The sequence below is a fragment of the Mustelus asterias genome, chromosome 27 (genome assembly GCF_964213995.1).
Source record: "Mustelus asterias chromosome 27, sMusAst1.hap1.1, whole genome shotgun sequence".
Taxonomy (NCBI): domain Eukaryota; kingdom Metazoa; phylum Chordata; class Chondrichthyes; order Carcharhiniformes; family Triakidae; genus Mustelus; species Mustelus asterias.
The window spans coordinates 36,958,385-37,013,372 of NC_135827.1; the positions used below are offsets into that span (position 1 = coordinate 36,958,385).

At 45.0% G+C, this 54,988-nt stretch overlaps 1 protein-coding gene across 1 annotated transcript; it reads left to right on the plus strand.

The window, feature by feature from the left end:
* The first annotated feature begins 7,084 nt into the window (after positions 1-7,084).
* Positions 7,085-52,621, plus strand: LOC144479952 (sodium channel regulatory subunit beta-4-like). The gene is made up of 5 exons (XM_078199037.1): positions 7,085-7,559; positions 31,933-32,111; positions 35,054-35,273; positions 41,284-41,413; positions 43,286-52,621. The coding sequence occupies exons 1-5, from the start codon at positions 7,472-7,474 to the stop codon at positions 43,371-43,373; spliced, it is 705 nt and encodes a 234-aa protein (XP_078055163.1). The 5' UTR covers positions 7,085-7,471; the 3' UTR covers positions 43,374-52,621.
* Positions 52,622-54,988: the final 2,367 nt, after the last annotated feature.

A 54,988-nucleotide genomic window follows, 5' to 3' on the forward strand; every position in this document is an offset into this window, starting at 1 on the left:
CCGTCCGGTCCCCCAGCTCTAAGCACTTTCCAGTCTGTGCCAGGGAAATTAAAGTCCCCCACTACAACAACCCTATGTTTTCTGCACCTATCCAGAAACTCCTGACATATCCTTTCCTCCACTTCCCGTGGGCTGTTGGGTGGTCTGTAGTACACCCCCAGCATAGTGACTGCACCCTTCCTGTTTCTGAGTTCCACCCACAGCGACTCAGTACATGACCCCTCTAAGTTGTCTACCCTCTGCACCGCGGTAATATGCTCCTTAACTAATATCGCTACTCCCCCACCTTTTTTAGCCCCTCCTCTGTCTCGCCTAAAACACTTATACCCCGGAATATTCAGCTGCCAGTCCTGTCCTTCTTTTAACCAAGTTTCCGTCACCGCAACCACATCCAAATTCCACACAAGCATTAAGGCCCTAAGTTCGTCTGTTTTACCCGTTACACTCCTCGCACTGAAGCAGATGCACTCCAGACCTCCAGGCCCAGTCAGGTCCTCCTCCTCCAGAGTGCTCCTCTTCTTAGCTAGCCTTGCCCTGGCCCCCAGCTCGACCCCAGCCTCAGTATTTACTGACCTCCTGTTTTGTTCCCCACCCCCCTGCCACACTAGTTTAAATCCTGCCGAAACACTCTAGCAAAACTCCCAGCCAGGATATTTGCTCCCTTCCAGTTAAGGTGTAACCCATCCTTTCTGTACAGTTGCCATCCTGACTTGAAGATTTCCCAGTTATCTATGAATTTAAAACCCTCCCTCTTGCACCAGTCCTTTAGCCACGCGTTCAACTGTAGAATCTCCCTGTTCCGAGCCTCACTTGCACTAGGCACCGGGAGCAGTCCAGAGATTGCTACCCTGGAGGTCTTACTTTTTAGCCTAGCACCCAACTCCCTGAATTTCTCTCGTATGACCCCCCTGCTCTTCCTACCTACATCATTTCCCCCAATGTGTACAATCACATCCGTTTGACTACCTTCCTTTTTAAATATGCTTCCTACCCTCTCGGAGACATCCAGTACCCCGGCACCAGGGAGGCAGACTACCATCCTGGATTCTCGTTCAGTCCCACAGAAGCGCCTGTCCGTGCCTCTAACCATTGCGTCCCCCACAACTATCGCTCTCCTAAACCCCTTCTTTCCCTTCCGGACTCCTGAGCCTGTCTCCGTGGAGGCGATCTGGTCCTCGTGGCTTACCCCTGGAGGGTCATCCCCCTCCACATGGAGGGTCATCCCCCTCCACAAGTGACAAATAATATTCGCGCCATTCAAGTGCCAGGCAATGGCCATCTCCAACAAGAGAGGATCTAACCATTGCCTCTTGACATTCAATGGCATTACCATAAATTGAATCCACCAATATCAACATTCTGGGGGGTTATCATTGACCAGAACTGAACTGGATTAATTATATAAATACTGTGGCTACAAGAGTCAGGCCATGGGCTAGGAATTCTGTGACGAGTAACTCCCCTCCTGACTCCCCAAAGCCAGTCTACAATCTACAAGGCATAAGTCAGGAGTGTAATGGGATACTCTCCCCTTGTCTGGATGAGTGCAGTTCCAACAATACTCAGGAAGGTCAGCATCAGCCAGTATAAAGCAGCCCACTTCATTGGTACCCTACCCACAAACATTCACTCCCTCCACCACCAACACAGCCGTGTATACCATCTACAAGCTGCACTGCAGAAACTCACCAAGGCTCCTTAGGCAGCACCTTCCAAACCCATGGCCTCTGCCATCTAGAAAGACAAGAGCAGCAGATACCTGGGAACACCACAACCTGGAAGTTCACCTCCAAGTCACTCACCATCCTGACTTGCAATTATATCACCGCTCCATCCTAACAGCACTGTGGGTCCACCTACACCACATGGACTTCAGCGGTTCAAGAAGGCAGCACTCCATGGGAAATTAGCAATGGACAGTAATTGCTGGTCTAGCCCACATCCCTGAAATGTACATATACATATTTATAGTTAGCTGTGTACCACCTGCAGTGGGATCTGAGTGAACAATTTATTTTCAGCTGACCAACCAATCGCATTGTCTTTGAGAAGATAAGTGCTTGAACAATAGGAGCAGGATAAGACCCAATGGCTCCTCAAGCCCAGACCAGCAAGCAGTAAGATCACAGTTGATCTTGGAGGGGGATTTGTTGTCATTGTTTGGGGGGGTGACAGTGGCCCAACTGCGATTGGAGAGGGGTGACAGGCTATGATTGGGGAGTGGTGGGGGTCAGGGTATGATGAGGGAAAGTGGGGTGGAGGGGGTAAGGGGGTCAGGCAATGCTTGGGGGAGGAGAGTTTAGGTCTATGACTGGGAGAAGGAGGAAGAGGGATCAAGGAGGGAGGGTATGTGGGAGGCTGTGAGTTGGGGAGGGAAAGTGGGGGGATGTTAGGGTGTGATGGGAAGGGAGGGTGGGGGGGTGTTAGGGTGTGAGTTGGGGAGGGAGGGTGGGGGTCTGGCTGTGATTGGAGAGGGTTGGGGGGTCAGGCTGTGAATTGGGGAGGATGGGGGGTTCAGAGTGTGAGTTGGAGAGGGTGGGGAGGAATGTTAGGGTGTGATGGGGAAGGAGAGTGGGGGGTGTTAGGGTGTGAGTTGGAGAGGGAGGGTGGGGGGTCTGGCTGTGATTGGGAGAGGGCTGCGGGGGGGTCAGGCTGTGAGTTGGGGAGGGTGGGGGGTTAGGGTGTGAGTTGGGAAGGGTGGGGGGATTCTGGCTGTGATGGGGAGGGTGGGGGTTAGGGTGTGAGTTGGGGAGGGTGGAGGGGTTCTGGCTGTGATGGGGAGGGTGGGGGGTTAGGGTGTGAGCTGGGGAGAGTGGGGGGGGGGAGGATCTGGCTGTGATGGGGAGGGTGGGGGTGGGGGCTCAGGCTGCGATTGGGGGAGGGTGGGGTTATGGGGAAAACATGCTTGTTCCTTCTGGCCCACAGAGAAACTCCTTAATGAAACTATTTTCTCAGTGTGCCTCCTCTGATTTAGTATCACTGCCTCCTGCAGAACCCCCATCCCCCCCTCCACCCCGACAAAACCCCCAGCCACAGGATGTGGAACCAGCCTTCACCCTGAGCCAGGCTGTTTATTGAAAGAGCCCAGCCCCCATCCTGTCTCTCGGAATGGCAGCTTAACACTGGGACATGGGGAGAAGCAGCAGGATTGAGGGGCGGGGGGGCGGGGGGGGGGGGTGTGACAATAATAACAAATATCTACAAAATGCCAAGATGCTGCCAGGGGACATTATAAACCAAAGCAATGCCACTTGAGCTACCACAGGAGATATTAACTCAAAATGATGAAAAGCTTGGTCGTAAAGATAGGCTTTAAGAAGGGACTGAAAGGGGGCAAGGGTGGCGGAGAGGTTTAGGAGGGTATTCCAGAGCTAGAGGCTCAGCCAACTGAAGGTACGGCCACCAATGGTGGAAAAATTATAATTGGGAATGGATGAGAGGCCAGGGTTGGCGAGCACAGGTATCGCAAAAGGTTTTTTAAAAATTTATTCATGGGACACGGACGTCGCTGGCTGGCCAGAGTTTATTGCCCATCCCTAGTTGCCTTTGGGAGTCAATCACATTGCTGTGGCTCATATAGGCCAGACCAGGTAAGGACGGCAGATTTCCTTCCCTAAAGGACGTTAGTGAACCAGATGTATTTTTCCGACAATCGACAATGTTTTCGTGGTCATCAGTAGATTCTTAATTCCAGATTATTTTAAATTGAATTCAAATTCCACCATCTGCCGTGGTGGGATTCGAACCCGAGTCCTCAGAACATTCTACAGGCCCCCCAATAGCCCAAGGGAAGTGGAAGAACGGATATGTCAGGAGATAATGGATAGGTACAGGAAAAATAGGGTTGTTGTAGTGGGAGACTTCAATTTCCCTGGTATTGACTGGAAATCACGTAGGGCTGGGAGTCTGAATGGGGAGGAATTTGTAAAATGCGTACAGGAGGGTTCTTTGGAACAATATGTAGATAGACCGACTAGAGAGGGGGCTATACTGGACCTAGTACTGGGGAATGAGCCTGGTCAGGTCTTCAAAGTTTCGGTAGGGGAACATGTGGCAAATGGTGACCACAATTCTGTTAGCTTTAGGATAGTGATGGAAAAGGATGAGTGGTGTCCCAAGGGTAAGGTGTTGGATTGGGGGAAGGCTAACTTTAGTGGGATTAGGCAGAAATTGGCAGCTGTTGATTGGGAGAGGCTGTTTGAGGGTAAATCCACATCTGGCATGTGGGAGTCTTTTAAGGAACAGTTGTTAGGGCTGCAAGATAGGCATGTGCCTGTAAAAAAGAAGGATAGGAAGGGTAGTATTCAAGAACCGTGGATAACCAGAGAAATTGAGGGATTGGTCAAAAAGAAAAGAATGGCGTACGTTAGGTCCAGGCAGCTAAAAACGGAGGGAGCTCTGGAGGAATACAAAGAAAGTAGGATAGAACTCAAACGAGGAATTAGAAGGGCAAAAAGGGGTCACGAAATGTCCTTGGCAGACAGGATTAAGGAGAATCCCAAGGCATTTTATTCATACATTAGGAACAAAAGGTTTGTCAGGGAAAAAATCGGACCTCTCAGGGACAAAAGTGGGGAATTATGCTTAGAGCCCAAAGAAGTAGGGGAGATCCTAAATGAATACTTTGCGTCGGTATTCACAAAAGAGAGGGATGTGTTGACTGGGAGTGTCTCGGAGGGGAGTGTTGACCCGTTAGAGAAAATCTCCATTACAAGGGAGGAAGTGTTGGGTTTTTTAGGGAATATAAAGACTGACAAATCCCCAGGGCCTGATGGAATCTATCCAAGGCTGCTCAGGGAGACGAGAGATGGGCCTCTGACGCAAATCTTTGTCTCATCACTGGACACAGGTGAGGTCCCAGAGGATTGGAGGATAGCTAATGTGGTCCCGTTATTTAAGAAGGGTAGGAAGGATAACCCGGGAAATTATAGGCCGGTGAGCTTGACGTCCGTGGTAGGGAAGCTGTTGGAGAGGATTCTTAGAGATAGGATATATGCGCATTTAGAAAGGAATAAACTCATTAACGATAGTCAGCATGGTTTTGTGAGAGGGAGGTCATGCCTCACTAACCTGATGGAGTTTTTTGAAGAAGTGACTAGAATGGTTGACGAGGGAAGGGCCGTGGATGTCGTCTCTATGGACTTTGGTAAAGCATTTGACAAAGTCCCTCATGGTAGGTTGGTGCAAAAGGTTGGATCTCATGGGATAAAGGGGGAGGTGGCTAGATGGGTGGAGAATTGGCTTGGTCACAGAAGACAGAGGGTGGTAGTGGAAGGGTCTTTTTCCGGCTGGATGCCTGTGACTAGTGGTGTTCCGCAGGGCTCTGTATTGGGACCTCTGCTGTTTGTGATTTATATAAATGATCTGGAAGAAGGTGTAACTGGGGTGATCAGTAAGTTTGCCGACGACACGAAAATGGCTGGACTTGCAGATAGTGAGGAACATTGTCAGAGGCTACAGAAGGATATAGATAGGCTGGAAATTTGGGCAAAGAAATGGCAGATGGAGTTCAATCCAAATAAATGCGAAGTGATGAATTTTGGTAGAACTAACGTAGGGGGGAGCTATACGATAAATGGCAGAACCATAAAGGGTGTAGATACGCAGAGGGACCTGGGTGTGCAAATCCACAGATCCTTGAAGGTGACGTCACAGGTGGAGAAGGTAGTGAAGAAGGCATATGGCATGCTTGCCTTTATAGGATGGGGCATAGAGTATAAAAGTTGGGGTCTGATGTTGCAGTTGTATAGAACGTTGGTTCGGCCGCATTTGGAATACTGCGCCCAGTTCTGGTCACCACACTACCAGAAGGACGTGGAGGCTTTAGAGAGAGTGCAGAGGAGGTTTACCAGGATGTTGCCTGGTATGGAAGGACTTAGTTATGAGGAGAGATTGGGTAAACTGGGGTTGTTCTCACTGGAAAGACGGAGGATGAGGGGTGACCTAATAGAGGTGTATAAAATTATGAAAAGCATTGATAGGGTGAACGGTGGGAAGCTTTTTCCCAGGTCAGTGGTGACATTCACGAGGGGTCATAGGTTCAAGGTGAGGGGGGGGGGGTGCGTTTAACACAGATATCAGAAGGACGTATTTTACACAGAGGGTGGTGGGGGCCTGGAATGCGCTGCCGGGCAAGGTGGTGGAGGCGGACACACTGGGAACGTTTAAGACTTATCTAGATAGCCACATGAACGGAGTGGGAATGGAGGGATACAAAAGAATGGTCTAGTTTGGACCAGGGAGCGGCAGGGGCTTGGAGGGCCGAAGGGCCTGTTCCTGTGCTGTATTGTTCTTTGTATTCGCTGAGTTCGTGGATTAATAGTCAAGTGATAATACCACGAGGCCATCACCTCCCCTGAGATTGCAGAGATGGGTGGGTGTTGGGAGGGGTGGGGGGGTGGGTGGTGTTATGAGGCTATGGAGGAATTTGAAAACAAGGAGATGATGGCCCCATGCTGGATTTGCACCAGGCTGGTGGGGTGGGCAGTTTGGCTCAAGTGTCGGGGGAGGGGGGGGGGAAGAGTGGGTTGCTGACTCTGTAACTTTAACCCAGTGAGAGATGGCATATTTAGGCAAGTGAAGAAGATGAGATGTGACTGATACAGCTTTCGAGCAGCTTCCTATCCTGTGGCATGTTCTTGGGAAGCTGAGATACCGGAACTGTTTATTTTATATAACTTTCTATTTTAGCATGGTAATGTGATGAGTGCTGTTACCTGATAGTATTAAATTCACAGTGGTACTGGACTCTGGGAGTCAAATTTCTGCAATGGAACCTTATTGATCACTGCATTATATAATTTTTTTAAAATACATTAGAATTACAATCAACGTCCTGGGCTCCCTCTGAACTGCTTTTCCTGATCTTACTCAGCAAGTTAAAAAGTCAGAAACCAAAGTTCGGAAAGTTTTAAAACTTTTATCAAGTTTAAAATATTGAAAGCTGACATTTTTTGACACAAATCTGGAGCGCCCGGCTCTTCGAAGTTGTTTGTGGGAAGATTTTGTTGGAATAAATGGCCAGGTTGAAGACTGTTGTTTGGCAAGGTCCCTCTGGCTGATGACGAAAGCAGTTCTGTAACTGCAATGCAGAATTCACAGGGAAAGGAACAGGGAGGATCGCTGCTCACTCCCATCCCGGCTCCAGGTCCAGTCTTCCGCAGTGTGTGTGCGGAAATTGAGAGGAAGAGAGAGAGAGAGAGGGAGGCAGGGAGAGCACACTCACATACCAGCAATGCTGCACACAGACGCAGTGCCTACCCTCCCCTTCTGATTAGCACTCACAAGCTCCAGCACTGACGGCTAGGTGCAGATCCTCTCTGCTGAGGCTTCTGCAACTGCTCATTCCTCTCTCCCTCTCCTTCTCTATCTGGAGTTAACAGACGCCAATTCCAACCCCTCCTCCCCCCTCCCCCCTCAAGTCATCCCAGTCATCTCAACTGCAATTTATTGACCAAGTTAACCCCCCAGAATGAAACCTCAGAAAGTATCCATGGACTTCTGTGGAGTCGATTCAGCAAAAATCTTCCCGGGGAGACTTTTCGTGGCTATCTTAATTGGTAAGAGGCTAAACCCCAATATCATCATGTAATGTAGTGACTGTATATTAGCAATAACTTTTCTCAGTGAATTATTTACATCTATATTTCTTGCAACCGCAGAGATTTATTTAGCGTTAATCTTAAACATTCAATACTATATTTTTTGCTATTTCATTCTTTTTTTTAAACTCGTTTTCGGTGTTGGCAATTTCTCTCTCGGTTTCCCCCGGTTTCTGGTCGGTTTTCACTCCTTCCCTGACTGGGAAATCCAACGCACCAGTAGACTGATTGGTACAAACACATCTGTGTTTTTGTAACTTTCACTGAAGTTCAGATGATAAGAGTTATCAGAGGTTCTGGATGTTATTGGTTGGTATCTGGGGTTTGTGACCGTGCCAAATATGTGGACTTGGAGTTTGAGTAAGTCCCTGTAGAATCAGAACCCATCCTGCACCAGTCCCCAAAATAAACCAATGTCAGCATTTTGACATTCCTCTGACTGCACGGTGCTGAGAGACACTTGTCCCATCTCCCAACCCAAGCCCCTGATCAGAGGCAGAGCAAGTCCTCATTCTCTTTTTTTGACATTAGAATTTTGGTTTGAGATTTTAGGGGACTATGGGAATTTAAAACAAATTGAGGACGGCGTTCAGATTTAAGAAAAACATAATTCCTGGGTCAAGAATTGAGACTGGAATCTGGCAATGTCTAAAATGTTGGGTCGAAATTTAGATAGAGGGGAAAATCCCAACCTTTTAATTCCAGATTTGGATCAGGTAGGTTCACAACCGAGTCAGAAGAAGAAAACAAATTCATCTTTCATATTCTTTCTAGCACCGTGGTATATCCAAGTCATATCCAAGATGGCACCTATGTATGGACGATAAGTGTCCTCTTATAATCATAGAATCCTTACAGGCAGAAGGAGGCCATTTGGCCTATTGAGTCTGCACCAACCACAATCCCTATCCCCAGAACCCCATGCATTTACCCTAGCTAGTCCCCCTGACACTAAGAGACAATTTAGCATGGCCAATCCACCTAACCCACACATCTTTGGACTGTGGGAGGAAACTGGAGCACCTGAAGGAAACCCATGCAGACACGGGAGAACATGCAGACTCCTCACAGCGCCAGGGAACTGGGGTTCAATTCCTGGCTTGGGTCACTGTCTGTGTGGAGTCTGCACGTTCTCCCCGTGTCTGCATGGGTTTCCCCCCGGGTGCTCCAGTTTCCTCCTACAGTCCAAAGATGTGCGGGTTAGGTGGATTGTCCCTTAGTGTCAGGGGGACTAGCTAGGGTAAATGCATGGGGTTATGGGGATAGGGTATGGGTGGGATTGTGGTTGGTGCAGACTTGATGGGCCAAATGGCCTCTCTCTGCACTGTAGGGATTCTATGATTCTAAGAGGACACCTATTGTCCATACACCAGGTGCCATCTTGGATACACCACGGTGCCAGGAAGAATATGAAAGATTAATTTGTTTTCTTTTTCTTTAATAGCATTTGTGCTTGGGTCTATTCCGATGTGTCTGAGATCGGAGTCACATAGCTATTGGGAACAACGCTTTTCTCAGTGTCCAGTTTCCTAGTGGTCTCATTGCAAACTTCAAAAGGACGTAGGCTGGTGGAATGGGCGGACACGGTGGCAGATGGAATTTAGAGCTGGGAAATGTGGGACGGGATGTTCTAGCCGCGCACACCCCAAGACCGAAAATTTCTGCCTGAGGTCAATGGACCTTTAAATGGTCCACTGAATTTTCTGTCCCACCCACTATGCTTCCCGTGGTGGGAGGGACAGGAAAATTCCACGCTGAAGTGATTCATTTTCGTGGGGAGGGGAGGAGACGCAAAGAGACAATGTAAAACAAGTGTAAGAGAGTACAGAAGCAGAGCGAGCTGGGTACATGTGTGCATCAATCATTAAAAGTGGCAGGACAGGTGGAGAGGGTGCTTAATAAAGCATTCAGCATCCTCGGCTATATTCTGAAGGGCATAGAGTACAAAAGCAAGGAGGTTATGTTAAAAATGTGTAAAACCCTGGTTCAGCCTCATCTGGGGTATTGTAGCCAGTTCTGGGTACCGCACTTTAGGAGAGACGTGAAGGCATTAGAGAGGGTGCAGAAAAGATTCATGAGAATGGTTCAATGGATGAGAAACTTCAGTTACTCAGATGAATTAGAGAAATTGGGACCGTTTTTCTTGGAGAAGAGCAGATTTGATGAAGATGTTCAAAATCATGGAGGGTCTGGACAGAGTAGATGAAGAAAAACTTCCTCACACGGCAAGTGGTCAGAATCTTTGTGAATGTACGAGGGAATTGGATCATTATCTGAAATAATAGGATGTGCATGGCCATGGGGTGGAGGCAAGGGAGTGGTGCTAGATAAATTTCTCCTTGAGAGAGTCGATGCAGAAATGACAGGCAAGTAACCTCCTTATATGCTGCAACTATTCTGTGATTCTTAATAAGGTCCCTCTACATCACATTGATTATCTAGCGGTCTAATGGTTGTGTCTGATCTGTGATGTACAGATAATCTTTTCAGGTACCTGAGACTGGAAAGTCTTAAGGGATCATAGAATCATCGAATCCCTACAGTGCAGAAGGAGGCCATTTGGCCCATCCGGTCTGCACCGACCCTCCGACTGAGCATTGTACCCAGGACCAATCCCCATAACCCCACATATTTACCCACTAATCCCCTAACCTACACATCTTGGGACCTAAAGGGCAATTTAGTATGGCCAATCTGCCTAACCCGCACATCTTGGGACTGTGGGAGAAACACGGAACACCCGGAGGAAACCAACGCAGACATGGGGAGAATGTGCAAGCTCCACACAGATGGGGAGAATGTGCAAACTCCACACAGATGGGGAGAATGTGCAAACTCCACACAGACAGTCACCCAAACTGGGAACCAAACCCGAACCCCTGGCACTGTAAGGCAGCAGTGCTAACCATTGTGCCACCGTGCCTTTCACCTGTCCTGAGGATTGAGCATAACCCTGAATCCTGGTAAACTAACTCCTGAGGCTCGGAAAGCTGAGCCTGATTAATACTTACATTGCTAATTTGTTGATTATAAAAATCCTCATCCTTGCTTTCAAACAAATATTTCCATGGTCTGATTATTCTGTCATTCCTCTGGCTCTACAACCCTCCGAGACTACTCTGTTCCTCCAATTCAGACCTTACACAACCCCCAATTTTTATCACTCTGCCATTGGTGGCCCTGTCTTTGGCTGCATGTGCTCTAAGCTCTGAAATTTCCTCTCCATTACTAATCTCAATCAAGACAAATATTTTCAAAATCTAACTTTTCAACCAAGCTTTTGGTCACTTCTAATCTTTCCTCACGTGGCTTGCTGTCTTATTTGATCTAATTACCTTCATGTGAAGTACCTGGGATCATTTTATTACATTCAAAGTACTGTATTATTTATTTTTTTTATCCTGTTTGAATTTTGCGAGGATTCAGGTTTTGGGGGAAAAGACTCGCCACTAAATCGGGAAATTCGAAATCGGGCGACTGAGGTTGGTTAGAATCAACAACTGCAATAGAAGAGGAATTGAGGATTTGATCTTGTCATGTGGTCTCTGAGATTCAATGTTTCAGAGCCAAGTGAGCGCATAGACAAAATGCATCCAGTGATACCAGTAAACTGTTTAGCAATCTTACATTTCAAAAGAAAATTGGATAAATGCTTGAAAAGGAAAAGAAAATAATTGCAGGGCTACTGGGAAAGGGCAGGGGAGTGGGGCTAATTAGATAGCTCTTTCAAAGAGCTGGCACGGGCATGATGGGTTGAATGGCCTCCTTTGCTTTGTAAGATACCTAGTGTGGTATGGGGGGGGCAATCACAGCTAAGAGTTTATGCATATGTATCATTTCAGCGGACTCGCATTGATCAGGAACAGAAACCCTGCTTTACCTTTTTTCCCCTGTCTAGTTCAGGGACACTGAGGCTGATAATAGATTAACTAACCACATTGCGTGGGCAGGCATTGCATCTGGTGCTTTGAAGGTCTGCGTGACTTAAAGCTCCCCTGAAAACGATGCACCTATCCAGTGAGACCAACCTTGGCAGTGTCCCTTTAAGAGTGTTTCATGGAATATTAAAAGGTAATGAGGCAATGCAGAGAGAGTGCCGGCTTAGGAAGCTAGGTAGAAAAAAAAAGACACGCTCCTTGCTGTGAACAGAATCTGATGGCAGGAGGACATGTTTTATCTCATAGATTCAATGTAATTTCAGTAATATTGGTTAAGGATGGTGCATTTACAAGAGAGAGACTTGTATAAACGGCGCTTCTGAAAATGTTGCACTACAAAGGATAAAAGGCTTAACTATCAGTGCAAATATAGCTGGGTCTGATCCAACTCTGACCTGAACCCAGATTGATGTGTTAGGGTTGCTGAACTGCAGCTTGGACTGAACAAGGTGTGTAATGGAACCATTGCTGTCGGTGGATTGTCTGGAACAGGTTTAAATAACGGTGTTTTTACATTATTGAAAGAAAGACAGAACTTGCATTTATATAGCACCCTTTGCAAATTCAGCACACTTTACAGCCAATGAAGTACTTTTGAAGTGTAGTTAATGTTGCAATGACAAAATGCAGAGCCAATTTACGTACCGGAAGCTCCCTGAACAATAAGGTGATCGCAAGCAGATTAACTGTTTTAACGTTATCGGTTGAAGAGTAAATGCTGGCCGGAACACTGGTGATAATCTCCCTGCTCTTCTTTGCAATAATGCCAAAGGATCCTTTACAATACTCGAGAGGGAAGTCAGAGAGTCCATGTAACAATAGGCAGCATCTCTGACAGAGTAGCACTCCATCAGTACTGCATCAGAGACGTTAACCTGGATTTTTGGGCTTGGGTCTATGGAGTACAACCTGACCCCCTGCAAACCTCTGGCTCAGAGGCAAGAGTGCAGAGCCACAGTCAGCGCCTAATGAGTGGCCTCATTAAGAGACCAAGGTGTGTAATTCATCAAAGTGTGAAAAGGGCCGGATACATAAAGAAGTTGGTCCGAATGGAATAAATTATGGATTACTAGTTCAGTCATATTATCAAAGATATTATCAAGTCAGGCAGAAGTAACATAGCAGCAATCTGACAGAACCAGATGGTTACATAGCGGTAATGTTTTATTTATTTATCACAAGTAGGCTTACATTAACACTGCAGTGAAGTTACTGTGAAAATCCCCTAATCGCCATACTCCAGTGCCTGTTCGGGTACACTGAGGGAGAATTTAACATGGCCAATGCACCTAACCAGCACGTCTTTCAGTCTGTGGGAGGAAACCGGAGCAGCTGGAGGAAACCCACGCAGACAGAGGGAGAATGTGCAGACTCCGCACAGACAGTGACCCAAACCGGGAATTGAACCCGGGTCCCTGGCACTGCGAGGCAGCAGTGCTAACCACTGTGCCACCGTGCCGTGGTTATAGAAGCAGATGGTTACATAGCAGTAATGTCACTGAACCAGATGCCCAGACTAAGCGCTGGGGACATGGGTTCAAATCCAACCACGGTGGGCGGAATTTAAGTTCAGTTAATAATGGTGACCATAACAATTATCATCAATTATTATAAAAACCCATGTGACTAAATGTCTTCAGGGAAGTTGTGATGAGAAATGTATATTTTTACATTTTTATATTTTGTGATTGTGTTTTCTATGTAATTAAATGAAATTGTGTGTGTGTGCTTGTGTATACGTGAGAGAGGGACCAGAGTTAATTGAACAGGGAGAAGGCGACTGGAGACAGGTCGCCCGTGAGGTCTAAGAGCTGAAAGATTAAAGGTGTTAGGTGTGTGCATTTGTAATGGGAGGCTATAGTGGATTTGGGTTACAAGTAAATAGTTTGGATCTAAAATTTGCATTGTGAGATAAGCGGGGAAATTGGTTTTTCCGGTGTTAAATTTCAAAAGGGAGTTCAGAGGAACATTTGCATCTTACAGGGGTTTCATGAGTCAATAGGGGAAGGTATATTAAATTTTATTGGCCAAAATGTAGAGGCAAAATAGAAAGCATGAAAGATTTTTATATTTGGATAAGTTGAGTTCAAAGAGATGTTTAAGGACAATGGATTCTCATGAAAGAGGATAAAGGTATTTAAGGAAATGGTGATTTAACTGAGTTGTGAGTTGCTGTGGAAGCTCTGAATATCAGATCTGTGTGTGGGAGTTCCTGAGAAATTGGGAATGCTTTGAGTTGAAGGCAGCCACCTAGTGTTAAGCCAGGACAGTCTTTGTTTTAATAAACAGTTTACTTCTGAACCTCTTTTTGGAATTCCATATCAGGATGGAAGTGAAAAGAATTGCCTGAATTTAGATAATATTTACTGGATTTTTATGATTTAAGAATCTGTAAAGGGTTGTTATCAAAAAAGGTAATTTAATGATTTACTTCTGACCAATCAAGGTTTTTGAAGGCTGTTCAGTAAGGCTGTTTTAACTGTGTCATTTTTATCATGTGTGTTAACAATTGGGAAAAATTAAGATTTAAAAACACAAAGTCAAAGCAGGGAGTTGATTAGAGGCAGACAGCTGGAGAAATTATGGTCCAAAGATGTGCGGGTTAGGTTGATTGGCCATGCTAAAATTGCCCCTTAGTGTCCTGGGATGTGTAGATTAGAGGGATTAGCGGGTAAAATATGTTGGGATATGGGGGTAGGGCCTGGGTGGGATTGTGGTCGGTGCAGACTCGATGGGCCAAATGGCCTCTTTCTGTACTGTAGGGTTTCTATGATTCTATGATTCTATGAAATGTGAATTAGCCTATCAGTGGGGAGTATTTTACACATGTGACTAGGAAGAATAATAGGGCTACAATAGTGGTAACTTCAAAGTGGAGAGAAAAGGATATTGACTAATAACTGCCAAAAGCTGACTCCACAGGGGGATAAAACTAAAGGGAAAGACATGGTATAGCTGTAGAACACTAACTATAGAAAACAGGAAGACAAGGGAGTGAGACAACTAAACATCGGAGCTGCAGCAAGTCGAGAGAAGCTGCCATCTTCCACCTTCACTGAATCAGAGGACTATTCCCCAGACGTGGCCACCTTAACCTGTGTATGGTAATTAATTGCTGGATTTAGCTCCTAGATTTACTTAATATTGGATGTTGTTTGGGAAAAGGGGTGCCTCAAAGATCAGATAAAACGTAGGTAGTTTTGGGGACTAAGGGATTTTTAAAGTTTATTTATTAGTGTCACAAGTAGGCTTACATTAACACTGCAATGAAGTTACTGTGGAAATCCCCTAGTTGCCACACTCCAGCACCTGTTCGGGTTCACTGAAGGAGAATTAAGCATGGACAATGTACCCAACCAGCACATCTTTCGGAAACCGGAGCACCCAGAGGAAACCCACGCAGACACGGGGAGAACGTGCAGACTCCACACAGACAGTGACCCAAGCCAGGAATTGAACCCGGGTCCCTGGCACTGTGAGGCAGCAGTGCTAACCACTGTGCCACCGTGCTGCCTCATAGTTTAATGTAAAATTATGTGTGTGTAGCCATAAGTATGCATAAGTGTCGTTGAGTATTGTAGTCCTTCTTGTTGTGTGTATTTTCTTTCCTTTAAGTTAATAAATATTCTTTATTAATTGTTCACACAACGACTGGTCTGTTTCCTCACTGGGTTGGACACTGTTCCTCACGTAATTCCAAAAATGCACATACACCACTATGAACCGGTATTCCAAGTTATCCTTCTGGGTTTCGGGAAACGCTCACATTTAACATCAGTGTGGTTCATAACAAAAATTGGGGGCTCTTGGCTGAGATTTTAAAAACCATTATTCCTTTGGTGTAGGGAATTTGTGACTTTTTAAATGGAGTGAGAGTGAGGATAGCACGGAAACAAATTAAGAGAGGTGTGATTTAAAATAAGGCGACTGCAAAACTGGCTTTTGCACTGGCCAAGACTTGTTTGGGAGTGGAGAATATAACCTTGGAAAGTTTTAAAAGTCTACCTAAAACTAAGTTGTTGGAATTGGCGAATACATTACAGTTAGGGTTAGCTACAGGGGTTAAGAAAGCTGAGGTAATTGCAGAAATAGCAAAATACTTAAATGTACAAGAGTTGTCAGACAGACCAAGTATTTTAAAAAGTTAGGAAATGGAATTAGCTAATATTCAATTATAACGAGAAATGAAAGGATCCTGAACCTGAAATACAGGAAAAGCAAAACGAAAGCGAGGAGAGAGAAAAAGAGAGAGCTCTTCAGAGGGAATTGGAAATGCAGAAGTTAGCAATGGCAGAAAGAGAAAAGGATAAAGAGAGAGAATTTCAACTTCAAATGCAGTGAGTTATAGCAGGGAACAAGAACTGGGTGAGGAAAGAAGTAGTTCTAGGCATGAACCTAATGGGGAGGTGTTTAGATTTGCGTAGGCACTTCCAAAATTTGACGAAAAGAACATCAAAGCATTTTTTAACTTCTTTGAGAAAATAGCCAGACAAATGAAATGGTCGGCAGGTGTTTGGACATCGCTGTTACAGAGTAAACCTGTAGGTAGGGCTAGTGAAGTTTATGGGTGGGATTTTACGACCTCGTTCGTCCTGAAACCATACAATCCCGCCCGAGGTCAACGGACCTTTCCATGGTCTGCCCCTCGCCCGCTCCGATTCTCGTGGCAAGCGGGATAGTAAAATTCCGGCCTATATGTCTTTGTCAGAGGAAAGGTCTGGGGAGTACGATGCAATGAAGAAAGCTACATTGAGTGCTTATGGGTACCAGAGGCTTACAGACAAGTTTCGAAACGTAAGAAAACAGTCTGGACAGACTGATATTGAATTTGAAAGGGTTAAACAAAGTAATTTTGTTAGGTGAATGAGAACATTAAAAATAGAAGGAATCTATGAGGCCCTGTGAGATGTAATTCTATTGGAAGAAGTTTAAGATTCATCATCTGCAGTGATCAGGACTCGTGGAGGAACAAAGAGTTGAAACTGCAAGATTAGCCACAGAGCTTGCTGACAATGATGAATTGGTTCATCGGTCAAAGCCTTATTTTCAACACACTTTTAAATCTGAGAAAGATAGAAAGTGGGAAGGTGCGAGGAAAAAGCAGTCACGCAAGAGAAGGGTGGTTGAAAATTCCGTGGAGACTTCACCTCAAAATAAAAAAGGATGGTGCTGGGGGAATGAGAAACATGAGGAAAGTTAGATGCTTCCATTGTAATAAGCTGAGCCACACCGAATCATTATGCTGAGTGCTAAACAGAAAGCTTAAGAAAGGAACTATTAAATCTGAAACTGGAGAACAAGAGAAGCCGATTTATACACAGAGAAGACCAAACAATAGGGGTGATAATGTGTGCACAAACTGTACAGGGGCTGCGTGACCAGAAGGTGGCTGATGTGTTTTGGGATCTTGTGTATAAAGGCAAAGTCTTTTCAGGTGGGGAAAAATAGCATGGGGAAAGATGTTAAAATTTTAAGAGATACAAAAGCAAGCCAAGGATACCTGTTGTACAGAAGGAATATTGAAGGAAGAGGTTCTGATCAGCAGTATTCGCGGCAAAACAAGAAACATTCCTTTGATGAAAATAAACTTGAATAGTGTGAAGACGGGAGAAGTGGTTGTGGGAGTAATAGAAATATTGCCCATTGCAGGGATTGAATTAATTCCAGAGAATTATATAGTTGGATCACATATTGATAAGGTGCCTCACAAAAGGTTGCTGAGGAAGATTGGGTCACACGGAGTTGGGGGTAGGGTGTTAGCGTGGATTGGGGATTGGCTATCCGACAGGAAGCAGAGAGTCGGAATAAATGGGTGCTTTTCTGGTTGGCAGATGGTAGCTAGTGGCGTGCCGCAGGGATCGGTACTGGGGCCTCAACTATTTACCATTTATATAGACGATCTGGAGGAGGGGACTGAGTGTAGGGTAACAAAGTTTGCAGACGACACAAAGGTAAGTGGAAAAGTGAATCGTGTGGAGGGCGTAGAAGGTCTGCAGAGAGATTTGGACAGGCTGAGTGAGTGGGCGAGGATCTGGCAGATGGAGCATAACGTTGACAAATGCGAGGTTATTCACTTTGGAGGAAATAATAGCAAATTGGATTATTATCTAAATGGAAAAAAATTACAACATGCTACTGTGCAAAGGGACCTGGGGGTCCTTGTGCATGAGATGCAAAAACCCAGTCTGCAGGTGCAACAGGTGATCAAGAAGGCAAATGGGATGTTGGCCTATATCGCAAGGGGGATAGAATATAAAAGCAGAGATGTCTTGCTGCATCTGTACAGGGCATTGGTGAGGCCGCAGCTGGAATACTGTGTGCAGTATTGGTCCCCTTATTTGCGGAAGGATATATTGGCCTTGGAGGGAGTGCAGAGAAGGTTCACCAGGTTGATACCAGAGATGAGGAGTGTTGATTATGAGGAGAGACTGAGCAGATTGGGTTTGTACTCGTTGGAATTTAGAAGGCTGAGGGGGGATCTTATAGAGACCTATAAGATAATGAAGGGGCTGGATAGGGTAGAGGTGGAGAGATTCTTTCCATTTAGAAAGGAAGCTAGAACTCGAGGGCACAGCCTCAAAATAAAGGGGGGTCAGTTTAGGACAGAGTTGAGGAGGAACTTCTTCTCTCAGAGGGTGGTGAATCTCTGGAATTCTCTGCCCACTGAAGTGGTGGAGGCTACCTCGTTGAATATGTTTAAATCACGGATAGATGGATTCCTGATCGGTAAGGGAATTAGGGGTTATGGGGATCAGGCGGGTAAGTGGAACTGATCCACTTCAGATCAGCCATGATCTTATTGAATGGTGGGGCAGGCTCGAGGGGCTAGATGGCCTACTCCTGCTCCTATTTCTTATGTTCTTATGTTCTTATTGTAGTGATGCCTGCTGTGGTTGAACAGTCGCTAGAAAATCCAGCGACAGAGAAATCACAAAAACCACCCTGGGATGTTTCCTGATTGTGTAATAATGGGATCACAGGCACATAAGATAGGATAAAAGATGGCGAGGTTAAGAGTACAGGATGAGATAAGGTTATCTGATAAGATGGAACAAATGAAGGGCAATAAACTGATGTGTTTAGTTCAAAGAGATTGATAGAGTTACAGTATAGTGATTCCAAATTAAAGTAAATCTATCAAGCGGCTTACTCAGAATTGGAGGTGCAGTGTACTCCTCAATATTATTATGTAAAGGATCACATATTAATGAGAAAATGGTACGCACACCATAAATCCCATAGAGTGTGCCATATTAACGCGCTTAAGAGGTATTGGGATAGAGGAGATTAGGACAAGCATGGGGTCTTGATAGTCATGAAGCAGGAAGAAGAAAACGTTTTAATTTTAACAGTGACTTCCCTCTAATTCATTTGGGTAATGAGCAAGTGCTGAAAAATTTAAACAACTGATTAAGTTATTTTCCAGATCAAAGCCGAGATGAATTGGGAGAGTTACTCCAGTCCTTTAAATATTTTTGTAGGAATACATCAGGTAGAATGGATATAGTGATGCATGATGTTGATGTGGGGGAAGCAGTTCCAATGAAGCAACATCCATTGAGGTTAAGCCCAGCAAAGTCATCACAAGTACAGAAGGAAATTGAATAGATGTTCCAAAATGACATCATTGAATTGAGTTCTGGTGATTGAAGTTCCCCTATCATCATGGTACCAAAGTCGGATGGAACACAAAGACTTTGTGTGTTCGACAGGAAAGTGAATGTCGTCACCAAATGGGATTTGTTTCTTGTACCACGGTTGGAGAATTGCATTGAAAGATTTAGACAGTCTAAATTCATCACAAAAATAGACTTGCTAAAGGCATATTGGCAATTACCTTTGCCTGAGAGGGCAAAGGAAATCTCCGCATTTGTGACATAAGGACTAGGAGCAGGAGTAGGCCATCTGGCCCCTCGAGCCTGCTCTGCCATTCGGTAAGATCATGGCTGATCTTTTCGTGGACTCAGCTCCACTTATCCGCCCGCTCACCATAACCCTTACTGTTCAAAAGTCAATCTTTGCCTTAAAAACATTCAATGAGGTAGCCTCAACTGCTTCACTGGGCAGGGAATTCCACAGATTCACAACCCTTTGGGTGAAGAAGGTCCTCCTCAACTCAGTCCTAAATCTGCTCCCCCTTATTTTGAGGCTATGCCCCCTAGTTCAAGCAATCTCGCTGCTTCTATCTTGTCTATTCCCTTCATAATTTTATATGTTTCTATAAGACCCCCTCTCATTTTTCTGAATTCCAAAGAGTATAGCTCCAGTCTACTCAGTCTCTCCTCGTAAGTCAACCCTCCCAACTCTAGAATCAACCTAGTGAATCTCCTCTGCACCCGCTCCAGGGCTAGTACACCCTTTCTCAAGTAAGGAGACCAAAACTGCACACAGTACTCAAGGTGTGGCCACACCAGTACCTTATACAGCTCTATATAACCTCCCTGTTTTTAAACTCCATCCCTCTAGCAATGAAGGACAAAAATCCATTTGCCTTCTTAATTACCTGCTGCATCTGAAAACCAACTTTTTGCGATCCATGCACCAGGACACCCAGGTCCCTCTGCACAGCAGCATGCTGCAATTTTTTACCATTTAAATAATAGTCCATTTTGCTGTTATTCCTGCCAAAATGGATGACCTCACATTTACCAACATTGTATTCCATCCGCCAGACCCTTGCCCATAAGACCATAAGATATAGGAGCAGAATTAGGCCATTCAGCCCATGAAGTCTGCTCCGCCATTCAGTCATGGCTGATATGATTCTCATCCCCATTCTCCTGCCTTCTCCCCATAACCTTTAATCCCCTTATTGATCAAGAACCTATCTATCTCTGTCTTAAAGACATTCAATATCTCGCTTCCGCAGCCTTCTGTGGCAATGAGCTGCCACTCACTTAAGCTATTTATATCCCTCTGCAGATGTTCAGTGTCCTCTACACACTTTGCTTTCCCACCAAATGGACTTTATCGATTTAAAGTTATGGCATTCAGAATGAAGAACCACCCACAACATTTCAGACTAATGACTGAAGTTCTTCATGGACTAAGTCACTGTGTGGTAAATTGGCTATTTAGTGGTGTTTAGCCAAAGTTGGGAAGAACATCTGCAAAATAATTGTTTAAATGCTTAAAGAGGCTAATCCCGTCATGAATTTGGCGAAAAGCGAATTTGCTCAAGCTCATATTTCATATTTAGGACATATCTTGGGACATTGTCAAATGGTTCCACGAGATGTGACAATACAGGCTGTTTGGGATTTTCCTGAACCTACAACATAGAACATAGAACATTACAGCGCAGAACAGGCCCTTCGGCCCACGATGTTGCACCGACCAGTTAAAAAAAAAAACTGTGACCCTCCAACCTAAACCAATTTCTTTTCGTCCATGAACCTATCTACGGATCTCTTAAACGCCCCCAAACTAGGCGCATTTACTACTGATGCTGGCAGGGCATTCCAATCCCTCACCACCCTCTGGGTAAAGAACCTACCCCTGACATCGGTTCTATAACTACCCCCCCTCAATTTAAAGCCATGCCCCCTCGTGCTGGATTTCTCCATCAGAGGAAAAAGGCTATCACTATCCACCCTATCTAAACCTCTAATCATCTTATATGTTTCAATAAGATCCCCTCTTAGCCGCCGCCTTTCCAGCGAAAACAATCCCAAATCCCTCAGCCTCTCCTCATAGGATCTCCCCTCCATACCAGGCAACATCCTGGTAAACCTCCTCTGCACCCTCTCCAAAGCCTCCACATCCTTCCTGTAATGTGGGGACCAGAACTGCACACAGTACTCCAAGTGCGGCCGCACCAGAGTTGTGTACAGTTGCAACATAACGCTACGACTCCTAAATTCAATCCCCCTACCAATAAACGCCAAGACACCATATGCCTTCTTAACAACCTTATCTACTTGATTCCCAACTTTCAGGGATCTATGCACACATACACCTAGATCCCTCTGCTCCTCCACACTATTCAAAGTCCTCCCGTTAGCCCTATACTCAACACATCTGTTATTCCTACCAAAGTGAATTACCTCACACTTCTCCGCATTAAACTCCATCCGCCACCTCTCGGCCCAACTTTGCAACCTGTCTAAGTCTTCCTGCAGACTACGACACCCTTCCTCACTGTCTACCACACCACCGACTTTGGTGTCATCAGCAAATTTGCTAATCCACCCAACTATACCCTCATCCAGATCATTAATAAATATTACAAACAGCAGTGGCCCCAAAACAGATCCCTGAGGTACACCACTTGTAACCGCACTCCATGATGAATATTTACTATCAACCACCACCCTCTGTTTCCTATCCGCTAGCCAATTCCTGATCCAACAAGAAAAGATATATCAAGGTGTCTGAGAATGAATGGATATTATCATCAGTTTGTGCCAAATCTTAGCAGCGTGGTAGCACCACTAGCAGAACTCTTGAAGAAGAAGACATTGAACTGGGCGGAGGATCTCTAAACTGCATTCCAACATTTGAAAATTGTTGACGACAAAGTCCATGTTAGCCACACCAAATTATGACGAACAGTTTAAACTGATTGTGGATGCTAGTGACATTGCTGTGGGAGTTATGTTGTTACAAGAAGATGAACTTGGACTTGAGAAGCCTGTGGGTTCGTTCTCAAGGAAATTAAATCTTCACCCACGAAGTATTCTACAATTGGAAAAGAGACTTTAAGCTTGGTATTGGCATTGCAACTTTTTGAGATTTATGTTGCCAATAGTCCTGCGGAGGCAATCATATATACAAACCATAATCCCCTAAAATTTCTGGAGAAACTTTGAGATTGGAATGCGAGGTTATGTGGATGGAGTTATACAGCTTTTAATTTAAACACCTTCCAAGCATTCCAATCTAATGAGACAAGCAAAGACAGTAATTCAACATTTCCTTTGTTTAACACTTCTAGTACCAACTCAAACATAAACAGTTGCAACTCATTAACTCTTTACTGAACTCTAACTCTACCTGAACATCAACTTTCAACTGAACTTTAACTCTTCACTGCACTTTAACTCTAACTGAACATCAACTTTAACTATTTAACTAAAAATAGATAGCACCGAGTTTAGGAAAACCTTGGCCAAGAAATATCCTCGATGCAGAATCTATCTTCCTCTTTTCTGAAGCATCCTTCAGGGTACAAGTCTGCTTGCGATGGTTGGTCTCTTCGAGTTATCCCTGGCAAACAAAGGCTCACATGTCTTTTTATCCACAATTTTCCACTCGTTTCCGGAAGATTCTCGGTCATCCAGCCAACTGTATAACCAGAAACCGATCACATAGCTCGAACATCCAGTGAAATTACTTTTGAACGACGCCATTACACTTAGTTCATTTGACATGCACCATACATAGCAGCCATATAAATTGAAGCCACACTGTCTCGATTAATGTAAACAACTTCCTTTATCTGGGAAGGTTCAGATCACAGCTCCCAGACCAGAGCAACTTTACAACTTGCATCTGGTTTTAATCTATAAATTGACCAAAAATCCCAGCATGCTTAGCTCTCAGCCAGAATAGCCATTTTAAAGCCACTATTGCCATTATTGTTGTTAAATTATTGTTGCAGCCATTCTTTCTCCATCCACAATTTTGTTACTACAACTGTTTAATTTAAAAATCATTCATGTGACCCGGAGAGAAAATGTCATTGTGAATGCTTTATCATGAGTGTAAAAGAGGCTGTTGGGAACATTGGGTGTAAATACTCTGGGGTATATTTTATGTTAGTGCCTGTTTTTAAATCTTTGTAATGTTTAATAAGGTAGAACCAATAAGAGATGGTTGAGAAATGAAATTAAGGTGTTTCTTTTTTCAAAGGAGGGAAATTGCTAAGAATTGGGGAAAAGTAAATTAAAAACACAAAAGTCAAAGCAGGGAGTTGATTAGAGGCAGACGGCTGGAGAAATGACGAGATGCAAATGAGCCCATCAGTGGGAAATTAGTATTTTACATATGTGATGAGAGAGAACAATGGGGCTATAATTGTGGTAACTTCAAAGCGGAGAGATAAGGAAATTGACACGTACCTGCCCAAAGCCGACTCCGCAGGGGGATAAAATCAAAGGGAAAGAAATGGTAAAGCAGTAGAACACTAAGAAGCCAAGGGAGAGAGACTGCTAACATCAGAGCTGCAGCAAGTTGCAACTATCATTTCCCAAGAGAAGCTGCCATTTTCCACTTTAACTGAACCAGAGGACTATTCCCCACACGTAGCCACCTTAACCTGTGTATGGTAATTATTTGCTGAACTTAGTTCATAGAGTTACTTCATGTTGTTTGGGAAAATGGGGTGTCTCAGAGTTCAGGTGAACATAGGTAGTTTTGGGGACCAAGGGATAATTTGATGTTAAAATGGTGTGTGTATAAGCATTAGTATCCTTAAGTGTTGTGAGAAATATAGTCCTTCTTGTAATGTGTGTTGTTTTTGTTTTAAGTTAATAAATATTCTTCATTAATTGTTCACAAAACAACTGAACTGTTCCTAACTGAATTGTACATTGTTCCTCACATAATGTGAAAAACACCACTCCGAATCAGTGTTTCAAGTAACCATTCTGTGTTTTGGGATATCCTTTATTTAACATCAGCATGGACGTGTGTTTAAGGTTTTTTTTTCCCTATTTAATAATTTATTTCATTTTTAACATTCTGAAGGTGTTACTGCAGTTCTATGCTTTTGAGGTCAGTAGCTATTGCTCCTCCTCGTCACAAACAAAAAGGTTTATGATCAGTGTTTGGGGTTCTGGCTTGCTCGACAATAACATCAGCTGTGGATGTAACGGGAAGAAATCTTCCTTCCATACCGGGTCTGTCTGATATGTGACTCCAGACCCACAGAGTGTGCTTGATTCCACAAGAAATGGCTCCCTGAAATGGTCTAACAAGTCACTGAGTTCAAGGGCAATTAGGGATGAGCTTTGCCTCCCACATCCCATGAAAGGATTTTAAAAAAAGAAAATAGTGACAGGGTAAAATTTGAGTTTTAAAAGCACTTTCAGAGGAGGGAAATGTGAGGAAAGAAATGAGAAGCTAGATCAATGGTGTAACTTGATCTTCTTTGGGGATCAGGGAGGAGGTTAAATGGTTAGTGGGATGTGGGAAAGTTCCCCGTTATGGCGCTGGGGGAGGGTTGGCGCTGGGAGAGGGCTGGCGCTGGGGGAGGGCTGGCGCTGGGGGAGGGCTGGCGCTGGGGGAGGGCTGGCGCTGGGGGAGGGCTGGCGCTGGGGGAGGGCTGGCGTTGGGGGAGGGCTGGCGCTGGGGGAGGGCTGGCGCTGGGGGAGGGCTGGCGCTGGGGGAGGGTTGGCGCTGGGCGAAGGTTGGCGCTGTTGGAGGGTTGGCACTGGGAGAGGGCTGGCGCTGGGGGAGGGTTGGCGCTGGGCGAAGGTTGGCGCTGTTGGAGGGTTGGCGCTATTGGTGGGTTGATACGGGGGAGGGTTGGTATTGCGGAGAGTTGGCAGGGGGAAGGTTGATATTGGGATGGGTTGGCACTGCCGAAGAGTCCACATGAGGGTGAGCAACTGTGTGGGGAAAATGTTTGCATTGGAGAAGACTCCCTAATAAGAGGAGATTGCATGAAATGGGGGAGAGCCTATGACGGGTGAAAGTTGGTGACGGTCAAGTTTATGTTTGATGTGTTGAAGGAGAAAGCTTGACAGTGTGAACGACTTTTCTCACTCCCTTCTTTTCTAATGTGTATCTGTTCACGTTGTGGATATTCGAATTGTTTGATATTGTACTGATTTTAGTACATGAGTAGTAACTCAGAGACCATGAGGTCAAATCTTCCTGAAACCAGCTGTGATACATCTTGTATATTGTGGGTGAGCGCCAGGAAATCAATCAGCCCTTTCTAGGGGGAACGTCAGGAAAAGGAACCAGACACTCATCCCACTCTGGACTGAATTACTGACTGACTGATCACAGAGCACCTCGCAATGGCAGTAAATGGAGTCTTGTACCCACATCCTAAGAGCAAACAAATTAGCACTGTTTGGAAATTGCATATCAGAAACATGATTTATGTATGTGAATTGAATTCACCAAATGACACAGCAACAATGAGCAGGCAGGTTCTATGCGGGAAGAGTGGGCATTCTGTTCCCTGTGGTGAGCTGGATTCTCGATGATTGTAGGAATGCCACTCAATATGCAGATTATTGTGCTGGCAACCGCAGTTTGTTAGTTCATGTTTACCTCATGTTAATTCTGGATGTTTGAGTATAAGATCGGTATTATTGACTGTTTGCTTTATTAACTCCTGTATAGTAACATTTCTTCTGTTTGTTTAAAACCGTGCAATCTTAGTGACTCTGAATGAGCAACTCGGCTTTCAAATTTTACCTGCTTTAACAAGAAAGGTTACTGGTTTCTAATTGGATCATAACAAATTTGGGGCTCTCATTCAGGATCGTAACACTTTCCAATAAGATGTTTTACCGAGGCTTTATCTGGTCTTTCAGGTAGGCGTGATAGATCCCGCGTTGCTATTTTGAAATGGGCAAAGGTGTTCACACCACTTTTCTGCCGAATACTTATTCTTCAACCAACATCATCAAAATAAAAAGGACAGGTTATCTGGTCATCAACACGTCGCTATTGTGGGATCTTGCTGTGCGCACAATTGGCTGCCACATTTCCCACATTACAACAGTGACTAAACTTAAATAAAATAATTCATTGGCTGTAAAGCATTTTGTGTTGCCCTGTGATCATGAACACAGCCGTATAAACAAAATAAGTACCTGAAATCTATCGATGGATAAGACTGTCTTGGTGAAGATGGTGCAAACAGCAGAGCAATGATAAATTCACATGAGAAATCTGAGATCTTGGCTCTGTCAGCAGTCTTTCAGCAGTGAATTCATTTACTGAAGCAGACAAAAGTCCATAAACATGAATAAAGGTGAGACAGATCTATAAACCATCTATAGGCAAATGAGGGGTAGGATGAGAGTGGCACAGTGGTTAGCACTGCTGCTTCACAGCGCTAGGGACCTGGGTTCAATTCCGGCCTCGGGTCACTGTCTGTGTGGAGTTTGCACATTCTCCCCCTGTCTGTGTGGGTTTCCTCCGGAAGCTCCAGTTTCCTCTCTCGGCCCAAAGATGTGCGGGTTAGGTTGATTGGCCATGCTAAATTGCCCCTTAGTGTCAGGAGAATTAGCAGGGTAAATATGTGGCATTGCGGGAATGGCCTAGGTGGGATTGTGGTTGGTGCAGACTCGATGGGCCGAATGACCTCCTTGTGCACTGTAGGGATTCTATGATCAGGGATTGACAACTAACATTTCCATCTCTAGGAAGGAACATAGGACAGGAGGATGCCATTCAGCCCCTCAAGCCTGTTCCACCATTCAATTAGATCATGGCTGATCGATGATTTGACAACATTTACTTGCCATGGTTCTGTAACACTTGCCTCACAAAAAAATCAATACTTCTTAGTTGTAAAATTTTCAGTTGACCAAAGATAATATGCAAACACCTTTCTAAACCAAATCAATCAAATCCTCAGAAATAAATAATAAGCAAGGTTCCATTGAGTTCAAAAATAACACTGCACACTGACACAGTGACGAATGCTTCAGCTGGGGCTCAGTGAGTGGCAGCTCTTGCCTCTAACTCAGAAGGTTCAAATCTCCCCCAGAACTCCAGCTGGTGCTCACAATGCTGTACTGAGAGAGTGGCACTGTCAGAAGTGCTGTCTTTAGACCTGAAGCCCCATTGGCCCTCTCAAGTGGATGGCAGTATTTCAAAGAAGGGTTTTTGCAAGTGGACCTGCCCAATAATTATCTTCAGTCAACACGAGACGAGTATCTAGGCCATGTCACAGATAGTTTGTGGGCGCAAGCTACGCATAGGTGGGTTTCCACATTTCCTACAGGACAATAATGACCACATTTCCAAAGTACGTAATTGGCTGTAAAGCACTTTAGAACGTCTGATGATTGTGAAAGATGTCATAGAAGCACAAGGATACACAGTTACACAGTGAGTGACACTTACCCTGAACACATAGTAACTCTGTACAGTTACACAGTGAGTGACCCTTACCCTGAACACATAGTAACTCTGTATAGTTACACAGTGAGTGATCCTTACCCTGAATACACAGTAACTCTGTACAGTTACACAGTGAGTGACCCTTACCCTGAACACATAGTAACTCTGTATAGTTACACAGTGAGTGATCCTTACCCTGAATACACAGTAACTCTGTACAGTTACACAGTGAGTGATTCTTACCCTGAACACACAGTAACTCTGTACAGTTACACAGTGGTTGATCTTTACCCTGAATAAACAGTGACTCTGTACAGTTACACAATGAGTGGTCCTTACCCTGAATACACAGTTACTCTGTACAGTGACACAGTGAGTGATTCTTACCCTGAATAGACAGTGACTCTGTATAGTGACACAGTGAGTGACCCTGATCCTGAACACACAGTAACTCTGTACAGTTACACAGTGAGTGATCTTTACCCTCAATACGCAGCAAATCTGTACAGTTACGGAGTGAGTAATCCTTACCCTGAATTAGTGTGTTGAATATCTATGCTCTTATTCTGCAGATTATCCATCCACCTTTGCACATCTGCTGTTTCACCATTGCCTCCTGCCCTCCATGCCACCCCTGATCTGAAAAGCTGAGGAACTATCATGTATTTGATCATCCCAGACCGTCCTACCTAATCTTCTGATCTGGTTTCCCACCAAATATATATCTGGCTGCTGTTGGAAGGAGTTAATCAATTCAAACGTCTCTGCCTGTGCAGGGATATTAATCCACATCCACTGCTTTGTGTGAAATTAACTTTCTTCCGTATTTCAGGTCCCGCTGGTTACACAATGAAACAGTGGTTACAGTAACGAGCAATTGTGAATAGGCATCCAAAAATCCTTGTCCATCAGCCAAACATCCTCGTCATTCATCCGAAAATCCTTGTAATCTTCTCAGATCCTTACCCATCTTTTCAGATCTTGCCTAGCTTCCCATGATTTCAGTTGAACCTTCCTGCAATTTTTACAATTCCCCAAAAGTAGTAGTTACAACTAGTTGACAGAGCAAAAATAATATGCTGTGTTAGTTCACATATCCCTCATCCTTCTGCCCGCTCATACACCCAGAATTTGCAATACCTTTGCCCTGTACATAAACTAAGTCATGATGTGGAGATGCCGGCGTTGGACTGGGGTAAACACAGTAAGAACTTTAACAACACCAGGTTAAAGTCCAACAGGTTTATTTGGTAGCAAAAGCCACACAAGCTTTCGGAGCTCTAAGCCCCTTCTTCAGGTGAGTGGGAATTCTGTTCACAAACAGAGCTTATAAAGACACAGACTCAATTTACATGAATAATGGTTGGAATGCGAATACTTACAACTAATCAAGTCTTTAAGAAACAAAACAATGTGAGTGGAGAGAGCATCAAGACAGGCTAAAAAGATGTGTATTGTCTCCAGACAAGACAGCCAGTGAAACTCTGCCGGTCCACGCAACTGTGGGGGTTACAAATAGTGTGACATGAACCCAATATCCTGGTTGAGGCCGTCCTCGTGTGTGTGGAACTTGGCTATCAGCCAAGTTCCACACACTGATAGCCAACTAACTGATAGCCACACTAACTGATAGCCAAGTTCCACACACACGAGGACGGCCTCAACCGGGATATTGGCTTCATGTCACACTATTTGTAACCCCCACAGTTGCGTGGACCTGCAGAGTTTCACTGGCTGTCTTGTCTGGAGACAATACACATCTTTTTAGCCTGTCTTGATGCTCTCTCCACTCACATTGTTTTGTTTCTTAAAGACTTGATTAGTTGTAAGTATTCGCATTCCAACCATTATTCATGTAAATTGAGTTTGTGTCTTTATATGCTCTGTTTGTGAACAGAATTCCCACTCACCTGAAGAAGGGGCTTAGAGCTCCGAAAGCTTGTGTGGCTTTTGCTACCAAATAAACCTGTTGGACTTTAACCTGGTGTTGTTAAACTTCTTACTGCATAAACTAAGTGCCATAACTGGCTCCACACACGCTGAGCTGGCAAATCTATACCAAACTTACTAAGGGTGACCCAAAGGGAGGACCATGAGAATAATCAATTTAATTATAAAGAGAAGGGTTGCAGAAGTACATAATGTGTTTACCTGCATCCAACAAGAGAGACTGCGGGTGAATATCGTGCATGGGGAATGTCGCATCAACAACAATTTATATAGCACCTTTAGCATTATAAAGATGTCCCAAGGTGCTTCACAGGAGCATTGTCAGACAGAGTTTTGTTACCGAGGCACTTGGGGGCAGCACAGTGACACACTGCTTAGCACTGCTGCCTCACAGCACCAGGGACTTAAGTTCGATTCCCGGGCTTGGGTCACTGTCTGTGCACCTTCTCCCCGTGTCTGCGTGGCTTTCCTCCGGGTGCTCCGGTTTCCTCCCACAGTCCAAAGATGAGTGTGGATTATGTTGATTGGCCATGCTAAATTGACCCTAGTGTCAGGGGATTAACAGAGTAAATATGTGGGGTTATGGGGATAGGGCCTGGGTGGGATTGTGGTCTGTGCAGACTCGATGGGCCGAATGGCCTCCTTCTGCACTGTAGCGATTCTATGAAGTTCTCTGAAGGGAGATATCAGGACAGACATCTATAAGCCTAGTCAAAGGATAGGTTTTAAGGGGTGACAAGAAGGAAGAGAGTTTTAGGGGGACAGTTTGACAGCTCGGTAACAGAAAGCATGGCTGCCAGTGGTGAAAACAGGAGAAGTGCAAGAGGCAAGGATTGGAGCAGCTTTGGGTTCGGAGTGTTGTGGAGTTGGAAGAAATTTCAGAAATGTATGGTATGACAGGGTATGGCTGGCATGGTGGCACAGTGGTTAGCACTGCTGCCTCACAACGCCAGGGACTCAGGTTTGATTCCAGCATTGGGTGACTGTGCGGAGTTTGCACCTTCTCCCCGTGTCTGCGTGGGTTTCCTCCGGGTGCTCTGGTTTCCTCCCACAGTCCTGAGATGTGCAATTTAGGTTCATTGGCCATGATAAATTGTTTCTTAGTGTCCAGTAATGTGTAGGTTAGGTGGATTGGTTATGGTAAAAGCGCGGGGTTACAGGGATGGGATGGAGGGGAGGGCCTGGTTGGGATGCTGTTTTGGAGAGTCAGTACAGACTCAATGGGCCAAGTGGCCTCTTCCTGCACTACAGGGATTCTGTGGTTCTATGGTGAGGGGTGTGGCCATGGCAGGATTTGAAAGCTAAAACATAGTATTTTAAAATCAAGATGTTGCTGGATTAGGAGCCAGTACAGGTCAGTGAACACAGGGGTGATGGATGAATGTGATTTGGTTTGAGTTGCGGAGTAACGAAGTGTGGGATGAGCTCAGATTTACAGAATGTAGGAGGCTCACCAGGAGAACCATGCAATTGTTGAGTCTGTCAGGTAATGCAGACATGGATAAAGGTTCAGAATCATTATCCCAGTAGGTTATTGGGTAAATACACAGCAGACAAAATCAAATCAATGTGGATTGTCATTTCTGAGGAGCTTTCAGTGACCCCCTCCTAGTACAGTTTGGACAATCTGAGTCTTAGGGACAGGGATAGAGCATAGCTGGATGTTTCCAATACCCTCAAATTCTCCTAACATTCAATGGGCTTGCAGATGCCCCTACTTTCTCAGAAGACGAAGGAGATTTGGCATGTCAGCTACAACTCTCTCCAACCTTTACAGATACACCATAGAAAGCATACTTTCTGGTTGTATCACAGCTTGGTATGGCTCCTGCTCTGCCCAAGACAGCAGGAAACTACAAAAGTTCATGAATGTAGCCCAATCCATCACACAAATCAACCTCCCATCCATTGACTCTGTCTACACTTCCCGCTGCCTCGGCAAAGCAGCCAGCATAATTAAGGACCCCACGCACCTGGGACATATTTTCTTCCACCTTCTTCCGTCAGGAAAAAGATGTAAAAGTCTGAGGTCACGTACCAACCGACTCAAGAACAGCTTCTTCCCTGCTGCTGTCAGACTTTTGAAATGGACCTACCTCGCACTAAGTTGATTTTTCTCTACACCCTAGCTATGACTGTAACACTACATTCTGCACTGTCTCCTTTCCTTCCCTATGAACGGTATGCTTTGTCTGTATAGCGCGCAAGAAACAATACTTTTCACTGTATGTTAATACATGTGATAATAATAAATCAAATCAAATCAAGACAGGTCACATTGAGTGGGTGGATCTGAATTTCAGTGAGAACGTGGCCTCTTTCAGGTAGCAGGGTCGAGAGAGAAATCTGAAACTGTTAACAAAAGATTGCGGTATTTTATTTTTTGACTTGTCTGTTTTTCTTGGCAGCTTTAGTTCAATTTCAAGATAATGTAGCAGTTGAAGTGAACATTGGAAAAAAGCCAACAATTGAAGTATTAAATGGCACCGATGTCATCCTCCCCTGTATCTTCTCCAGCTGCATGGACTACAAAGACTCCAGCTTCTGGTGGACATTCCAGAAAAACGAGACAGAGAGAGCGGAGAGAGTGAGCATTGCAACTTCACATTCCCTTTCCCCTTTCTTCCCCCCCACCCCAACTCTCCAGCAAGGAATCTGCCTCAACCCCAAAAATCTCAGTGGGCGTTTCTGGGGAGTGGTGTTCTGAGCAATAGAATCATAGAATCTTACAGTGCAGAAGGAGGCCATTCAGCCCATCGAGTCTGCACTGACCACAATCCCACCCAGGCCCTATCCCTATAACCCCATGCATTTACCATAGCTAGACCCCCTGACACTGAGGGGCAGTTTATCATGGCCAACCCACCTAACCCGCACATCTTTGGACTGTGGGAAGAAACCGGAGCACCTGGAAGAAACCCACGCAGACACGGGGAGAACGTGCAAACTCCGCACAGACAGTGACCCAAGCTGGGAATCGAACCCGGTTCTCCGGCGTTGTGAGGCAGCAGTGCTAATCACTGTGCCGCCCGTCTGCGTGGAGTTTGCACGTTCTCCCCGTGTCTGTGTGGGTTTCTTCAGGGTGCTCCAAATTTGCAGGCCAGGTGGATTACAGGGCCATGCTACATTGCCCTTAAGTGCCCAAAATGTGTAGGTTCGATAGATTAGCCATGGTGAATGTGTGGGGTTACAGTGATAGGGTAGGGGAGAGGGCCTGGGTAAGACACACTTGTTAGAGAGTCAGTGCAGACTCGATGGTCTGAATGGCCTCCTTCTGCACTGTAGGGATTCTATGTAAAATACCAAAGGCTTCCAACTCCAAGATTTAGTCTCCAAACTGTGTGTCTCACCTTTTAGAATTCTTCACCTTTCCCTGCTTCCCATCTCTATATCCTTGCTGTATTCAAATCAAGGTCCACTACCCAAATATATTTTGTGTGCTCTTTACTTTCTTCCACACACCCTTCCTTAAATTCAGTGCTTGTGACGTTACCAAGCCATTATTTCTCATGTCTTCCTTCGCACCCCTATTTCCTATCTAGGTACTGCGCGCCGGCCTGTGGTTTTGGGCCTTACATTTGGTTCCTCAATAAAATAAATAATCTATGGAAATGACTTTTGCCACTTTGGGAGATTTTTAGGAATGGGATGGAACTGTGTGAGATGGGGAGGTGAAATTCACCGCAGACAGTACCCAGTGAAGAATCCACATTAAATATACCAAATCTTCCATCCCATTGGTCCCCTTGGCTGATGTACATTCAGTTGAGACAAACAGAAATATTGCAGCAATGAATCTACTCCAGAAAAGGAACATAAGGACAGGTGGAAGCCATAGAATCATTGTAGGATCACTGACTCCCGTCGGTGCAGCCCATCGGGTCTGTACCAACTATCCAACAGAGCATCTTACCCAGGCCCATCCCATGCTCTTTTCCAATAACCCTGAGCATTTACGCCACTAATTCACCAAACCTACACATCTTGGGACACTAAGGTACAAGTAACCATGGCTAATCCCCCTAACCTGCACATCTTGGGACACCTAAGGGACAATTCACCATGGCCATAACCCCTAACCTGCACATCTTGGGACACCTAAGGGACAATTTACCATGGCCAATCCACCTAACCTGCACATCTTTGGACTGTGGGAGGAAACCCACGCAGACACGGAGAGAACGTGCAAACTCCACACGGGCCCAAGGCCCAAATCGAACTGGGTCCCTGGAGCTGTGAGGAAGCAGTGCTAACCATTGTGCCACTGTGCCGCCAAGTTAGCCCCTTGAACCTGTTCCACTGTTCAATGGGATCATGGCTGACCTATGCCCCATCTCCATATACTTGCTGTTCCCCCATTTCCCTTAATACTTCAACTAAAATTGATCAGGTCTCATATTTAAAATGAACAACAGGTTGACCATCAATCGCCATTTGTGGAAAAGTGTTTTCCACCCTTTGTGTGTAAAAACGCTTTAATTTCAGAGTAAATTAAGAGTAGCTTTATTTATCGTACAGTAACCACACTAAGATGAAAATTTAATAAACAGTTTTAAACTCAATGAATGTTGAACATTTTCCTTCTGTCTGTTGTTTAATCTCCTGCTCACTCTCCATATTTTAACATTTAAAAGTAGATTTATTATTATCTTTAGATCAAACCCAACGCTACTCTCATTTATTTTGTCTAAAAATCACTTTGAAGACCTCCCCTTTCCTTTCGCTCCACCCTTGCTCCCCCTCTGCCTTTTGATGGATGTTGGGTGTGGACATGTTTAATGACTTCAATCAAGCCATTGAGGTTGTCTTATTGGAGTATGAACTCACTGATTACGGATCCAATTGATGGGCCAATTAGGGAGTCCTTACCTTGCACTTAACTGAGCGTGTCCATTCCTCTGACACCCCCGGAGGTGGTAGCACTCTGTGTACTGCTGTTAGAGTTTGTAAATTAAGGGATTTTGGTGAAGGGACTTCAGCCTCCCCAGACTTATTGTAAGACTGGCCTCAGCAGTTGACTTAGCCTCTGGGTGAGCCATTCTTCCATTCTTCAATGAGCAGTTGCCAGCATGGAAACGGAGACAAAGGGTCACGAAGGGTCATCTGGACTTGAAAAGTTGGCTCTATTCTCTCTCCACAGATGCTGTCAGACCTGCTGAGATTTTCCAGCATTTTCTGTTTTTGTTTCAGATTCCAGCATCCGCAGTATTTTGCTTTTATCGAGTTATTAACAGTGTCCAAGGGCCAACATTTAAACCCCAACAAACATCACAAAAACAAATGATCTTGCCATTATCGTCCTGCTGTTTAGTGGGATCTTATTGTGCACACATTGACTGCAGCATTTCCTACTTTACAGCAGTTCTAAGACATATTTCAGTGGCTGTAAAGCACTTTGGTGATCTTGGGTTTTGTGAATGGTTTTACAGAAATACAAGTCTTGTGTTCTTTAGGGTTGGGTGTAGTGACAGGTGGAGAACTTTTCTTATCAAAATATGTTTTCTAACTATATTTTTTTCTTCTACACAGATTATTCAAATTAGACTGAAAGATAAGAGGCCCTTTGTCACCCCATTGATTGCGGACAACAGGTTCATACTTGTTGGGGAAATTAAAGATAAGAATCTTTCCCTCTTGCTGACGGATGCAGATTTTGAGGATACAGGATTGTATACTTGCTTCTTTAAAAATCCGCAGGAAATGAATCAAGAGGCTAATGCAACTCTACGACTAATTGTTGTCAGCCAATGTGAGTGTCCTGATAATTCTTGAGGTGATTTGCACTCAGAGATTTCTCATGTAAAAATTTTGACAAATGGGTGACAGCAGAAACCTGTTTTCAACAATGGTCACCTCCTCAGTGACGTGACTAAGTCTACCTCATTCTGCCTCGAGCAGGGATCGGTAGCAAAGATGTAGAGACGCTCCTTTTCACTGTGCGTGCGTGCGCGTGTGTGTGAGATTTTTGGGGGGGGGGGGGGGGGGGGTTGACCAAAATTAGGGGCTCTGAAATATAATAGTCACTAATAAATCTAAAGTGAATTCCAGGGCAGCTTCTTACCAGGTGTTAATGATATGTTAATTATATTAAGACCATAAGCTATGGGAGCAGAATTAGGCCATTTGCCCCATCGAGTCTGCTTTGCCATTCAATCATGGCTGATGCGATTCTCATCCCCATTCTCCTGCCTTTTTCCCCTAACCCTTGATCCCCTTATTGATCAAGAATTTATCTATCTTTGTCTTAAAGACACTCAGTGACCTGTGCTCCACAGCCCTCTGTGGCAATGAGTTCCACCGATTCATCACCCCCTGGCTGAAGAAATTTCTCCTCATTTCAGTTTTAAAGGAGCGTCCCTTCACTCTGAGGTTGTGTCCTCGAGTTCTAGTCTCTCCTACTAGTGGAAACATCCTCTCCATGTTCACTCTCTCAAGGCCTCTCAGTATTCTGTAAGTTTCAATTAGTTCCCCCCTCATCCTTCTAAACTCCATCGAGTATAAACCCAGACTTGTCAACGGTTCTTCATATGACACACCCTTCATTCTTATGAACCTCCTCTGGATCCCCTCCAAGGCCAACACATCCTTCCTTAGGTATGGAGCCCAAAACTGCTCACAATACTCCAAATGGGATCTGACCGGAGCCTTAAACAGCCTCAGAAGTACATCCCTGCTCTTGTATTCTAGCCCTCTAGAAATGAACGCTAACATTGAATTTGCCTTCCTGACTGCCAACTGAACCTGCATGTTAACCTTAAGAGAGTCCTGAACTTGGACTCCCAAGTCCCTTTGTGCTTCAGATTTCCGAAGCCTTTCACCAAGATATACAGATGGAGGTTATTGTTTTAACTAAGTACCTGGAGCACTTATAAAGAGAGACTTAGATTCCTTTAAACTCTGTTTTTGTTACAGTGCCCTTTAAGGGGCTGTCAATTGGATAATTTGTTAGAAATGTACTCAAAAGAGTATAAGAACAAAGAACAGTACAGCACAGGAAACAGGCCCTTCGGCCCTCCAAGCCTGTGCCGCTCCTTGGTCCAACTAGACCAATCGTTTGTATCCCTCCATTCCCAGGCTGCTCATGTGACTATCCAGGTAAGTCTTAAACGATGTCAGCGTGCCTGCCTCCACCACCCTACTTGGCAGCGCATTCCAGGCCCCCACCACTCTCTGTGTAAAAAACATCCCTCTGATATCTGAGTTATACCTCGCCCCTCTCACCTTGAGCCCATGACCCCTCGTGATTGTCACCTCCGACCTGGGAAAAAGCTTCCCACTGTTCACCCTATCTATACCCTTCATAATTTTGTACACCTCTATTAGGTCTCCCCTCATTCTCCGTCTTTCCAGGGAGAACAAGCCCAGTTTACCCAATCTCTCCTCATAGCTAAGACCCTCCATGCCAGGCAACATCCTGGTAAACCGTCTCTGCACTCTCTCTAAAGCCTTCACGTTCTTCTGGTAGTGCGGCGACCAGAACTGGACGCAGTACTCCAAATGTGGCCTAACCAGCGTTCTATACAGCTGCAACATCAGACTCCAGCTTTTATACTCTATACCCCATCCTATAAAGGCAAGCATACTATATGCCTTCTTCACCACCACCTCTACCTGTGCTGCCACCTTCAAGGATTTGTGGACTTGCACACCTAGGTCCCTCTGTGTTTTTATACTCTTGATGGCTCTGCCATTTATTGTATAACTCCCCCCTACATTAGTTCTTCCAAAATGCATCACTTCGCATTTATCTGGATTAAATTCCATCTGCCATTTCTCCGCCCAATTTTCCAGCCTATCTATATCCTGCTGTATTGTCCGACAATGTTCATCGCTATCTGCAAGTCCAGCCAACTTCGTGTCATCCGCAAACTTGCTGATCACACCACTTACACCTTCTTCCAAATCATTTATATATATCACAAATAGCAGAGGTCCCAGTACAGAGCCCTGCGGAACACCACTGGTCACAGACCTCCAGCCGGAAAAAGACCCTTCGACTGCTACCCTCTGTCTCCTGTGGCCAAGCCAGTTCTCTACCCATCTAGCCACCTCTCCTTGTATCCCATGAGCCTTAACCTTCTTAACCAACCTGCCATGAGGGACTTCGTCAAATGCCTTACTGAAATCCATATAGACGACATCCACGGCCCTTCCTTCGTCAACCGTTTTTGTCACTTCCTCAAAAAACTCCACCAAATTTGTAAGGCACGACCTCCCTCTTACAAAACCATGCTGTCTGTCACTAATGAGATTGTTCCGTTCTAAATGTGCATACATCCTGTCTCTAAGAATCCTCTCCAACAACTTCCCTACCACGGACGTCAAGCTCACCGACCTATAATTACCCGGGTTATCCCTGCTACCCTTCTTAAATAACAGTACCACATTCGCTATCCTCCAATCCTCAGGGACCTCACCTGTGTCCAATGAAGAGACAAAGATTTCCGTCAGAGGCCCAGCAATTACATCTCTTGTATCCCTGAGCAGTCGAGGATAGATGCCATCACGCTCTGGGGATTTGTCAGTTTTAATGTTACCTAAAAAACCTATTACTTCCTCCCTTGTAATGGAGATTCTCTCTAACGGGTCAACACCTCCCTCTGAGACACTCCCAGTCAACAAGTCCCTCTCCTTTGTGAATACCGATGCAAAGTATTCATTTAGGATCTCCCCTATTCCCTTGGGTTCTTAGCATAATTCCCCTCCTTTGTCCCTGAGAGGTCCGACTTTTTCCCTAACAACTCTTTTGTTCCTGACATATGAATAAAATGCCTTAAGATTCTCCTTAATCCTGCCTGCCAAGAACATTTCGTGACCTCTTTTTGCCCTAACTCCCCGTTTGAGTTCTTTCCTACTCTCTCTGTATTCCTCCAGAGCTGCATCTGTTTTCAGTTGCCTGGACCTAACGTACGCCTCTCTTTCCTTTTTGATCAGATCCTCAATTTCCCTGGTTATCCACGGCTCTCGAATCCTACCTTTCCTATCCTTCCTTTTTACAGGCACATGCCTATCCTGCAGCCTTATCAACTGTTCCTTAAAAGACTCCCACATGCCAGACGTGGACTTACCCCCAAACAGCCTCTCGCAATCAACGGCCACCAATTTCTGCCTAATCCGGTTATAGTTAGCCTTCCCCCAATTTAGCACCCTACCCTTAGGACAACACTTGTCCTTGTCCATTACTATCCTAAAGTTAACAGAGTTGTGGTCACTATTTGCCACATGTTCCCCTACTGAAACTTTGACGACCTGACCGGGCTCATTTCCCAGAACTAGATCCAGTATAGCCCCCTCTCTCGTTGGGCTATCTACATACTGTTCCAAAGAACCTTCCAGTACGTATTTTACAAATTCCTCTCCGTCCAGACCCCCAGCCCTAAGCACTTTCCAGTCTATACCAGGGAAATTGAAGTCTCCCACTACAACAATCCTATTTTTTCTGCACATATCCAGAATCTCCTGACATGTCCGTTCTTCCACTTCCCGTGGGCTGTTGGGTGGCCTGTAGTATACCCCCAGCATAGTGATTGCACCTTTCCTGTTTCTGAGCTCCACCCACAGCGACTTATTACATGACCCCTCTAAATTGTCCACCCTCTGCACCGCTGTAATATGCTCCCTAACTAACACCGCTACTCCCCCACCTTTTTTAGCCCCTCCTCTGTCTCGCCTAAAACACTTATACCCCGGAATATTCAGCTGCCAGTCCTGCCCTTCTTTTAACTATGTCTCCATCACCGCAACCACATCCAAATTCCACGTAAGCATTAAAGCCCTAAGTTCGTCTGTCTTACCCGTTACGCTCCTCGCATTGAAGCAGATGCACTCCAGACCCACTCAGCGAGAATTATCTGCCAGAGGAACTTTTTTAAAAATTCGATAAGGTTCTTTTATATAAAAAAACATATTTATAACAGTGGTCCTTTAAGCAGGTGTCAATTTGGTTAAATTAATTACTTTGTTTAATTGGGTTTATTTATCCTTGTCAGAGAATGAAGGGTCATCCAGACTCGAAACGTTGGCTCTGTTCTCTCTCCACAGATGCTGTCAGACCTGCTGAGATTTTCCAGCATTTTCTGCTTTTATGAATTTGTCAACAGGTTCTAATTAGATGTTAAAATGTTGCATGTTTGGGTTTTAGGTCAAAGTTATCTTTCAAACATTTGTTCCTCATTGTTTAGCCTCTATCCCACTGTCCGTATGTGTGTCTCTATCCCTGTGTGTCTCTAGTCCACCCCCCCATCCCCAACCCCTTTGACTCTATATTCTGCCCCCACCACATTCTCCTTGTGTGTTTTCCCCCACTGTGTTTCCAAACCCACCCCCCGGGCCTCTCTATCCTCAGAAAGGTGTCTTTCTGTTCTCCTCCTTCTGTGTCTCTACCATCGCCCTTGAGAATCTACTTCCCTTTTATGTCTCTTTGTTCCCCTGTGTTTGTCTATTTTCCCTTCACTACCTCTATATTTCTGTGTCTCTCTCTGTCCCCCGTGTGTCTCTATTCCCTCGTGTGTTTCACTATCTCTGCACCTCTCTGTCCTCCTGTGTCACTCTATGTCTCTATCCTTCTGTGTATTATCCCTTTGTATCTCTATCCCTCTGTTTTCCTGTGGCCTCAATTTTATCACCCAGGCACCTTCCAAGTGATGGAGTGGATTTAGGGACAGGATATTGGGAAGTGCGGTTTTTCCCCTGCATGTCAGACAGGAAAGGCCACAGCAGGAGCTCCATTGAGGGGGAGGGGAAGGGTGAGCTGACCATGGCATGGGGGGCAGGGAGCAGGTAGGGTGCGGGTGAGCAGACAGAGCATAATCATGAGAGTATGGATTTTGCGGTAAGTTTTTTGAGCCTGGAGGAAACTCCTGTTCCTCAGGACCCACAAGCAGTGCTATAAAGACACTTGCTATGTATTGATCTCACCTCAGCTCCTTTCCCCGACTGTGTGTCCTGAAGCCTCCGAAATGTGGCAAATTGTGGTGAAAAATGGAATCACAGTGAAAATGAAGACACCAAGCCTCATTAAAATGTTTAAATGACCAACCCGCCTCCTGGGAGTGGATTGGTCCGACAATCCCCTGGGTGTGGATTGGTCCGACCCGCCTCCTGGGAATGGATTGGTCCGACAATCCCCTGGGTGTGGATTGGTCCGACCCGCCTCCTGGGAGTGGATTGGTTGTCCACCCTTCATTCTGCCTCTGATATAACTAGAATTTGGTTCCTGTTTCAGACGTTTAGTATTTTAACCTTGGTCAAACAAAACCCATCTGATGCTGTGGAATAATATTTCCCCTATCTATTATTTATTTATTAGTGTCACTAGTAGACTTACATTAACACTGCAATGAAGTTACTGTGAAAATCCCCTAGTCGCCACACTCCGGTGCCTGTTCGGGTCAATGCACCCTAACCAGCACATCTTTCAGAATGTGGAAAGAAACCGGAGCACCTGGAGGAAACCCACGTAGACACAGGGAGAACTTGCAGACTCCGCACAGACAGTGACCCAAGCCGGGAATCAAACCCGGGTCCCTGGCGTTGTGAGGCAGCAGTGCTAACCACTGTGCCACCATGCCACCCTTATCCCTTCAATCTCCAAATCCCACTGTTCCCTGTATATCTCTATATCCTTGTATGTGTCTCGACATCTCTGTATGTGAGTCTACATCCCATTGTTTTCCCTGTTATCCAATAGTTATTTTATTATGCATCCATCTAGTGATTTTCATTGTACTAATTTCTGAAACTTTCCCTTTGTGTTACAGTGATAGAAGTGGACAATACACTGACAGTGATCATTGCGTCTGTTGTCGGAGGGGTTATAGGATTCCTCATTCTAATATTTATTATTAAAAAGCTTGTAAAATTTATAATTAAGCAAGTCGGAAAGAAGAAGTAAGTAAGATGCAAATATGCAGAAGATTATTATTTTTAAAAACATTTGAAAATGAAAATTTGCAACCAGCAGTTTGTAAAATGAGTATGAACTAGCTGATTGACTGTAACATGCTGTGATATACCTCGCACCATTCACTCGAATAATTGCCTTTAGTTTGTTTGTCATTCTCTGTGTCATCCTATATCAATTTAATTTTTCTTATATTCTTATAATTCTGTTATTAATCAGGTACACTTCACAATGTCCTTTCTTTCGATGTAGACAGAGCATTTCATTCTTGGTTATCTAAGGGATATCAAGGACTGAACAAGATATAATCCACGGTGTTTACTGTTATATACTCTGCTCATTCTATGCAACTAGGAGCAATAAGATCCTTCATAGGATCGCTATAAATATTACTCATGTCTGAGGTTTTAGCTCTGTAGTGATACACTTCCACTTAATATGACACAACTCATTTTAATATTGTATTATAGTTCATGAATACGTCCACATGATGGTGTAACCAGGACTGATTGTTTCCTGTTGATGTTTAGAGCCTAAATGATTTTAGAATTGAGGTATAAAACCTTACCAGATCAGGTAGCATCTGAACAGCCTTGTTTAAACCGTGCTTCCCAGTGGGGGGGATGCGGGGGGGCTAGGGGAGGGCCATATCTTCAGGTTTTTTTCAGTGATTATAGCTGACACTTGGCATGCAATAATATTACTCTTGCTCTTCAAGATAATTGAGCCACTCTGCATTTCCAGCTTCTACATTCAGGGGTAATATTTTTCACGCACAACCTCCCCCCCACCTCCCCCCATCCGCCCCACCCCCCCCCCCCCACCCCCTCCCCAACCATCCTCAACCCCCTCCCCAACCACCCTCAACCCCCACCAATTACTTTTGAGTTGACAATTTTTAAAATTTCAGGACATGGTTGAAACTGTAAATGATTTATTTGCTTAATTGTTAAATTCCTGATTGTATAGCGTTCTGTGTCTTGACAGGAGTGGCCATGATTATTGGAGGGTGGGATCTTCCTTTGCCGAGTCACCCAAATCTGAACTTTGATCTCTCCCTTCCCTTCCTCATCCAATCGTTCAGCCATGGCTCCACCACTCGGGTTGATTTGCCCCTCCCTTGGTTTTTGCCTGTCTGCGCCCCTCTCGGCCGTGTCTCGGTGGACAGCAACCTTGCCTCTGAGTCAAGTGTGCAGGACCCGCTCCAGAGTCCAGGCTGGCATTGCAGTGCTGTACTGGAGGAGTGCTGCACTGTCAGAGATGCCATCTTTCAAATGAGGCATCAAATCAAGGTCCTGTCTGCCCTCTCAGTTGGTCCTAAAAGACCACTTTGAAAAAGAACTGGGGCTTCCCTAACACCCTGACCAATGCTTATCCCTCAATCGATATCACTTTTTTTTTTAAAAAAGCAAATCGTATGGTCATTAATGTATTGCTGTTTGTGGGATCTTGGCATGCACTAAAGGTGCTGCCAAGTTTCCTATGTCACAGCAGTGACTAGTATTTCATTGGCTGTAAAGCACTTTGGGAAATCCTGAGGTTGTGAAATGTAAGTCCTTTCTTTTTGACAATAAACTCAGAATTTCCTGGGAGCTGTTTCCGCTGCACTGCTGTATCTTCAGCATCAGCGGGACGGACACCCAGCCATCGCCGCGCCATTCGGAGGAAGCCATGATGATGCTACGCCGCAGCTACAGCAGCGCAAGTGAAGGCGGCTCCCAGGAAATTCAGGACCAAAGCGTTTTAGCCGATTGATGCTGCATTTGCTTGATTGATTGTATCCCCGTGTGAAAAGTTTTTACTGTATAACACCAGTGGGTAGCTGGTTCTATTCATGGTGTTTGCTGTCGTCTCTTTAGGAAGGAGTGCCTGGTTAACTCCTGTGCCAACACCGAACACGGACATTACGGTTCCAAATCCAACCTCAAAACCCCACCAAAGGCTTGAAGATTGCACCGATTTTAGCATCAGTGCTTAAAGACATGTGACGTGCCTATAAAAACACTAGCGGGTACACACAGTTTATAAGGTAACCCTACTACACTGTAACAGGGATGGGGGAGGGGAGGGGGGGTGAATCGTACACAGATTGCAAGGGAGTCTTTGGCCAGCAGTGCGACCATTTTGGGACACCGCAGTTATGGACGTAAATCTGTCCCGACTGCCCTGCTCACATGTACTGTCTATCTCTCTCTTCCCCGATTCTCAGTGCTGTCATATCACGCTCTGAGATGCGAGGGCATGCAACTCATCTGCCTTGCAGCATGCTCATTCTATTCATACAGGGATTGGCATCAGTTATGCAGCACCAGACTTGTATCGCATGTTGCCTTTTAGCCAGTGTGTTACTGACTTTTTCAACTCCTTCCTATTGGCTTGGTGTGTCCTAAAGAACTGTTGACTCTCCTTTACATCAACTGAAGTCAATAACTAGCCAAACCCCACTCAGTAAATCGTCACTTCTGTCCTGACTGGAAGGCGAGAGCAGCCTATGGTCATCTGGGACTATGGCGACCTTACCTTATTAACCTGACTCATCCAAAATTCTGCAGGGAGGCCCCAGAGGCTGGTGTGAGCCTGAAGTGGTGCTGGAATCCAAGCTTTTTCCTTTGTCACCATGCTGTTGGAAAGAGGAACTTCTATTGCAGAGATGTAACTCGCTAAACCGGGGCTACCATTGTTGGAAAATCATGTTTACTGTTAGTTGCTGGTAGCTACTTGCAGGGAAAAATTTCCAGCTTTCTTTGTGTACAGCTAATCCAGTTACACTCATCACCTGATGACCAATACAGCTTTGGTAGCCAGGACAGAACTAGTTCCTATTGTGGAACCGGGCTATCAGGGTCATTTCTGAGGAGTTGCCAGAATGTCCACTCCCAACCTGAAGCAAGTTATTGAGAGACTATGGATTGGGACAGCAACCACACATATCAGTGTCCCTCATTCATAACGTTTCTCAGACTCTGGGCATTAGGAGCAGAGTCTTGGCACCTGTCATGGTTAATGTAGAGAGTCTTACAACACAGAAGGCCAATTTGGCACATTGTGTGCCACTCTGTAGAGTAAGGCATCTCAAGAGCCTATCCGAATCTTTCTTTAAATGCAATAAGGGTTCCTGTGGCCACCATTCTTTCAGGCTGTGACTTCCAGACCCGCACCGGCCTCAAGCTGAAAAGTTTACTCATCAGCGTCCCTCAAATCTTGCGAATGATGAGTTTAACCCTATACCCCTGGTTATCAACTTCTCTGTTTACAGAAAGGGTGTCAGTTTTGGGTACGGGTGTTGAAAAGTGTCAGTGCGTTGGCATAGCTATCACTTGTACCTCACCCAAAGCTATATATATTATCAGCAGGCGCACAGGAGGAGGCCATTCAGCCCCTCGGGCGTGTCTTGCAACTCCATTAGCTTGTGACTGATTTATGTCTGTACCTCCATCTACCCATCCTCGCTCCATCTACATTGATTAAATCCTGCCCGTAAAATCTATCGATCTCAGGCGTGATGATTTTAGTTGCCCCCCCCCCCCCAGCACTCTCACCATTTTGGGAAAAGAGTTCTAGACCTCCACTACCTTTATGTGAAGAAATGCTTTCACTCCTGAATAACTAAACTCTAATAATCTGGTTCTGTCAGTTCTGAAGAAGAGTCACATTGGACTCAAAAACGTTTAACTCTGTTTCTGTCTCCACAGACACTGCCGGACCTGCTGAGTCTTTCCAGCGTTTTTTGTTTTTATTTCAGCTTTCCAACATCCGCGATATTTTGCTTTGATCTGGCTATGCCCCGCTGTCCTGGATTCCCCCCCCCACCAAGGGGTAATAGTTTCTCTCTATCCACCTTAACAAATCCTTTATCACTTTAAAGACCTCTGCCTTCAAGCTTCCAAACCTAAGGAAATATGAGCCAGCTTTATGGAACCTATCCTCAGGATTTCAGTCCTTATATTTTTCTGGTGTACCTGCACTGCACCCCCTCCAAGACCAGGTGCCCAGTGCTGAACACAGTTCCTTAAAACAGAGTGTGACTAAGGCTCTGTTCAACTGAAGTTGAACCTCCCTTTCTATTGAACCTACAGTTGATGTAACAGGAGCACAATTTTAAAAATGGTTCTCTTTAGGGGACGTCCACTGTTGTATTATATGGTGTCGCTGCTGAGCACCATGTTGCACTGTGGGCTTGGCTGTAGCGTCTCATTTATGAGATCTCGAGCATCGTATGTTTAAACGTGAACTGTTTATTGTTAATCTTTAACTATTTACAGATCCCAGATAATGTCATGCATGGAGCTGCTGTCTCCACGCAGACTGCTTCTAAAAGTGTTCTCTCTGAGTCTATTACCATGCGACTCCATACATCATACTGTGGGCGGTGCTATTCTCCAGTCCCACTTTAATCTTTGATCTGCCGAGCACCTTTACATTACAATGGCATGCAGGCACATAATACAACAGTCCTTCATCGGGACAGGATCCATCTGGAAGGAGTCTGACAGAGGGAAATGCATTGCTGTACAAAGTGTGATTTTCTAAAACTGGTGACTGTTATTTCAGCTTTCCATTAATCCAACAGCAGGGCTGACACTGAGTGATATTAACACTGTCTGGTGTGTGCTGATATCAGACCAGATAACAGAATATTTAATATTCCAATCAAGGCTAAATAACATCAAGTTAGGGTAAAGTTTCAAAGAGAAACCTCCTTCCTCACTCCAGGTGACCTTTCTGGCCTCTTATTCACCTGGTGGTGATAAATGAGGACATTTGTGGAGTATTTGCACAGTTTGAAGAGAATGCCTTGGCAGGAGGACAATGGGGTCAGGGATCAAGTTCAAGACCAGTGTCAGCTTTCATTAAGCAATGAGAATGGATTACTGGTAAGGTAGTGGATTCAAAGACCTTAGAATCGTCAAGAAGATTGGTGGATGCTGTGATGAGGTCTTTCTGGATAGAAGGACCAAATGATTGTTCTCATTTAATCTAACTTGAGATTCTGGCGTTTGAAGAGGGAATGGTTGCCGTCTGATTAAGATTGGCTTGCATTAACTCTGCCACCATGGAAAGTCACCCAGTTGGCTTTTCAGAAGCACATGATTGATGATGGTCCAAAGACATGTGGTACTGAAGTGTAAAGCCAGATGGAACAAGATGTGGATGAGCAATGGGATCCACTCTGCCTGAGCAAATGATAATGATCCTGTCCAAGGGGTTGGTTCAACAGTGCTAGTGCTATGTCTAAAGACTATACTGAGGGAAGATAATGCAATAAATCCAAGCTGAACTCACATCAGGCAACTCCCCTTGCAAGACTGTTTTGATGCTATGCCAAAGTTGAGATTTGCCAATGTCAGCACAGATGCAATGGGCATCAATCAAGCCACGGGTCACGGTTTACACCCGATGGTAGTTTAGCTATTGATTCATGTGACACCATTGCATAAGTGTAATCCTCCACACCTCGAAAGATCCCACAGCCCATGGATTACAGCAACAGGGACAGCTGTGGGGCCCTTTCTCGACCAGGAAGCTCCCAGCTGAGGCCTCCCTGCTCATCACTATAAATGGGAAGGGTTCAAATGACAAGGCCCCATCACAAAGCACATTCAGTGACATCTTAATGCAGTAAAGAGAGCAGTTAGTCGAGTTTGGGGGGGGGAGGGGGGATATGCATCCTCCTTTGTCACGTTAGACCCACGTACAATTTTTCTCAGGGAGTGGTGAGAATGTGGAACCCAGTGAGTAGTGAGGTGAACCGTATAAAAATACATTGAAGGGGGAGAATGAATTGCCTCTTAGTGAGATGGGGATTAGCAGAGTAAATATGTGGGGTTACGGGGATAGGGTCTGGGTGCAGGCTCGATGGGCTGAATGGCCTCCTTCTGCACTGAAGGGATTCTAAGAACCCATCAGGGGGGAAGGGAGAGGAATAGAAGGTTATGTTGATGGAGCTAGATAAGGAAGGGTCATGTGGTATAGAGAACAAGTGGCCTGTTTCTATGTTGAAAATATAAAGGAAATGAGGCACAAATACGATGAAAAATATTCCTCCTCATTGTCCTCCTGCCTAATTATTCCTTGATTTAAATTGATAAATTGTCATGCGAACTCTGACCAGTCATGCTGGTTGTGTTGTGATTGGCCAAACCTCAGCTTTATGGGTAAACGTATACCTTTTTACCTGGAAATTTGCACCCAAATCAAAACCTCGACACACAACATCCTTGCACTCCTTTAGAGCAGATGTACCCTGCTCTTCAATATCGACTCCCCAACGCTGGACACAGGGATGAATGGTCAGTTTTAGCCTGGTCTGAGATCAGAAAAAGAGGTCCATCACTGCTTCACCATTGCAATTATTCAAAAGCGCATAAAAGATACTTTAAACAATATAAACTCTGGGAGAATTTGCACAATCGCCCAATCGCTCTGCATGTCCAGTGTTATTAACTAAGAGATGATGCTACTCAGGATGCTATCTTAATATAACGTTAATAGCTCTTTGCTTTTTTGCTGTGAATTTCAAAGGTGTTTTAAGGAGTGAATTATCTGAAAGTTGATCCATTGAAGGGAGACCTGAAAGATCACTTAAGATTCAGATTGTCATTTTTCTTATTCGAGCGAAAAAGTATTGGGAATGATTTGCAATTGATTGGAAATTTTCAGGCCAAGTCCTGAGGCTGAAGTGATGTCTCTGCAGACAGGAAGTTAAGCAATCAAGTATTTCTTGCAGCGGAGCTTGTTGGACCTCCTTTAATTCGAACGAATAATAATTAGCATTCTGAATGAAATTGTGAAGGAAGGTATTTTCTCTACTGCGGGAAGTGCTGCTAATCGCAAACTTCCTGTTTTCACTTGATGCACTTCCTATCCAGAGAAGGTCACCGATGGTGAGTTGTACCATTTTTCTATCTCCACTTTGATTTTTCCGCTGTACACAAACAAGAACACTGACAATCAGGGAGTGACTTTCAGTTCCACGTTAGTGAGAATTTTGGGGTTAGATTCCCATTTGATTCCCATAGTTTCATACTAAAGCAGTGAATGAACTCAACTCCCCATTCATCTCCAAACGTCTCTCGAGCTGTCCTGTGTTTGGGGGGGCGATCAGAGGTCCAATCACACATTCAAGCAGCTGCTGAACATTCTGACACTTGGATCTGTCGAAGAAGCCAGTATTTCTCATTGGTTGAATGCTGGTCTTTATATGTTCCTGCCATCAATGAGGCCATAGGTTTATCGCTCCTTGTGTGCCTTCAGTGGAGACCGTTAAAAGTGACTAAAATCTCCTTTGGGCATGTCTTTCTGCATTAGCAACATGAGCTGTCACTGTGCGTGTGCAGGCTCTACTGCATGATGCAGTATGTGCGTGACTCATGAAAATTCATCAGCTATGTTGCTATGAATGAATCATCCGGCACACTCCAGCTGTGAGCTGTAGGCAGAGCCACTTACAGGTTAGAGCCTTCCCCAATCAACTTGCGGTCAGCCGAGAAGGTTTTGGGGAGTTGCCTCCAGGTTGCTCCCTGAAACCTCTGCTGCATGCCTTTGGGTTTTAGGCTTGCTTGGTGAGTTTGTGCAGTTCCTCCTGACTTAGCCATTAGCCTGGCTCAGTCAGCATTCCCTCGTTCCTCCCCTTCCTGCCAACTCAATCCTTGAATTTGCACCTCTGCCAACCCTTCCCCAGCTAGGTGAAGCCAGCTGCCCCATTTCCTGCCAGTAATGTTTCCATTGGACTGGGGACAGTTACGAAGGAACAGGATGCTGCTTTTTGCTGTTACAGCCACGCTCTCCACACCTCTGATGGTTGTAGACACCCTCCAAGCATCCAGTAGATTTTTAAAAAATGTTTACTCCATCCTTAAAGTTATGAAGCCAGTGCTCCGAATGGGCAGGGCAAATCCATTCCTTATTTGCTCCAAAAACCAAATTTAAATTCCGATTGAATCCAATTCATGGTCCCCACAAGAGAGACCAACAAGATGGGGCATTGCATCCCATCTTGGGCTTGATCTGACACTTGATCTTAACCTGATAAACCTCGAAGGTGAGCAGGGAAGTCCAAGCTACGCTTCCATCATGAATGCAATGTAACACCATCACACTGTATGTCTGTAAATTTCCCAAAGGCTGTTCCCCTTGGAATTGGTGCCACCTGATAGCGATTGCTTTTTTATGAATGAATGGGCAGCGGAGTCTCATTGGATTACTGCTCTAGTAGAGTGATGATGTCATCACCTGTATACCAAAAGCACTTCTGAGGCAAATGAGCCACGGTGTGATGAATGATTGGTGTGAGAGCAACGGGCACGTGTGTCCCTTAGTAAACCGGTATGCAACGGTGAGGCTGGTCAGAATCAGTGTATCTCTGAATGTGGTCCCTATAATAGTCAGTGCCGAAATTCCAAAAAGATTCCTCACCTGTAAAACCTCAAGCATTTTGCTTTACTCACTCCCTCCATGCAAGATTCAAATTTAAAACCTTGGATCCAAAGGGAGTAACTTTAATCTAAGTTGCTGACTGGGATTGGACAGGACATTGATTCTTATATCCAGCTCAATGTTACTCATTGGCTACAAGGCACAGTAAAATCAGACCGATGTTAAACTAACATTGCACCCAATCCTATAAAACACTTACCTGGCTGGATGAAGTAAAGTTGTTTCTGTTGGGTTGAGTGTAAATTCCATGTTCTACTCAGTTTTACGGCTTTTCCACCTGGATTTCTGGAGTTCTCCTCCCACCAAAGAGAACATTACCCCCTCTCCCTCCAGGTCATCAGCTCTCGCTTTCAAACCCAATCCCAAAACGGCTAATTTTGGTCTAATTTGAAACTGATTTTGACCAGCCTCATTAATCATCACACTGATGTGAGCAGGAAGCATCTTAAAAACACTCGGGCCAGCTCTCTACGTTGGTGTTGGGGTTGGGGGGGGTGGCAATCAGGAATGGGGAGAATCTATTCCAATAGGATAAGGGGCTGGTGCCACATTGAGTCAAAACTACAAACTATCAAGGAATAGTATCCATGGTGCATTGCAATGCCTGATGTGACTTTTCTGCGTCTTTACTAAAAAGCGTACTTATTTTCTGGGGCTGAGAAAGAGGAACTGAATGGCATTATTGGTTCAACTTTGTCCTTCCGTTTGTGGGAGCCAAGTTTGAACCTGCTCCAGATGGAGTTCTTTCCCTCCATTAGACGTCAAAACATGGAGCCCACTTAATGCGATGTATTGGGTCATAGCATTTCCAGGACTGGGTCGTTAACCGAGGCAGCTTGTGACATTTCCAGATTGAGAACCTACAACATTGGTGGACAAAACAAGAGATGTTGCTGGGAGTTGAAGTTAAGCTTGTTCTTGACGAGGCTTTTTAACCTGGGAATGTTTATATTGACCTCGACTTCAAGGAGACTTACCTGGCGTAGGTGAAACCATGATCAGGAAGGATTCCTGAGCTTTTGGCTAAGATCAGGAGCCCAAGGTGGAGTGCAATGCCTTATCTTGTCAGCTTAGATCTTGTTTGTCTCTTTTGTGAGGACCATGAATTGGAATTTGAATTTGTTTTTTTGGAGCAAGCAAGGAATGGATTTGGGTTTGCCCGGTCCATTCTGAGCATTGGCTTTGTAACTTTAAGAATGGAGTAAAATTTTCGTTAAAAAAGAGACAATAAAGTTCAAGTCACTGGAGGTCACCCAATGTGATGACGAACACAAAATTAACCCCTCTTCAGGTGTTGGTCAGTGGCAAATAACTCCAATGATGCCCTAAGCCTGGGGAAAGTATTTATCGCCCACACTCGGGTGATTGTGTGAAGTTTAGGATGCTTCTTGATGTTGCTGAATACACACCCATGATGTAACCGACTTGTTATTAGAATTTGCACTGATGTGGCTATGCTGAGCGATACTGTGATGCCAGTTACCTCACTATAGTTCTTAATATGCTACGCACGTCAGATGTCGAGTCACATTGCGCCCAAGATCTTGGGCATTAGAAAAGAAACAGCAAGAGTTTAAGCAATATCCTCAGACCCTGTGGCCAGCTACCTTCCTGAAGATTCTCACGATATCCTTTCAAACCCTGCGTGTATAAGTTGCCCAAAGATCATGTCACCGAAGACCATCACTGGAGATTCCAACTGTGTCAGTCAAGACAACCTGAGGTTCCTTGAAAGAATTGCACAGCGGGCTGTCTGGAGAATTGCCCCAGGTCTTTACAGTTGAGGCAGGAGTGTCATAGTGCCTGTTACATGGTAGATTGTAGGAGATATGACCTTGAGCCCTGGCGGTCCAGTTTGGTGGTCCCCACATACCACTCCATAACTTACACATTTCAGGATGAAAACATTTGAGGGCTTTAGGAAATCTTATTCCAAGGGCACTCCGCCAACTGGCTATGAAGGGGTGGAGGCTGGGGTCAGGAAATGTCTTGCATTTTACTGGATTTATAAGCTAAAGAACGTCGCCCACTGATTGTACCATGTGGGTTCTGTGTTTTGTGTTTCAAAGTTTTGTGACCCGATTATTTAAATCCTTTCCTGCATCCAAGCTGGGAAGAGCACACGCTGGTTTCCTTGCTGCCACCCAGGTTTGGGAATGAGAAGTTTTCCTTTTAGAGCTGTCAGTCAGGATATGAGCACAATCCCCTCATTCCCCACCCCCCCCCCCCCCCCCGCTGCCACCGCAAGGATAGGCAAGTCAACAGATTAAAAACCCCGACAAACTTTGCTGTCTAAAGGGGGTCGATTTCACTTTATTTAGGTTTATCTTGAGGAAATCAATTCAAAACGGCCAATCAAATAACTTGCTGGCCTCTTGAGTTGGCCTTTTTTTAAGGCAGTAAATGTACCCTGAAACAGAGAGGTCACCGAGCCCAAGGTTGCAAGGCCATCTTTGCTGGTCAAAGAATATGCTGACTTCAGCAGACCATCACATTGTCCTGTCCCTCACCCTGGCGACTGGTACTGCAGGAGGGATATGAAGGTAGCAGGGCCAATACAGTGTCTCTCAAACTCTCTGACAATGAAGTTTGCGTTGCCTTTTTTGATTTTAGATGCCAAATATAAACTATGCATGTGTTGCCAATGTGTAAAAGATTGACAGACTAGATTCTATTTAATTTTTGTATGCTGGTAATAGATTTATTTTCTACTGAAAACAAGATCCCTCACAAATCAAAATAAAAACATTTCAATCTAACCTGTTGAGTCTGCTTTAGTCTCATTTTCTTCTCTCAATCAGTGATCAGTAAGGACTGTTTCTATTCCCTCTTGGACCAATGATTGGAAAGTCAAGTTTCAATTGCTTTGTTTTTTTTTCTAATTCAATCCACTGGAGCCAATGTTTCTAATTGCTCCTGAGCTAGGGCAGTTAAAGGTCAATCGCAGTTCTGTGGATCCAAAGGTCATACAAGATTAGTGAACCTTCCCTCACGGCATGGTGGCAGTGTGGTTGGTACTGCTGCCTCACAGTGCCAACGGCTCAGGTTCGATTCCTGGCTTGGGTCACTGTCTATGCGGAGTCTGCACATTCTCCCAGTGTCTGCATGGGTTTCCTCCGGGTGCCCCAGTTTCCTCCCACAGTCTTAAAGATGTGCTGGTTAGGTGCATTGACCATGCTAAATTCTCCCTCAGTGTACCCAAACAGGCACCAGAGTGTGGTGACTAAGGGATTTTCATAATAACTTCATTACTGTGGCGTCATGAGGTGGCAGTGCTAAACATTGTGCCACCCCTAATAATAAGTAATAACTAATAAATAAACTTTCTAAAGTGAACAGACTTCAATGCCAGTTACAATGCAAAAAGCAGACAGGGCACGACCAACCCAAGATTCTACCTCTGGCCACTCCCCTGCTCTTTGAAGTTGCAGCATCAAATCTTCTATAACCTCCCCAGTGGGCAAACGAGGCCTTGGTTTAATGTTTCATCAGAGGGTCATGATGTGGAGATGCCGGCGTTGGACTGGGGTAAACACAGTAAGACGTCTCACAACACCAGGTTAAAGTCCAACAGGTTTATTTGGTAGCAAAAGCACTAGCTTTTCGAATCTCACTAACTGTCCTGGCTGGAGACATTACACGTCTCTTTAACCTGTGCTTAACCCTCTCTCCGCTCATATTGTCTGTACCTTTAAAACGTGATTACCTGTAAAGACTCGCATTCCAACCATTATTTTGTAAATTGAGTTTGTGTCTTTATACGCCCTGTTTGTGAACAGAACCCCCACTTACCTGACAAAGGAGCAGCGCTCCGAAAGCTAGTGGCTTTTGCTACCAAATACACCTGTTGGACTTTAACCTGGTGTTGTTAAAACTCTTATTCTGTCAAGAAGCCAATTTTGTATCCATTTAGATACCTCACCCTGGATCCCGTGAGATCCATATGGAGAAGAAACATGAATCTTTTGGACCAAATTGCCTGTTTCTGATTGTAAATATTTATGATGTGGAGTTGCCGGCGTTGGACTGGGGTGGGCACAGTAAGAAGTCTCACAAAACCAGGTTAAAGTCCAACGGGTTTATTTGGTAGCACGAGCTTTCGGAGCGCTGCCCCTTCATCAGGTAACTTGTGCTACCAACTAAACCTGTTGGACTTTAACCTGGTGTTGTGAGACATCTCACTGTGTCTTCAGAGGCTGGCAGCTCTGACACTACGGAGCTCCCTGTAGTGTCTGGAGAGGACTTTGAGCCCACAGCCTGCTGCCTCAGAGGCAAGAATAATAGCCACTCCAGTAATACACACGGTGGCTGAGAGGTCTCTCACCTGCAGTGTCAACTCTGTTTCTGTCTCCACAGATGCTGCCAGACTTGCTGAGTGTTCCCAGCATTATGTGTTCCTTTTACCGTGGCAGCACGGTGGCACAGTGGTTAGCGCTGCTGCCTCACAGCGCCAGGGACCCAGGTTCAATTCCCGGCTTGGGTCACTGTCTGTGTGGAGTTTGCACATTCTCCCCGTGTCTGCCTGGGTTTCCTCCGGGTGCTCCGGTTTCCTCCCACAGTCTGAAAGACGTGCTGGTTAGGGTGCATTGGCCGGGTTAAATTCTCCCTCAGTGTACCCGAACAGGCACCGGAGTGTGGCGACTAGGAGAATTTCACAGTAACTTCATTGCAGTGTGAATGTAAACCTTACTTGTGACTAATAAATAAACTTAAAAACTTAATCATAAAATTAGTGTATTGGGTTGTCAGATTCCCAACGCCAGACTGCAGTCTGCAAAGGCCTCAGGTTGACCTAACAGGGACAAGATGGATACAGAACTGGCTCAGTCATAGAAGTCATGATGTGGAGATGCCGGCGTCTCAGTCATAGTCATACTCAGTCATAGAAGACAGAGGGTAGCAGTGGGTTCTGAATGGAGGGCTGTGGCTAGTGGCGTTCCTCAGGGCTCAGTGCTGGGATCTTTGCTGTTTATAATATATAAATGATTTGGAGGAAAATGTGACTGGTTTGATTAGTAATTTTCCAAATGAGACAAAGGTTGTTGGAATGCGGATAATGATGAGGACTGTCAGAGGATACAGCAGGATATAGATCGGTTGGAGACTTGGGCGGAGAGATGGCAGAT

What these genes read in the sequence shown, in the direction of transcription:
- LOC144479952 (XM_078199037.1), top strand. Translation starts at nt 7,472, where the DNA reads ATGAAACCTCAGAAAGTATCCATGGACTTCTGTGGAGTCGATTCAGCA. An exon ending in ACTAATTGTTGTCAGCCAAT is followed by an intron (nt 35,274 to 41,283) that starts GTGAGTGTCCTG and finishes TTTGTGTTACAG; the next exon opens with TGATAGAAGTGGACAATACA. An exon ending in AAGCAAGTCGGAAAGAAGAA is followed by an intron (nt 41,414 to 43,285) that starts GTAAGTAAGATG and finishes TCGTCTCTTTAG; the next exon opens with GAAGGAGTGCCTGGTTAACT.